General features: G+C 38.2%; 5 protein-coding genes across 5 annotated transcripts; 3 read left to right on the forward strand and 2 right to left on the reverse strand.

Moving 5' to 3' along the window:
* Positions 1-432: 432 nt before the first annotated feature.
* Positions 433-6,796, reverse strand: LOC145782461 (3-galactosyl-N-acetylglucosaminide 4-alpha-L-fucosyltransferase FUT3-like). Its single transcript, XM_082594254.1, has 5 exons — positions 6,441-6,796; positions 5,001-5,182; positions 4,742-4,876; positions 3,031-3,182; positions 433-1,689 (listed from the first exon to the last, which is right to left on the reverse strand). Exons 1-5 carry the CDS (start codon positions 6,744-6,746, stop codon positions 893-895), a joined length of 1,572 nt encoding a protein of 523 aa, XP_082450380.1. The 5' UTR covers positions 6,747-6,796; the 3' UTR covers positions 433-892.
* An 8,187-nt stretch (positions 6,797-14,983) lies between these two features.
* Positions 14,984-22,092, reverse strand: LOC145782317 (3-galactosyl-N-acetylglucosaminide 4-alpha-L-fucosyltransferase FUT3-like). Its single transcript, XM_082594105.1, has 5 exons — positions 22,048-22,092; positions 21,286-21,467; positions 17,677-17,811; positions 16,710-16,861; positions 14,984-15,885 (listed from the first exon to the last, which is right to left on the reverse strand). Exons 1-5 carry the CDS (start codon positions 22,090-22,092, stop codon positions 15,086-15,088), a joined length of 1,314 nt encoding a protein of 437 aa, XP_082450231.1. The 3' UTR covers positions 14,984-15,085.
* A 12,714-nt stretch (positions 22,093-34,806) lies between these two features.
* On the forward strand, positions 34,807-51,213 carry LOC145782019 (3-galactosyl-N-acetylglucosaminide 4-alpha-L-fucosyltransferase FUT3-like). The gene is made up of 6 exons (XM_082593749.1): positions 34,807-34,897; positions 35,470-35,651; positions 40,971-41,105; positions 45,078-45,229; positions 47,440-48,086; positions 51,071-51,213. Exons 2-6 carry the CDS (start codon positions 35,611-35,613, stop codon positions 51,080-51,082), a joined length of 987 nt encoding a protein of 328 aa, XP_082449875.1. The 5' UTR covers positions 34,807-34,897; positions 35,470-35,610; the 3' UTR covers positions 51,083-51,213.
* Positions 51,136-54,496, forward strand: LOC145782020 (4-galactosyl-N-acetylglucosaminide 3-alpha-L-fucosyltransferase FUT5-like). The gene is made up of 2 exons (XM_082593750.1): positions 51,136-51,222; positions 53,433-54,496. The coding sequence occupies exons 1-2, from the start codon at positions 51,165-51,167 to the stop codon at positions 54,167-54,169; spliced, it is 795 nt and encodes a 264-aa protein (XP_082449876.1). The 5' UTR covers positions 51,136-51,164; the 3' UTR covers positions 54,170-54,496.
* A 2,481-nt stretch (positions 54,497-56,977) lies between these two features.
* Positions 56,978-60,489, forward strand: LOC145782021 (4-galactosyl-N-acetylglucosaminide 3-alpha-L-fucosyltransferase FUT5-like). The gene is made up of 2 exons (XM_082593751.1): positions 56,978-57,215; positions 59,426-60,489. Exons 1-2 carry the CDS (start codon positions 57,158-57,160, stop codon positions 60,160-60,162), a joined length of 795 nt encoding a protein of 264 aa, XP_082449877.1. The 5' UTR covers positions 56,978-57,157; the 3' UTR covers positions 60,163-60,489.
* Positions 60,490-60,948: the final 459 nt, after the last annotated feature.

Genomic DNA, 60,948 nt, shown 5'->3' on the forward strand with positions numbered 1-60,948 from the left:
TTCCAATCAACCTGTTTTTGCCACTTCAATGTAAAATTTGATCTTATATCAAACAACGTTATGGTAACACTTTCACAAAACAGTTTTTACTAGATAAATTGTCGGCTGCATAGCCAAGTGGTGAGAGCCCTGGAACGGCAATCGAAAGGGCACCGGTTCGACATCGCTCAAGAGCATGCGGCTGTGTCTTTGGCAGGACACTTAAAGGCATGCCTAAAGGTGGACACGAAGATTGGCTTCCTTGCTATTCCGTACACTAGAGATTGTACAACTACAATCAGATATCAACTACAATCAATATACATCAGGATATCAACTACATATGCAACTACAATCAAGTAGTTGTAGATATCCCTGCCGTCCACTTAATCTAAATCTTCAACAACTGGGTGTAAGCCTGGATACGACTTCCTAAATTGGCATAGCCTGCATAGTTTTTATTTATTTGTGAACATCGGTTGTACATTTAAACACAAACTTCTGACAGCATTAAACTTTTGACGATCATTTGACGATGTTCTAACTTATGATTCTCTATTTAGAAAAAAAATGCTATGCATTTGTAGAACGCTGCAAAAGATCAATTAATCCACTTTTGCGCAATGCTGTTTCTTCTGATTTCAATTCTACATTTTATATTCACTACAACAGTATTTTGTCCGTTGTTTGATGTAGCCTGCATTGTGTTGCGTTAGTCTGATATTTTGTGTGATGTTTATTAAAAATTTGAATTCTACGGACTGTGTGTTTGATGCAAATAAAAAATAACAATAATAATCAGTACGTTTCACATCTATTCAAATCTCCGTCATAATCAAACAAGGAACCAGGAAAAGCAACAAAAAGCCAAAGAATAATCATTAATGTTTCAAAACAATATTGTAAAAACTTATCAATCATTTAGTTTCATTCGATAGGAATTCTTCGAAAATTTTGTTCTGATTGCTGTTGCACAGTTTAAACGACGATTTAATAGCAATAACATGACTAGTACAACGCAAGCAAAGGAGTAGTAGTTCAAATAGATAAAACTGTGGAGCCTACACAGGGTATTAGGAATTGTTTTACACAGCTTACTAATAACGAGTTCTTTGAAATTCATTGGAGTAAGGCAAGTTTTAGTTTCTTCTTCAAACCACCAAGTGGCCAAAGACTGAACAACGCGTCGCGGACGCAACCCGTGTTCTTTCTCGTATTGATCGTCATCATAGAGCATATGGCACAACTGACAAAATCCAACAACTTCTGATGTTTTCCATTCTTCGTTCCCTCCTAATCTTCCTGGAATACGTTCAGGAACAGCAACGGAACGCCAATTGAAGTGCTGCCGGTAAGCGTTAGAGTTTGAATCGAGGTAGTTGAGATAATCAATCAGATCCTGTGGAGTTTCATAGTCTTCTACAAAAACATATGATCCTTGAGGAAGCACAGCTTCTACATCCTTTTTCATCGGACCCCATATGACAGGCACTGCTCCTGCAAGTAATGCATTCCACCACATCTTTTCAGTGATATAATCCCTGCAGTGCAAAGAGTTTTCAAATGCAAAATAAAACTTGTATGTTCTGATTTGTTCTGGAAGATCTTCCCAAATTCCAGGTAAAGGATTGTCGACACATCTGCCATATATATCAATATCCAACCCCAACTTTTGAAGTGTTTTTATGAGGAAAAAACGGGTGATCCCGGCTGAAAAATAAGTATACATCGCTCAGGAATGATCTGCACAGTATTTTGTCGATATCAAGATTGAAACTACAATCTGTAGTGTGATACAGTGTCAAAGACTTTGCTGCGTAAATTTTACGGTTGCAAAGTGTTGATAGTTCCTAATATAGCTTACTTTTCGATGCTAAATCATTTTTTGTTTATATGAAATGTCTTTCGTTCGACTATGTCCGTGTGTTTTTATAGTACAGTATTTGAATAGATGATGATAGCCTATAGATATTTTTTAATTTGAATAAATATTTTTATAGATAATGTTTTGAGAAGAGCGCTGGAGTTGCAACTGGAGGGTTGTAGAAAACAAGGAAGACCCAAGAAAACATGGAAAAGGCAAGTTGAGTAGGAAAGCAGCAAGGTGTGTTTGACAAGAAAGGACGCGTTACACAGATCTTTGTGGAGGCAGGCAGGCAGGATGTACAATCTTACAAAAAATTGACAACATGCTTGACCACTTTGGCTACCACAGAAGTTCGTTACTTTGTGCATAATAACGATCAAAGCCAGCATAGCAAAAATGTGATGGAGAAAAAACCTTAACCTGATTGAAAAAACTGATTGCATTTTTGAAATCAGAGCAAAAAAACATTTCAGAAACAGTCAAAACATCTTCATACTTTTCGAAGAAATATTCAAACGCAGCACAATTTTATCGGACAATATAGTTACTCGAAAAAAGTTTTTAAAAGAGCTGTTGATATGGAAGGAATAACGTTTTTAGTCGTTTATTAATGTAACAGATAAAAAATTGTAGTTTAAGTGATATTTTTATCGATTGCTGTTTGATGATATTTCAAATGGCGAACAAACACAGTAACAAAGCAAAGTAAACTATTTCTAAAGTATACGATTTTATTTGAGATTGAGAAAATGCAGTGAAACAGAATACTGTAAAAATTGTGAAGATGCCAAACTCGATGAGAGCTGATTCGATACTTCTCCTTTTTGTAAGCTACTGCTACAATTCGACTCCAGCTACCCGCACTTGCTGTTGTTTCTCTGGGCAAGAAACTTTACGATAATTGCCTCTACCCAGTGATCGATTTCGAGTAATGGGTAGTACTAAATTTAAGTCATAAGTAGGCTAGAGTAGACAACCGGAAACTGACATTGCCGTCGGCTGCAGCGTGGGTCAGGTGTACGTCGGAAGGCGTACGCCGTACACCGATGCATAGCGCTCAAGTCCGCTTTCCCGCAATGCAGGATAAAGATATAAAAAACAAACAAACAATACAATTCAATCCCCTAATAACTAAGCAACACATTTAGACGTTTTAACAAATGACAAGAACACATTGAAATTACCTTTTGTGCCAAGGCAATTGCCACTGACCCAAGCCACCAGTTTGGTTTTGGATTTCATCAACAAATCTACGTTTTCTACTTCTTCAATCTTCGTTATTTTTTCCCGAATTTGGTTCAAAGTAAAGTATGGAAAGTAGATGCTGGAATCACGTCTGTATATAACAAACAAGAACCTTCTGATGATCCTCCTTTTAGGTGAAACAGGCTATCAAGGATTTGGAGACTTATAACTATATTTGAATTAAATTTAAAATTATATGTTCAAAGAAATGCTGTAACTTAAATGATTATATCATTTAATTCGCAATAAGATGCAATTATTATGTCATGGTTTTGTTTATAAAGCAACCACATTTTATAGCAAATCAAAAGCTTTTAACAACTTCGGTCTTATTTGTCGGTACTTAGTTTTTATAAATTTGTTTCCAACTTAATACTACAAAAAGTTTTGACACAATTAACATCCCATAACAATTAGAAGCAGTTAGACACGAATAACGAAATCTTGATGCAAAATTTGCTTCCTTCTTATATGTTGTAGCAGATATGTTAAGGATCTTTGAGATATATTGCTTTCGAAACATGTAACGTAGACTCCTTCTTGGCTGGCAAGAAAAATAAACAAAGATACATTACACTAAACTAACTTAGATTTTTATCGAAAAGTATCAACATGAGACAATACACATGTCTGGGTCACTTATGAGTTATGACACTTGTCTGTTTGAATCATAGACATGTTTGAACCAAAACGAGACATCGAGAAAGAATAAAAAGAAGAAGAAAAAAATAAGAAAAAGAAGAAAAAGAAGAAGATACTTTTCTCATTACTGTTGATTTGTACACGTGAATCTAAAGCAGTGTTTCTCAACCTTTTTTAGCCCAACGCCCCCTTCATGAACTGGAAAAATGCTACCGCCTCCCAACAAAAACGATTAATTGCGAAAAGTGAATATAAAAGAATAAATAGTATTAATACTACAAAAGTGCTCAATGCCATGCAAAAAGCCAAGCAGAGCGAATTACATCAAATATAGGCTAGTTACCAGTTTTTAAAACCAAACCCTTACAGCCTGTTTTGCCTTAAAAGGGGGATCATCAGAAGGTCCTTATTCAAATAGAATTCTATTTCTATTAGAATAAGGACCTTTTGAAGGTCCCCCTTTTAGGGTGAAACAGGCTGTAAGGACTAAGGGTTTTTAGAGACTAATAGGCCTACGGTAACTATATTTGATAAAAGCAAATATATATTTGCGAGCATGAAAACAGTATAGGCCTACTGGCAGTCAGTGTGAACCTTGGACTTGGTGAGAAAGTGCCAGTTTCTTCACATTTGGTGTAAAGTCAGTGAGAAACATTCGAAGATCACCTCTTATGGATATGTCAAGTGGGTTTCGCAGTTTGGTATGTAGCATAGTAGCAGAACAACACAGATGAATCCCTTTTCTACCAGGTATGAGGTAGGAAATGCTACCACGAAGATAGAAGCTCTTTAATGAAATCGTTACGCTGGGCGATAGAAGGGTTCAACCAGAATGCCACCTAATAATCAAAACGCCCCCCCTTAAGCCGAAGTAAATATACCGCCCCCCTACAAAGTCAAAACGCTTCCTGGGGGGCGGTACCGCCCCCGTTGAGAACCACTGATCTAAAGCATTCACATCACAACAACGCAGTGAAATCATATCGTAGAATCCAGTATATGACATACCTGTACGTCATAGTTAAATTGAAGACGTTTTCCTCATTTCCTAGCTGTTGTATTGTTCCTGGAAGTTCGTTATGCACAGATATTGTCGTCGGAGGGCTTTCCAAGTTTATCCAAACGTACAACTGATGCGGAAATCTACATTTGAAACAGCAACCGAATAAATTTCACAGTATTGTATAATTCAAAGTTGTGATACGATTACCCATGTGATTTCAGGTTTACATGTAAGATATTACAAGGAGGTCACGTTCCATCTTACGTTCTTGGAGGCATCGGCGTGGGATCAGTGAAATGGAACATAACCGCTTCTGCTTGATGGAACAAGCTTGTGTTGTAGGAAACTATGCATCTTCCTCCACATTTGTTTGTATCAACAGGATATGGTTTTGTTTCTCCGAATGGAGGGTGACTGAAGAGAATGATCTTCTCTTTTCCAGAATTCTTAACAAACACAAATGTTAAAAAATGACTTCTGTCGCATCTCGGTGTTATGTTTTGTAGTCGAAGATCTTCATTAAGTGCAAGGGAAACGTCCCTTCCCACAATGTGTATGAACGGATTATGTCGCTAGTAAAACGTTGTAGCAAAGAATACAACATGGCAGTCACAGGTGAGATGTGTCACCTACGTGAGTCTTTAGTTTTGTGTGCGGTAGCTTGTCATTGATTGCCCAAGTAATCTAAGTGCGGTATGTGTGATTGGCATATGACGTTATATTGTCATGTGGGAAAGCGATATTGGAACAATAGTATAAAATGTGGAGCGAGAAGTTGGAGAAGTTGAAAGGTATAAAAGTAATTACTGTAAATTTGGTTTAAAGTGATGAATTATAAAACAATAAAACCCAAAGGGCAAGAAAGTTCAGGTTTCAGCAATACATTTTCTATATGATGTTTTGAAACTATTGCACATTAAACAGAGAGTTGTACAGAAATGCAATTTTACCCACGCTTCCACTTCAAATTGATGCAATTTCAGAAGGGGGATAATAAAAAAATTGATATAAATTGTAGCAGCCTATCAAATTGAATTAAATTTAAAAACGGCAATCGAAGGATCAACCAAAGAAAACCAAGCTTGTAATTTGTAAACTACTTTAGTAATTCCTGAATGTAGCAAAGGTACAAATGTCATAAATATTAAACAGTTTTTTATTAATTTTGAGACTTGTTTTTTGTAGTCTTATCCAACCCATGATAGCTCAATGGACAAACGCTTGATTTTGTTAAAAGCGCAATTTCAAGGTCAAGCACTGGTTGTTTCATCCTCAGTCTGTGCTCGTGGGTGTCACACTTCAAGAGCAGCTTTTCATTTAAAACGTCTAATGAGGAGAATATTTCTAAGGAAATGACGTTTCAATTGTGTGTAGACATTTTGTACTGTCAACCTTTACAATTTGCAAGCTGAAATCTCTTGGTGTGCCATTGAGCAACGTATTGCAAGGACAACTATCCACTCAGCGCCACCTAGTGAATGGAATATTTCAGAGATTTCAACAACAAGCAGAAACTTCACTCTGTTTATTTCGGTAAGCGGCCGCGCGTCAGAGGTTCAAAACTTCTGTCTACAAGTATGCAAAACTACCCAGATTAAGTTTGGAATGAATCTATTTCAGTCCGAAGATAAAGATTTCCAGAATCAATTAATCAACATGTAATTATCTAACTATTTCAAAGCTTTGCACGAAAAGCTCACTCACATTGTCTTCTTTATTCTTCTTAGGTAACCTCAAGTAATCTTGCATCGTATTATCGTTCACTTTGAATTCGAATAGCACTGAAGAGTTTAAATAACTTCCATATTTTGGTATTTTTCCATTTGCGTTCCATCCATCAGATAATGGGAACTCCCACCACGGACTGTTAAAAGCTTTGTGTTGATGAAATGTATATGCATTGAGCATTAAACACCACAATATATAGCAAATAGCGCAAAGGTCCCAGTAATTTTCTATCAAAAACCAAATTCTTTTGCGTAAAAACACTTTAGGAGTTGACCGATGCATATTCTTTCACACTTTGTGGTTGATTCTGCTTCAACAAAAAGTTATAGATTCTCAAAGAACTCTAAAACGAGAGAAAAACGCTTTTATTCATCAGTTTGCGTGTAGCACAAAGTTGCATTATCTTGAATGCTTGAATTTACTTTGGCAAGTGCAACAGTGGCGTAGCCAGAAAAAAATTTGGGGAGGCCAAATATTTGATGAAATGATGAGAACGCCAAAGTGTTTGATTAAGCCAGAGGTGAGCAACATACGGCCCGCGGGCCAGAGAACGGCCCGCGGTACCCATTTACGTGGCCCGCACATTCTTCATCAAGTAGCCCATTATTTTTAAATGCTTTTCACTGTTAGATCGGAAGATGTTGTTATTTGTAACATCATCATTAGCGTTATTGACTTTTAGCATTATTACATCATTAGCATTATTGTTGCGTCATTAGTAAGCGTTGTAGAAAACCGCCTTGTTCTTCTGGCAATGATTCAGCAAGGGAACGTTCAAATATTACGTAACGCCTTCGAGGGGGAGGGGGGGTTTATGCAAAGCGTTACGTTAGCGTCACATCGGGGGGGAGGGGGTTCACGCAAAACGTTACGTAACGCTTTCGAGTACGGAATGGTAGTTTTTTGTGCTGAATTCGTAGTGAAAAAGCGTTACATGGGGGAGGGGGGATTGAAAAAAGCGTTACGTTGGCGTTACATGGGGGAGGGGTTCAAAAATTCGGAAAAAAAAGCGTTACGTAATATTTGAACGTTCCCTAACATAAATCTTACTTTATGGGTGCAGTGTGGTGAATATATTAATATTTATTCTACAAAAAGCTTAGCATAGTAAAAATGTCTACAAGTAAGAAAAGGAAGGTTGATTATGAAAGCCGGAAGTTCAACAATGAGTGCTGTATAAATTACTTCGTTGTTCAACACAATCTAGATGTTGTTTGCCTGATTTGTCAAAACACTATAGCAGTAATGAAAGAGTACAATATCAAGCGACACTACTGTGCAAAACACTCTGCTAATTATTATAGCATGATAGCATTGCATTATGAGAGCAGTTCTTTTCAAAAATGAAGCTGTTCAAGACAAAATGCAGGAATCAGCTTACAGATGAGCACTTGTCAAGTCAACTTCGAGTTGCCACTTCCTCCGTCAAAGCTGACATTGGCAAGATCTCTGGACAGAGAAGATATCAGACATCTCATTAATCACTCACTCAATGTGTAACGATTGTGTGTACGTTTCCATTAAATAAATTTTTCATATAAATTCATGTGTTATTCGATAGACTGGCCCTCAGCTTCATTATAATTGTACGTTGTGGCCCATTGAGATAAACAGTTGCACGCCCCTGGATTAAGCTATCGCCACCTGATGTGCAGTGGCATATCCTGGTGGGTTGAGCAAGGGAAGCAATAAAAGTGGTGAGGGGTTAGAGCGTGCCAAAGGCACGCGTATTCTAGAGGGGTCGGGGGGAATGCTCCCCCGGAAAATACTTTTGCAAATTTACACTTAAATAATGGATTATAGCGCTTTCTGGAAACACTTTTAGAATAATATTTGTATGACATTTATTAGCAGAAAAACAGCTATTAACTTATTAAAGATAGCTCTTACGCACGAACGCCGAACGGGCAAAAACTGCGGCTAAAATTAGAGAACACTAAAAACTCAGCTACACAAAAACTCAATAACTACACAAAGACCCAACAGAGTAAGCCATTCTGAAATTGAGCCACAAATTAGTTAAAAGAGACGTAAATCGCGTAAATTTTGCGCGATTTACGAATTGCAAAATTTATTGGTGTCTTTCTGTGTGTCTAAACAAAAATCCTTGGGGATGTTAATAGCCAGATGTCTTGGAAAACGTTATAAATTTCTACAAATTTTATTATATTTTCAACAAAGGGCTCAACTTTGGAATCCAATCTTTGAAAATTTGTGGGGGCTATGGCCCCTTTCGCCCCCCCCCCTGGCTACGCCTATGAAGTGCAACCCTATGTAATCTGACAAATTAACAAGCCTAAATTTGCATAATTTATCACACATTGCATTGCATTATGCAAACCATTCTGCCATTTGTTCAGTTATTCGTAAACTACCGTAATGCTTTTAGTAATTATCTTCAAGAGACTACCTGAACTAATCACAGCTTGTTAAAAAAGACATTAACTTTTAACAAAGACATAAAACTGATATCAAAATTTTGTACCACTACCCTCACAAACATTCGTTCTCAGCGTAATTTCAATTTTATTTTGCCATTACTTGAGTAGTAGCCTAGTCTATATGTTTTACAGCGGCAATAACACTACCACATGCACATTGCACAGCCTTTAAATAAACTAAATTTAACTTTTTTCCCACTTTTAGACCTTACTATTTGCACATAGGCTACTGATTGTAACACCAAAAGATCAATAAACATCACGCCCCTGGTTTCTGGCGTTTCAATAAGATAATCTCCGATTCCTAATCCAGTAGCTAAGCAGTAGCCGCGCAGTGTATGGAAGTGCCCATTGTTACTCTTTCTTTCACATAAGTAAGCGCTATTCATTACAACGGTCAAATAGCTGTGAAAGGCATCACGTCACAACATCATTGTAATGTGACCAGGGTCACTTTTCTCACCTAATGTTCTCAATTTTTTTTGTTTGCTTTCATAGTCGGTGAGGTTGTTCGACGCGTCATACGCCAACGGTATAAAAGTGTCAAAATAACTTCTTTAGAGTGATAATGACTGGTGATCTGCATCAATGAATCGCTCGTCAATTGATGGATGTCTCGCCATCTGAACAAGCAAGCGAAAAAGTCGTGACTCTTGCTTGATATCAGTCTTCATAGTTGAGCGATGCTCTTCAAGGATATGATCAACCAATCAGTGACACGTATGGAAAACAACAAATTACTGACCACAGCAATGGACAAATAATTAAAAACTCTTTCCTGTTTAGAATAAGGTAGTCCAACTATAATTTGTCGCGGCCATAAAAAGCAATTCGTTTTATTTCGCAGACCGAAGTAGACCGAAAGATCGGTAACACAAGGACATATGATGACATAATGCAAACGTCGATGCATGTGGGATAACAAAGACAAGCGAAGCGACAATAAAAAGAAAACATTATCTCGTCATTTTATGATAGCTAATGCGACGTCTATAGCCTATGGTCAAATTTCTCATCAATTTATTAGCTTTTGCACCCACAGAAGCTGTAGTCATGAGAAGCCACGAGAGCAAAGTTTCTTTTCCAAGTTGGTTTTGAGTTTTGAATTTGATGTATTTGCTCACTGCAGAAATTGAAATTCTTTGCTTTATCACTAATAAACGTTTCTCCATCGATGGTTTGATGAAGGCTTCTGGATGCGAATAAATGTCTCGTGCTCTGATCACCCCATAGTCCTTACCAGTGGCGGCTCGTGCCATGGGGCTGCAGGGCTGCAGCCCCACCTGAAAGAAAGAGAAGAGGGAAAATATGTTTTCCTCAGTGTTTGTCCGACCCGGTTACTTTTTTCACTTAAGAATTGCGGATCGAAAATTTAAATATTAAAAGTTTCGTTTGGCAACACCGACTTTGGGCAAACTGCTTTGCAGCCCGAGATTCTGGATTTCAAGCGCTCTGATTGGCTAAAAATTATCATTTAGCTCCACCTCTTTTGATATTTTACAGCAATTTTTGAATTCGTTGGGGCTGCATGGAAAACAGCCCCACCTAACCGAATAACTTTACAGACTTTTTAAAGTTAGTTTTAATTTCGCAGAGTAGCGATGAGCCATGAATGTAAAAGTGTTAGCTGTAGAATTAGGGTATTAAAAAGGTTATAGGAAGTGCCAGTCCAGCCTAGGGCATCTCAAAATCACTTGAACCTTGTATGCAACGGCTAGGCTAGTCAAAACTAAGCTCAATACTAGTGAAGTTTGTCTCCAAAGCAATACTGTTAGTTTTTTTTAATACAGCTTAGGAATACATCAACAATTCAACAAAGTTTGAATGCATTTTTCTAAATTTGGTGTGAAATCATGCTCGGAACGCACCAAATTTAATGCGACTTTTCAATTTTTTCTGGGGGGTCACCACCCAGATCCCCGCGAAATTGTTCGCCTTTGGCGAACTCAGCGACGGGCTTCGCCCCCCGGACTATTCATTGTAGCCCCACTGCTCACAAACAGCACCAGCCGTCACCACAGTTCAGAGGTGTCGTGTCTTACCGGACAGCTCTGATATGAACGGATAGCTTAATCTTTGTAATGTCCGCTATAAGGATTTTTTAGCTTTTCAAAATCCGCAAAATTAATGACTTCAGTGTTTAATCAAGCTTCGTTATGTCTGTTAGAAACGTTAAGTCGCAAAGGAATGCAATGCTTCGCACCTGGGTTTATAAGGGGGCAAGGATTTCTATTCGTTTTTTTTCAATCAAGGATAAAATTTCTTTGCGCAAACCAAAAATGTTTGAACTTTTTACCAGCGTTCAACCATCCGATACTTGTACACAAGACCAAGTCATTAAAGTCAGCATCGACCTTTCGTGGATGTGTGCTTTAAAGCATGCCAAAAAAAGGGAAAGAAATTTGACCTGTTTATAGCACGATTAAGTCTAAAAAGTTTTATTTGAACCTCATAGCCTTTGCATGGTTTAATATAAAAGTCAATATCTGTCTTAAAGATTGTAAATTCAAAGTGGGGCATTTTGATCCGATTTGAAATCCTTTTTGAGTGAAGCACAACATAACTGTGGTGAATGAAGTTAATTAAAGCCTGACCGCGACGAAAAGCAGGTGATAAAGACTCAGATATAACGTATTGTGTGATTTGTATGTTATCCACACTGTAGCCTAGTCTACTCCCCTAGGAAATGTAGCCTAAGAAAGTTGGTTCTTCGCTTTAAGTTGCATCTGGGCTTGTCTCGATAAGCATTCCAGAATTGAATGATATTCCAGGATAAAAAGATAAAATGTTTGTATTTCATCTCTTTCTCCATCAATCGTTTAGTGGCTTTTAATCCGCGATGACATTTTCTGCAATTTACAGATTTTCAGTTTTAAAACCAGTTTTATTTTCAGAACCGTTGAGAGGATAATTCGGGCCCGGTACCAACGTGATTCTTTGGAACCAAACCAAGACACTTCCAAGAAATACGCACTGTATCCAAAGAATACGCGCTGTATCCAAAGAATACGCGGTGATTCCTTCAAACTTCCGGGCCCTTGAAAAGATTACGGGCCTCAAAAATTATCCTGGTTTGGGTTCAAAAATACCTCCTGGACCGAGCTGTTTGAGTTACTGTATATTTTACTCTTACCGCTGTTTCGTGGAAAGCTTGACAGCCATGAAACTTACTCAACCATGAAATTTATTCAACCATGAAATTATACAATCATTTTTTATGTGTGGGCACTCGCAATAAAATTTAATTATTGATTTTCATTGTCAAGTATTCAAGACAAACAGCTATAGGCTACAAATGATGAAGGAGACAAAACAAACGAGTAAGTGAAACAAACACAATTAGGCTACTTAAGACGTGCTTAGACCACTATGATGTAGACTGTAGAGATATAAGCTAAAAAGTTTTGTGTAAATATAAATGGACTAAATGCCACCAAACCTATCATTGTAAATGAAAAGATGAATTGCTTGAAACAATTAGTTATCTTTGCATCTACAGTAGGTCAGCTGAAAGTTCTCTGTGCAGAGACGAATAAGTTTGACGAGGAGCAATAAACAAACTTGCATAATAAAGACATGCAGCACTGTTTTCATCTGATGATAACTTAAGAAAGTTGCTCTAACTAAGCAAACCTACAGATTTCCCTAAAATGTTACAAAATCTCATATTTTGGAAAAACATTAAGCGCAAATTTACAATCAGCACAAAAAAATTCTACAAACGCCACTTATAGGCTATTTCTGATTACAACATAGTAGCCTAGTGTTAGTCTAAGCTTGATTGTTGCTTTGCATATTTATTATTTATATAAAAAGCGCAATAATATAACCAACATAATGATTACAACAGAAATGCTTGACAACTTATAAAACATAAGTCGTCGCGTTTACTTTTAAAATAACAAATTTTATTTTGTTGTGCAATATTGTAACAGCAAAATCATTAAATGATGCAGCACGCTTAACGAACACAATTGAAACAAAGAAAAATAACAAATGCACACTGCATCGTTGAAGTAAATCACAACGGGAAGCTGCGAAGTGACCATGACGGTCTTCGAGTCAAGCAGCCACCCTCAGCCAAGTCGATGATAAACATTACACTAAATTATCTACACTTGCAACAAAGAGTCAAGACAGAAACAAACTTGCATCCATAATATGTCAAAATGTCAAGTTCCAATGTTAGGTGTTGATAGTCATAACGATTAAAATGCTTAAAGAGTATCGGTCCACATTAGTAAATTACACTGCATTCAACATTAATATTCTGCAATTAGATAGTTTTTGTAAAGTTTTTTAAATAAGTCAAAAGATTTTTTTTTAATATCTAGTGGGATTGAGTTCCATATTTTTACTCCACTATACTTGATGCTTCGTTGAAGTTTTGTAGTAGCATACAGAGGAACAAAGTAATTATCATTTTTGATTGAACATCTAGTTGAGCGATTATGAACGTTTGATGTTTTTTTGAAGTAATTCGAAAAAGTACAGGGTAAAGCATTATGGTTATATTTAAACATTAGTTTAGCAATCTCTAGCTTGTAAATGTCTGTTATTTTTAGAACTTTTACCTGCTTGAAGTATGGCAACGTGTTCTGACCACAACCCTCCAGCAACTATTTTTATTGCTTTGTTTTGCAATAAAAACCTGCTTGTTTTATTTGCTTATTTTATTGCTTTGTTTTGCAATAAAATGGAACTGCTTATCTTACTTTCAGCATAGCAGCATGATTTCAGCAGCCTACATTTTTTTAAAGTGAACGCGTCGGGTGCCGCCTACTTTCACTTTAGTTTAGTAGGCTAAGTTCAAAAGCATATTCTTCAGATTTAAAAATCAATATTCTCTTCACAAATCACAAACTTGTTTGCGAACATCTGCTGTTAATTTAAAGATGACGTTTACACTAGACGTCCCCAACCTTTTTTCTCTCACAGACCGGTATAAAAATTTGGCAGACCGGCAATAGGAAAAACGATGTTAATGCTTGGGCCTTGGGTTATTTAGCCCATAGCTTACAGCACAGGTCTCATTTCATAGCGGTTGAAACACGCATTTTAAGTAAGATTTGTAAAATAAAATAGACAATATAAAAGTCAAGATCAGCACAACAGACTACTTCAGCAGGGGGTGTGGAAGAATCGCCCGACAGAAAATTGTATATAATTTTATGTTATTTTGATCGCTTGTTGTGCAGGTTTAGGCCCAATAACGGTTCTTTGATCGGGATTACCACAAATTAACTGAAATATCTTCGGCACTGCATTTTTTTTTGCTTAGTGCAAGATTTATATAGTGGCTTATTGTGTATAGGCTGCTTTTTTCAGTAAATTTCTAAAGTCTTTGTGGGGTTCCCCCGCCTTTCCTTATAGGTAGGCACTTTTACGTACTGCACTGCCCGAAGAGGTAACCGCAACCATGCGTATCGTATATGACATTACTGGTGTTTTAGTCACAACTTTTCTCATAAACTCCATTGTTTGCAGTCACTACGATTCTTCTTGCACTCAGTTCAGTTGAAGAAAGAATAGTATTAGCAGAGGGTGGGAATCGAACCCATGCAATCGAAATTACTACTCCTCTGCCCTAACCATTAGGCAATGTTGGTTGTGGCGATGCATGCAGTTAAATTTCTTTGTATCAAAATCTTTCGACAAAGACGACCAGTTAATCACGTGTTGAGTCATGTCACGCATGATAGCGCTACCAACGTCAGCGATGTCGTATGTCACGCATGGTTGCGGTTACCTTTTCGGGCAGTGCAATACGTAAAAGTGTCTACCTTCCTTATAGGCCTATAGCTTGCACATTTCACCTCACACTTCTGTTAACGCTGAAATGGGTCAAGTTAATTGTTATGTAGTCAATGAGTAAAGTGTTTACTTCGAAATGAATCATGATAGCGTCTTAATTTTTGAGAGGCCCATAAAACTTTACCGGCAGTCCACTATTCCTCAGATTTATTGATAAAACTATGCGTTCCCAATGCCATGCGTTAGGTTAATGACATGAGATTAAGCAAGCAAAACGAGCAATGAAATTTTGAAAAAATTTATCAAATTCACCGGTTTCTGCTACCATTTTGATTGAGTATTCTCGCCACCCAATAGCAAACTTTTCGCGACCGGGTGGTTGAAATCTCTAGTCTACGCTGTAAACTGTCTGAAGTTTTGTTTTGTTCAAAAATTTTTTTGCATTTGACACAAGTGTTGCAAAAACTTTGTTCTAAATGCTGCTATGCAGTAAAAACGACGATTTAAAAGCAATAACAAGACTACTACAATGCAAGCAAAGGAGTAGTTGTTCAAATAAGCAACATTATGGAACCTATACTGGTCATTAAGAATTACGTTATACAGCTTACTAATAAAGAATTCTTTGATGTTCATCGGAGTAAGGCAAGTTTTAGTTTCTTCTTCAAGCCACCAAGTCGCCAAAGACTGAACAACGCGTCGCGGACGCAACCCGTGATGTTCTTTCTCGTATCGATCGTCATCATAGAGCATATGGCACAGCTGACAAAATCCAACAACTTCTGATGTTTTCCATACTTCGTTCCCTCCCAATCTTCCTGGAATGCGTTCAGGAACAGCAACGGAACGCCAATTGAAGTATTGCCGGTAAGCGTTAGAGTTTGAATCGAGGTAGTTGAGATAATCAATCAGATCCTGTGGAGTTGCATAGTCTTCCACGAAAATATATGATCCTTGAGGAAGCACAGCTTCTACATCCTTTTTCATCGGACCCCATATGACAGGCACTGCTCCTGCAAGTAATGCATTCCACCACATCTTTTCAGTGATATAATCCCTGCAGTGCAAAGCGTTTTCAAATGCAAAATAAAACTTGTATTTTCGGATTTGCTCTGGAAGATCTTCCCAATTGCCAGGTAAACGATTGCCAACGCAATCACCAAACACATCGACATCCAATCTCAACTTAAGAAGGATTATTATGAGACGTAAACGAGTGAATCCACCTGGCAACGAAAATATTCATCAACTGTCAGTAACTTGTCCATATCGCATCGAATCAAGCAATATGTTCATTACCGATAACTTAACCTAGCCCCGGGACCTAAGCTAGTGAACCTTCCCTCCCGGGTGCATAGCCACCCCAAAATTACGCCGCTCCGCCGCCGCAGGGTGCATTTTTTTAAGTCTCTGACCTGGCTATGTTTATTGCGCTCTTCTCGCCGCGTCAATCGTTTTTGTACTAGTGCGTTGCTGATGCAAATAAAATAATTTATCAAGAGTGCTTTTAGCTTGTGAACACTCATTTGGAATAGCCGAAGATAGTCACGTAAAACTTTTTCCGTACTTTGTTGCTCTAACTTTTGCGCTTGGTTGTTTTTACAAAAGGAAATAGAGCAGCCAGTTTTAAATTGTGTAGGTGTTCAAAGACAGATTAGGAAAGTATCCACCACGTATTTGTCATAGAAAACACTATAATAATAGCTTACACATATAAAACTTTGATTTCAAACTGTTTGAAAATGTTAATACGGAATTTGGGAAGCTCTTTCCATAATCTTCGATAACTTGTCTGTTATTGCTTTGATCGCTCTTTATGTAACTTATGGTTTCGAAAATGCTTCGTTTAAAAGGATCACACTCTATATCTGATCATGATAATTAGCCTAGGTTGGGTAAAGATTTACTTAGGTTTGCTCCCCGCCAATGCAACATATAAACAATTGACTATACTTGTTCGTAATCCTTCTTACAACGCTGCCAGTATCGTCTAGCTGCAGCCTGCAGGTTGTAGATGCAAATATATCGAAGATTAATCTTTTGATCTCACCTTTGGTAAACCCGCAGTTGCTACTTGTCCAAACCGCCAGTTTGTTTTTGGATTTCATCAGAAAATTTATATTTTCTACTTCTTCAATATTTCGAATTGTTTCTCGTATTTCATTCAAAGTGAAGTATGGAAAGTAGATGTCAGAATCACGTCTGTAGAAATAACCAATTTCATGCAGCAGACTTACTATATTACATTCACAGTTGTCGCATGACCTCGGCAGACCACTAGGCTATACCATAAAATTAACAAGCAAGAAGTTTTAATTTCTCTTTATCAAAACCCACACTTTTTTCTTACAGCTCATGCTTTAGTTTTTTCGTTTTAATTTTATGGTCATGTTTTCCTTGTTTTAACATACTAACAACACTCCTTGGAAAAGAATAACTTTGATTTAATTTAAATTTAAATCAGTTTGTACAATATTTTTGGCAATAGGCTCATTTAGTGTTAGGTCTACCGTCTAATTGTTACTACAACTACGGCCTTATTATACAAAAGGCACGTCTCAAAATGGATCTTCTGCTGGGCATGCCTCGTTCGGAATGTTCAACGTTTAGATGTTGAAAAACGGAACCGAAAAACGCTATTGCTCGTTTCTTTCTAAACTTAACTGCTGCATTCTTGAACTGACCTACTGAAGATTTTACTATGCCTGTTATAAAGTTGTGCTGAAGAGAATTTAATATTCGAAATTTTATTTAATATTTGAAATCGCGATGCTCAACAAGATAACTTGATATAATTTGGACTCGTCGTACATTTTTTTTTAAATGTTGTTTTGAAATTATAAATTGTGCTCAGCTCGTCTGAAGTTGTTTGTAGGAATGTAAGAATTGTTCCTACCTGTCGTAGATTGGTTAAAAAAATCCTGGAGTAAATAGATTGTTCCTCTCGCATTAATGCTACAAATACCACATGTAACAACACAAACAAATCATTTCATAAAGTCCAGCTTGCATCATACCTGTAGGTCATAGTGAGATTAAAGAGATTTTCTACGTCATCGAGTTGCCTTCGCGCTCCTGAATGATACATTTTTGCGATTACGGTAGATGAAGGGTTTTCCAAGTTCATCCAAACGTACAACTGGCGTGGAAATCTAAATGTTTGAAATAGCAATTGAGAAATTTCTCTTTGTCATTTCACACGGGCTGCGTATATGACCAACTACGCAGACGATTGTTCCTTTTTTTCTCTACTTCGGGTGAAACTGGATTCAGTTCCAGGTCTGGCCAAAGTTTAGAGTTCAAAAACCGAACCGTTTGTTTCTGTCTTGCCACAGCCATTGAGACAAACACTGAGTTACTTCTTAATTATGACAAAAAAAAGTGAAAAAGTTTATTTCTATATTATAGCCTTAGATTAAAGAAGTAATGTATTGTAAAATCTTAACAAATAGCCATAGGTCACTATCATTGTTACCAACCGCTGCACGTCAGGAAAAAGTAATAATATTATTATTGCATTTATGTAAACTGCAGGTGCCGTCAAAACATTAAAAGTTTATTTCTGCTGCTTAGTCATTTATTGCTGGATAACAGCTCGTTTACGAAAGCGGTGTTGGTCACAATGGCTGAAGAGAATTTTCACAGTTCTTTCTGTCTCTTAGACGTAAAAAGACTTTGGAAAGGTTAATGACGTAGTTCATTGGGATATCAAACGTTTAACATTCAAATAAATGGTCGAATAGATCTACTTGAGAGATGATAGATGAAAATCCTTGAACTGACGAATGGTTCACCACTTCCAGCACATAAAGAAGTCAAATTCTGAACAGAAAAAGTCTTCATCGATTTCAAAATAAACATACGCTACTACTTGCAACAGCTACTTTACAATCAGCAATAACTTCCACTTTTACAATCTATTTAATATCGGCTAGAACTCTACAATCGTCTTCAGCGTACCTTTCATTACAACTTCTAATCCCCATAACACACAAATCTAAACACAACTCTCAACCAGGGATGGAGGAACCACGTTGGCCTGGGCTCACCTACTTTATTTTCTGGGTGGGCCTGGCCCACCCACTTTTGAAAGCCAAATTTCTTTGAAATGGTAGCGAAACCGGCAAATCAGAGAGGGAGTTCTAAAAAAAGATCTTCACTGATTTGGTACAGAGTAGTTTAATTATCTTTGATAGCTCAATGATGAAATCCAATCTTCAACTTTTCTGTTGAGTCCATTATTGATGTGCAGCACATCTGGGTGTGGTTGCGTGTGACTGGTGGAGCAATCTATCAATCAATATAATTATTCTCTATGCTCTCTATGGTTAGAACATTGATATCATTACATATGCACGTGCTGCATATTATTACTCCCAGGTGGTATTATAACTGTGTGTATTGTTTCTTTTTTAGTTGTGTGTACATCGCCACATTTTGTACAGCGCTATAGAGTAATTCAACAATTTTGTAAATTTTTTTGACCAAATCCAGCCCAAAAATTGAAATTATGCCAGTTGGCATGATAGGCAATTGTGAAAACGCAATGTGTAAACCAGGGATCGGCAACATTTTTCTAACAGCAGCCAAAGTCAAACTTTACATGGTCTTGGCTGGCCGTAGCCTATTAATACCAGTTTTGATAGATTCAGAGGGATGATTTCAAGGCGTTGATGTAGCCTAATGCCTTCAGAATATCGGCTAGTAATATCCTTGACGGGAATCACCTGAACAAACTCTTAAACATCAAAATCTTTGTTTAGCCTACTGCACGCACAAATACTGCCAGCTCAGTTGTAGGCTTATCTGTCGTGTCTGTGCTCTCATCTATTGCCATTGCGAAGAACTGTAGATATACAATAACTTTTTGCTAGATGTTATGTTCTCCGATGTCTCTTCTTTTCGTCTAGTTACGGTTCTTGTTGAAAGACTTAGGCCTATATCTGAAAAGTAGGCTAGTTTGTTATTTTTTTTCTCTGGATATATGTTTTCAATGACTCCCATCTTATACCTTTTCCAAAATTCTCCATCACTATACGATTTCTTGTCTGTTGCTATTGATTGTGCCACCTTGTAGCTACCAAAACAATTTTCTGATTTATTGGTTTTCCTTTCTTTTGTAACAGATAAATTTGCTGTTTTAAGGCTATTTTTGAGTAGATTAACTTTGCCGTTCCTTGTTTGACCCATTAACTTGGAAAAAATAATATGTTTTGTAGCATAATGGCGCTTTGTGTTGAGTTCTTTTTTTATACAAACAGAAACACTCCAAATCAAAGACATGGGCCTACTAAAGTGATTAATGAAAAGTGCGCGACTTGTTCTTCCATTCGATTATACTGTAATAAACCACTGGGCCTGGCCACATAAAGGAGCAGAGGGGCGAATGATTCTTCTTGGCGAGCAGTAGGTTGTGGACTCCTGGTGTAAACGATTTAAAATATTAGAAATGCAACAATGTTATGTGTGGTCTGGGAGGCTTCGCCCCCAGAAGTTGGATTGACTTTCACTGCTGCGCCTCTGGGCCTACCTACTTTTAAAAATGGTTCCTAGATACCTGCTCTCAACTCAACTCTGTAATCGAATCACGGGCTTCTTTATAACAGGTTTGGTTGGACCATACGCTTCCAGAGACTAGGGTATAATTATAGCCTACATCATAAGAATTCATTCTTTTGGTCAACAAGTCAAAAAAGTTTCCATACTCTCACCGTCACGTACATAAAAACTTCAAGAAGCAGATTTCACAATAAAAGATTGTGTAAGTAAAGGTTACTATCGGTCGGTAATCGTCGAAACACCACAACATAATTCCACAATAAAATAGTTTACCTATTCAAGTAGCCTACATGAATGCAGCCTGCCGGCCGAGCTTTGCATATTGATTGTGACAAGAATTTTGAGCTGACAATTGCGCAATCGCTTCATAAATATAGGCTACTGCCGAACCGACTGACAAGGGAACGACCCGATCCAAGCAAATAAAATTTTGGAGAACTCGGACAATGATTTAATCAGATTTTCAGTAGAATTTGCTTGAAGAATTTATTCTTTTTATAAAACAATTTTCTATGTTATGTCTGTGTTGTTTTAATCTTGATGGCATTTTTTAGGCTAAAGCTAAAGGGTTTTAATTTTCGTATTTTTGTGTAGTTCGTTAACCACGTTATGAACCATGAAGAAAAAAGACAAAGGTTGGATCTTGTTGTTTTATTTTCTTCCCCGACACTGGGAGAGAGGAATGGTGTTTCTTGAACAAAACCCTCTACGAAGCAGAAAGATATAAAGCAGGCTATAGGCTAAGTTCCCACAAAGTTCACAGTCATATATGGCGCTTATATACTATAGCGCGATAAAGTAAGAATGAATCAATCTCTTAGAGATTAAAAAGCATATTTTCTATCGATTAAGTTTTATTCTCTGAAGAATACTTTCCAGGCCGTGAACTGCTTAAATACAAACGTCATATAGTCCTTGCAATTTTCAAGGTTTGTGCAAATAATTAGTAAACAAATGTCAGGTTCTGAAACTTGTATAATTTATTCAGAAAGCTTTCGTCGCCGAAAAAGCGGCTTCTACTGTATGTTATTCAAATAGAAATATCGGTCAAAAGCAGTCTATCTTACTTTCTTGCAGGCATCGACTTGGAATCAGTAAAGTGGAACACAACTGCATCTGCTTGGTCAAACAGAGCTGTGTTGTAAGAAACTATGCATTTTCCTCCACATTTGTTTGCGTCAACAGGATATGGTTTCGTTTCCTCGAACGGAGGATGACTGAAGAGAATAATCTTTTCCTTTTCAGAATTCTGAAACCAAAAATTAAAAAAATAAATAAATATAATAAAGAAAACTGAACGCAACATTACACAACAGTCGGAAACTTTAAGAAACAGATATCAACCATTCAATGAGAGCAAAATAGTTAAGAAAACAGCATAACTTACGGCGGCCTCAAGCTTATTTTCAGAAGGAAAAACTTGTAGTACGCTTTTATCTGAAAGTTTTAACTTTAGAAGTGATTGTGAAGAAAGGAACTTTCTTTATAGCCATCAGCGCAATAAACTGACTGGTAAAGGCGGTGGTCGAATACCCTTGTGGCATAAATTAGTGGTGCGATACTGATCAGCTCAGCCTTCTGGGCAAAACACGGTATCTATCACTGTCAATTCTTGCTACAATCGGCTGCCAAAAACATTTAGAAACGGTAAGAATTGTAAAAGTTGTTACCGTTTGGGTTCGAACCTGTGATAGAAGATCATAGAAGATCCGCTTATAGGCCTGATTGGGTCACGTAAAATAATTCAATGTTTGCGTACGGATGTGAACTGTTTTTCTTCTTAAGTTTTGCAAAGCTGTTGCAGGACAGTATTCAATAAGTTTACTCACATGACTCTCACTTTTCTTTGGAAATTTGATGTAATTTTGCATCATATTATCGTTCACTTTGAATTCGAATGGCGCTGAAGAGTTTAAATAACTTCCATATTTTGGTATTTTCCCATTTACATTCCATCCTTCAAATGATGATGTTTCCCACCATACTTTACCATGGAGGTCTTGGTGTTGTACATAAAATACACTGAGTATATGTTTTATTGGACACCACATGAAATATAATATCAGGAAAAGGTCCCAATAGTTTTTTAAAAATAAAACAATTCTTTTCCATGAAAAAACATCAGCCATCGATTTGAACATCTTTATTAACCGTTTACCGTTCATAAAAATTAAAAAAACAAATGCAAAGTTAGAAAAGCCTAAAAACTATAAAATATGTAGAATTTTCAAAAATGTGTATTTTATGGAAAGCGTGCAGTTTTATGATATTATGGGCTTCCATAAGCCTACTCTGTGACATGTTGTGTGTTAGACATACAATCCTGTTGCGCAAGTATAACAAAGAATTTATTAAACTGTAGGCTACAGAGCATTAAGTAAACCGCAAACTTCTATAAAGTGTTTTTCCTTTAGGTTACGTACTTGCTTTGATCTCTCATGTGAAAATGAAATCATAATTTTTACATCAGTTGCTAATAAAATATCTGAAATTACTTCTTTAGGCGTATCTTTTGGTTCATCAGCCATGAAGGTTTTTAGGTTATTTTATTGTTTAGTCATTTTATTAGCAGCGTAGGCTATACTATTTTTAGGAAAAGATTCAACAAGTTTTGCAAAAACCTAGCTAAACTTATGAAAAAGAAATTTGCATGTGACATTCAACCTGTATATAAAAACATTTAAAGTGCATCACTATTTTTAACTGAAAGCGCCTACCCTCTTGCTCTTTCTTCTAATGTTATGCATAAGCAATTGATTGAGTTTCGCTTTTAGCAGCATGCTGATCGTTGCTTACTTCACAGTGTAGATTTTAACGATCTGTATTAGCCTGATGCTGCGTTATGCATAAGTTTAGTTGCTTGCGTGACGCAAACCAGACATACATTGGTATGTCAACCAGACATTTGTTGACAAGGGCCGATGAGCACGTAAACCCAAACTTAACAATCAAAACTGCATTTAATAGTCCAGTCGCTGAATGATTGGACCCGGAAAAAAATAATATTAAGATGAAACTTTGTCAGGAGGTTCGATTGGTGATGTGGAGTCACCAAAAAAAGCCCCATGATTCCTCTTGGGAATAGTGAGCTTTGGCCCTTTTTCCATAATGGCAGCAGCTCCCATAGGCTAAAAATTCAAAATCGTCTAAAATTGATCTTATATAGCCTAGGCCAGGGATGGCGAACCTTTTTTAGTGCATGGGTCACAAAAGAGACCTTAATCCTTGAAAAAGCAAAAGTGGGTCATACATTTAATTACATGTTAATGCGAAACTACATGTTAATGCGTAACTTGCTGCTGCATCTTTTCTGAAAGTCTTTATATCCTTGGTTGGTAATCCGTAGTTTTTAGCTTCACACATGCAGCACTCATATCTGAGCTGAGACGATTCCGTGTGCTTGATTGTATAAAATTCATGTGCGAAAATAAAGATTCGCACGAATATGAAGAACCAAACAACGTTAACAGAGCTACCGCAAATGTTTTCATAGTTTCAAACGAATTTGGCAGGGAGTTCCACTCAGTAAGAATTATATTTTCAGCAAGGTTTTCAACAGCAGGAAAGTCACAACCATCCATATCCGTTTTCATTTCAATTTTTTGTAGGAGATGATTTAAGTCTACAAATTTTGTTTTCCAAACTGCACTTTCTTGAAAGTCCATCATTTCCATTTCCAAGTTGTAAAGACGAAGCCATTCGAAGTTTGATAATTCAAGATTTTCAAATTGAATTGCATGCGGGAAAAGAATGAACTGCAATGTAATATCTAGCTTTCGGAACTGGGTGAACCTTTCTGACATTACATTTTTGGCCTCTTTCGTCAGTAAAACATACTTGTTGTTGTTGAGTGCAGTTTGCTTTTGTTCATAAGTTAAATTGGTGCTGGTAAAGTGCTTCAACAACTGAGGAAAATATTTCAGCTGATCTTGTTCAAAGTCTACAGAAAAAATAGCGAGTTTCTTCTCAAATGCTTTAATGTGCCCAAACATGGATAATACAATATTTCCACAGCCTTGCAATTTAGTAACTTATTGTAATGCATTGTGAAATCAGCGAAAAAATGTAAATCATTCAACCACGTACTTTCGCTTAACTCTGGATATTTTTGATTTTTTTCAGCTAAAAAAAGTTGTACTTCTTCCAACAATTCAACAAATCGCTGTAGAACATTACCACAACTTAACCACCTTACACTGTTGTACATCAGTAAGCCAGTAAATTTACTGTCACACGCGTTCAATAAATTTGCAAACTGGCGTTTATTAAGAGCATGAGATGCAATATAGTCGACTATTTTTGTTACCACACTTACAACTTTTTGAAGAGATTTGATTGATTTGGCGCAAAGGGCTTCCTGATGTATTGTGCAGTTAAAACAGGGTGGGGCCTTATTACAAATATTTAGTGAAACATTTATTCTTTGCTGAAATATTTGTTTAAATTTCATTATTTTAAAAAAGACAAGTGGGTCACTGAAAATCTGTGATGGGTCACTTCGTGACCCGCGGGTCAGTGGTTCGCCATCCCTGGCCTAGGCCTACCTCATTAGAAACATAATTTAATGCTGAATCGCTTTCGAAAAAGAACTATGGTAAAAAAATATACACATTTGAAGTTATACTGTAATAAGACTTGCTACTCAATGCAACAAACAGTGTACCTGCGTACCAGCCTCATTTCTTAGTCTTAGATCGATTTCGCTACAGCGAAATCAATCCATGATTGAAAAAAAAAAAATGAGGCTTTGTACACTGTTTGTTGCATTGAGTTACAAGTCTTATAGTAATGATACGAGACAATTAACCACTTCGAGTGGACAGTTTGCTGGCTTGGTTCACAAAAACAGAAAAGTTTTATTAGTCACATTTGAAGTTATTAACAATTGCATACGGACTATAAGGCGGAATCCACCATTAGGCTTTAGCCTGGTGGATTTTTGTGAGGAGTGTCATGCAATGAATCATTCCATGGTTAAACCAGAGCTTACGAAAAAGCAAATAATTTTCCTTCCGAAGTTACTCCTCAAACTGATTTTGGAAAACTCAATATACAAACAACAAGTCTCCATAAAAGTGGAAAATTAAATTCAATTGTAGAGTGTAGAAATTTAAAAGTTGCTGAATCTATAATTTTTGGAATATTTTATCCTGAATTACTCCCAAACCAATATTGACATATATTTATATATTGACATTAAAATACAGAACACTGAAAAAATGTTGACCGGTAAATAGTAAAATTGTAGAAATTATGTCAAAAATGTGAAATTCAAGATTTTACATTTTGGAACATTCCAAAAAAACACCGACTTAAATAGTAAAGGATCACTTTTAACTTATAACAAAGTTAAGTTCATAAAAAATTTTAAATCTTGAAACCAATATCCAAGTACTAGCATTTCCATATTTTATATTAGAATAAATCAAAGATATTCCGCCCATCGTTATCGTCATTATCATCATCACTTGATTCGTAAACTTCGAGTATTTAAGTTAAATAACTAAAATTAATAACATTGAGCTTAAGGTATAAAATATCCGAGTGCATGTCACCTGACATATGAATAGTTAAAGTATACAACTAACATGATGGTCACATGATTTGCTTTTTTTGTAGTAAATTATGACGTTTTATACTTAAATTCATCTCTATTGACTAAAAGCTTGATTGTTCAAAAAATACAGAACTGTTTAGGCTACCTCTTTATTTTCACATCCTTCACCATGACAACCACTGCATTCTGTTACACAACTGAGGCCATGCTTCTTACATGAACATCTCTTTGTACCACATTGATTCTTCGTTGATTGGCATTTGCATCTTATAACCTGCAGGACACACTCTGGAGCAACTTCATTGTCCGTCATTATTGGAGAATAATTGTGTCTTCAAGTTTCCAGCCCCACTCCCCTTCCTTTGACTCTATTTTCCTATTGCACAATTTCCATATGGTTGCTTGGTAGGCCATATGAAATAATAACTTATTACAGACATGTATAAAAGACCAAGAAAATTATCTTGAATTGCCTTTTTTTTCTGGGTTAATTCAGTTAAAGTGTTAGCCTACACTCTTATGCACAAATGCAATGTCTTTGAGATTCGTGGTAAATGCTGATTTGTTAATACATGTGGTTCGTTAATTTTCTGTACCAGGATAATATAGAGTGATCTTCAGTGAGAAATATAAATGTATGCAGTAGCCTAACTAACTAAGCCAATACTTTTAAAACTAACTTGAGTTTCGTTAAGGTGTCAAATATCTTTCTACCATACATTGCTACAAAGATTGGTTCTGCTAACATTGCAATTTTAGCTTGATCTGCCCAAACATCGCTCATTTCTGTGGATAAATCTTTCAGTCGATCAGATTTTTACACAAGCTTGGGAAAGCTTGCTTTTCCTTTTCCAAATGGAGCTGATACAGTATCACAGCAGGACCATGTATATTAAATAGAAGATGCTCTCTGATTGTCTCCAGTGGTGGTGAAACAGTTTTCATGCTCCATCCTTTCTTTGCCCTTTCTTGGAAAAATACAATATCTTGAAAATCTTCCCGCCGGTGATAGAGTACCATAACAATGATGTCTGTGTCGTCGACTACAACAATAGGATTTCGCCTGCTTGCAGAAAGATTGATCACTGTTTCCACAATTTCAGTGTCAGCATCACCATCACATTAGTTACTTGCTGTCCATCTTTCTTTAAACTCTCAGAAATCAGATCAATAAATGAGCTTTGTTGTGTTCATTCGAAAGAAAACGATCCTGTGTAGCTGGAACAGAATTGATAGACCCCACTTAATGATAAAACATGCGTTTTCGTTAGAAGTTTAATCTTAGCTTATGACAGTTCAATAAACCGTAACATCAAAAGTGGGCACTTTTGGACCATAGTTCTTTTGTGAAAGTGATTCAAGATTAAATTATCTTTCTAATGAGGTAGGTATAAAACATCAATTTTAGGCGATTTCGAATTTTTAACCTATGGGAGCTGCGGCCATTATGGAAAAATGGCCATAACTCACTATTCTCAAGGGGGAATCATAGGACTTTTGTCGTGACTTCACATCATAAACAGAACCACCAGGCAAAGTTTCAGCTTATTTTTTTTCCGGGTTTGACCATTTTTTTAAGTTCAGCGACTGGACTATAAAGAGCACATCGCCTCTTGTGAAACGTGCACTGACTAAGTCTTGATCGACCAATTTAAAATCATCTCTCGAGGCAGATCTAAAGTTCAGAGTAAGATCATGGAAACCTCAAGAATCAATCTTAATAATCTGTCTCTCAACTGGCAGTTATTCGCCTGTAGCTTACCCTTCCTTTTGTGTGTCTTCTAATTGTTTGTTCAATGCCTGTAGTTTACACCTCATGTGATCTGTTTCCCGCCGTACAATTTACTCGTAATCGTTCTTGTATCACTTGTTCAGCTTGTACGTTTCAATCCGGATTGTCGTTACAGTTATAATGCATAGTCAAATTTCCCTTACAATTTTCAATTTATGTAGCCTATATTGCAAATTGAAGTGATTCTTGATGAGGACACACGTACGTGTCAAAAACGTTTGAGTTATTGTGTTATATTTTTTTGTGTGTATTGCATTATGTTGACCCACTCAGGGTAGCCTACTTTGTTTTGTTTGTATGGTTTAACAAAGCAAACTCTCTACCAAAGCTTTATTAGTCTTAAATATTCAATGAATGGCAACCTATCCTTAGTCTAGTTTACACAATCGATGAATAATATTTATTTTCACAACTAAATAAATGTAAAAGGTGTCTTTCCGGTATTTACCCTTTGTGAAATTTTCAGCGTAATTTTTTCACCTATTCTTTCGAATTTTGATATGTTTGTTTCCGTGGCTTAAGCTTGCTCTTTATGTATGGCGTAAGCGTTATCATTCTCAACTATTATTTGTAGACCAGTGAAGCGTATCAGCTACGAGACATAAGGCATAATAGATGGCATTAGCTTGCCCAGTAATAAGCATTTATTTACTATAACATAGATTCAATTTCAATAAATAGCAGTGGTGAACAGCTAAACTGCGTTTTCAGTTGTGTATGCTGATAGAAATATTTATTGATGATAATTCTAAAAGCAGTATATTTTCAGAGAGAGCAGGTATTCTTGTTTTTCTAGTTTTCGCATTTGCAAAAAGTTAAGGTCCTGCAATAGGTCAGAGGTGTCCAAATTCCGGTCTGCGGGCCAAACCCGGCCCGGGATACGCTTTTGTAGAGTCTGCTACAAGTCAGCAGTTGTGAACTCAGCAAACAACAACTAAGCAAGTGACAACTGAGCTAGGAACAACTTGGAACGTCACAAGTCAGCAAAATAAGTTTGACAAGCGATGACCAAGCACGTCCGACGTGAGCATGTAAATCTCATTTGCTGACTTGGCAGTAGCTGAAATGTATTTGCTGAGTTGAAGCACTTGCTGAGTTGTCGTAGCCTACCCCGAGTTGTCCGACAACCGTTTTTGGATGGCCCGCGCCTGTCGTTGCATAATGTGTTATTTTTGGCCCGAAGACACACAGAAATCATACAAATTCAACTTGCATTTCTTTAAAGTAGGCAGTATTTTCTCACAGACCATGCCCGGCGAGAAAATTTAGAATCATTATTGTGTCTTGGTCACAATTCAATATGCGTAGCCCCACGGTAGGCTACATTATATGTTTTTGTACAAGTGTGCTATTTTAATTGTAGGCTATAATTCTGTAAAGATTTTCCTTCAATTACTGTCCTATAGTAACCTTTAATTACGCAATCTTTTTTGCAAAACTTGTTTCTAGAAGATTTTAAACTTTTTTGACTTGTTGACTAGAAGAATGAGTTCTTGTGGTATGATATTACCATAGTTTCTGGAAGCTTCTGGTCAAAGCTAACCTGCTATGAACAGCCGCGTGATTTCAGTATGATTATTTGAGTTGTATGTTATGGGGATTAAAAGTTGAAAAATTGTAATGACAAGTGTATTGAAGATGATTGTAGAGTTCCAGCCGATATTGAATAGATTGTAAAAATGGAAGCTGTTGCTGATTGTAAAGTCGCTTTTGCAAGTAGTAGCGTAATTCTATTTTGGAATTGACGAAGAAGTTTGCTGTATTTCTAGAAGCAATCTACGACAGAGAAAGCCTGGCCTCATGGTCAGCCAATAATAACTTCACTCTACTGCATGATCCCAAGGGTGCAGCGAGCTTCTTCTCCGTGCGCTAGAACATTGGTACAAACTCCGATCTAGCTTTCGCGAGTGATGACCCCGATAATGTAAACCGGACAGACGTGCGCTAGCGAAGTTCTCCCGGTCCCAACATCGACCCTCCATCATCACGGCTCCAACGCTCACAATGCCTGTCCCGAGCAAGCCTGTTAAGCGATGGAACTTCAGAATGGCTAACTGGGAATACTATTGCCTCCTCACCAACAAATCCACACAGCATCTCCTATCCCCACACACCAACAAAGTGGAAGAAGCCTACCAGGACTTTTTTGATGCAATAACATCAGCAGGAAAACACTACATCTCTTCGGCCGACGAAAGAACTACATGCCCTGCTGTGATAAGGAGTGCGAAAGCCTCTACCTCGACTTCTTCCACGCCCCCTAGGACAACGACACCAACAGCTTAGCCACAATCCTGTTGGCAAGGCTGGACTCAAACAGGAAGGCGTGCTGGACAGAAACCGTTGAATCAATCGACTTCACGCACTCCAGCCGCATAGCATGGAGTACATTGAACAACCTAACTGAAAAATCACGTGCCTCTCGTCAACAATGTCCCGTTTCAACAAATTTCATCGCCTCACAACTCTTTGAGAGCGGGAAATACAAATCGAGAGACCGTGAATCAGACAGATCCGTCTTACAAGAAATGACGGACCTCTGGAAGGTAAAAACCCCAAACGACGACAACATCTCGGCTGAGTTCACCCCGGAGAAATTTTCCGCCGTCATCCAGCACATAAAGCCAGGTAAAGTCCCGGGCCCTGGGAACCTATGTCCGGATTTGATACTCCATGCTGCTGCCTCCTTCAAGTCCAGGTTAAAAGACTTCCTTTCCTGCTGTCTACGCCACCTGAGAATTCCCAGAATCTGGAAAAGAGCCCTTGAGGTTGCAGTTCCTAAGCCGAAGAAGCCCCCAGGGGACCCTAAGAGTTACCGCCCAATCTTACTCCTCTGCATTCCTTTCAAGATCCTCGAGAGACTCATCTACGCCTGTGTCAAACCAATAATAGATCCGCAGCTCCCCCGTAAACAAGCTGGTTTCCAACACGGACGATCAACCGTAGATCAGGTCACACTTATGACCCAATATATTGAGGATAGCTTTTCGGCTAAGAAAAAGGCTGGCTCCGCGTTTGTTGATCTCTCGGCTGCCTATGACACCGTATGGCATAGCGGCCTTACCTGCAAGTTACTCCGTCTGCTTCTTGACAGACACATGGTCCATATGATGATGGAACTTGTGCAAAACCGAAGTTTTACCCTTCCAACCGGTAGTGGTTGTCGAAGCAGACTACGCCGACTTAAAAACGGCGTCCCATAGGGCTCAGTCTTGGCTCCTGTACTGTTCAACATATACACCCACGACTTGCCCCCCACCATCTCCAGGAAATATACTTACGCAGACAACTTGGCACTCCTGCACTCAGCGGGAAATTGGCAGTTAGTGGAGAGAAACCTCAGCTAAGACATGCAAACACTATCAGCATACCTCCAGAAAGGGAAGCTCCGTGACTTCATACCCGACCACCGGGGGTTTTCCTGGCAAGGCTTGCATGGATCAGGCTTAACTGCCTGCGAACTAGCGTGGCCCGCTTTCGTTCGGACAAGTTGGGCCTGGCTGCTTCATCAGAATGCGAGTGTGGTGCTACTGAACAGACCGCTGACCATGTCATCCGCCACTGCCTAACTCACCGGCCTCCATACGGTGTGCATGGTCTGAGGGTCCTAGTCGACGAAACTGTTGAGTGGTTGATGATTTCCTTCCCTCCAATCTAGCCTGGAAAGATTTGCTCATACGCCTATGATGATAAAGTCTGGCCCGCCTGAAAAAAGTTTCAATGAATATGTAGAACAATTTAAACTCACAGAGCCCCTGTTGAAGATCACTGAGCTAGAAAATCTGCAAAGTGATACAAGGATTGTTACCGATTGGTAGAGGACATCGTGGTAATTTTAATTGTAAAAAACAACCTCGGTAAGCTTGGTGCTATTCTTGTTTTCTTCAAAAAAAAATATCAGTTGTGCACACAAAAGGCCTTTTGAAACATGTTGTTTTCGTGAAATAAGAAAGGTTCTGGATATTGGCAGCTGGTAGTATTGACAGGAGCGGTGCAGCATACACATTGTACAAAAGTTATTTTATGGGCCCGGAGCCTCTTTAGGAGTTCTGAAACGGGATGAATATTTTGTGATGCCATATTTTTGAAACTAATTTGTAATTCTGATTGGGTGCTTTTGCCTCTTTCTTTTAGTGTATTCTTTTTCAAAGACAACACCTGCTTTAATTCTCGTTTTCTCTGATTTTGCTTTTTATTGGTTGGGGTACATGAAAGTTTTGAAACTCACGCTTTTCAATGGTACCAGATCTAAGTAGGTTTTAATAGATCTAAATTATCTTTTAAAAATAACTCTAGTGACACCACCTTGATGAAACCAGACATAGAAAGAAAAAAACATGAAATTGAATACCAACTTTTCTGTAAGTAGTAAATTGCTTGTTGGATCTTTGAAATATCGCTCGACATAAAACACAAAACATGGCTGATATTTTTAAATTCCCTGTAGATCAATAAAAGGTTTTGAAGGTAACAGAATAAAACTTCTACAACCCTTGTCTAAAGAAACAAGACAAGCTCAAGATATTGAGAAAGTTAAGTCTGATTTGCATACTTTTCCTGTCAAACCATTAAAACAAAACAACTTATATAGTGGCAAACTGATGTAAATAACTGCTTACTCTGGACGCTCAACATGCTTTCCTAGAGAATGAGAGAGTTTATTTGTTGCTAAAATAATATAAAGGTAATATTTATTTCACCTAGTTTGCAACCCAAGCCCAATGCTTGCATAGCCCACTTTTAGATCGCTTCACAACACCATTGTAAAGTATTTTAGTCGTGACCAAAAACAGGGGCTACCCGCATTAGCCTTAAAAGTGAGGTCACTCTAATGAGTACTTTGAACCCAAGCCCGGGAGAATTTGAGGTTATGTAATCTTTCCAAGGGTACGGAAGCCTGAAGCAACCACCTCGTTTCTTTAAGTATAGTGCGTTTGTCTCAAAAGCGTTTTGATATAGGGCTTGAGGATTTCATTGGTACCGGGTACAAAATATCCCATCAAGGGCCCTGGTTATCAGTGATTTTGTGAAGAGGATAAGATGATGCTCACAAACAAATGTGACGACTTATCTGATGTTGTGACAAAATTAGGAAATTCGATGTTTTATCTATGATTTAAAAGAGTGTGTCCAGAAATCTAGAAACGGGGCGTTCTTCCTGGCAGTCAGAACAAAGCTAGGTAGGCTACCCTAGCCTACTCATTACAACAGCGAGCAATCGCAATTCGATAACAGAAACGGGATAGCCTTCACGCTAGCCATTAACATCATACAATTCGGCAGCCGATTGTAGCAAGATTACTGTAAATTCTCACAACAATCGGCTGCCGAAACATATTAAGTTGTAAAAATATTAAATTGCAGTTATGAGGGTGTGCAGAGTGGTGGTTAGATGGGGATAGAAGCCCGACTTAAAGTAAATCCATTTTCAAGTACAAGTCAATTTTGGGATATAAACAGCATGGTATTGAATTGTTCAGACATTTATCCGGGATGTAGCCTACATTACACAATGGCCTAAATCTGACGATTTACTTTATTTTTGAGGTTGCAGCCTAAGATCAAATCTAAGCCGTCGAAATTGTCTAGTTGTATACAACCGACATGTCAAAGGAATGGTATAAACAAATGCTGACTCTCGAATTGTTTTCCGAGCAATATTGTTTACAGAGGTGGGCATCCGCTACTTTTAAAGTAGCGCGCTACCCGCTACCGCTACTTTGGCCAAAATAGCTCGCGCTACCGCTACCCGCTACCAATTTACAAAAGTAGCGCGCTACCCGCTACCGCTACTCGGGCTAAAGTAGCGCGCGCTACCGCTACTTCTTCCGCTACTTTTGTCTAAAATGACACTAGGAAACACTCAAGTCTCTAGTGACGCAAAAATGACCTTGAAAACGAATGTTATCTTTCGTTTACGCTGTCATTTTGACGTCGTTATAGAAAACACATTCTAAGGGAAATTTATTGTTACGCATCTTTCAAAAATACGAGCATTTCAAAATGAGAGTCACTAAGTCCTACCCGCACTTTCGCTTAAGCACATCTTTTCCAAAAGAGAAAAGTCTCTCCACCGCAGCACTGGAAGGAATGGGGGTGTTGTATTTAATGAACAGATGTTTTAACTCGGTATTCGAAAAGCTCAAAGACTTGCTCTTGTCCGAAAAAAAGGCGTCCAGAATTATTGTTGCTTCCTTCTGCACCGACGTTTCACGGGATGGCGCAAACACTCCAAAAAATACATTCTCGAGTCATGACTGGTGTTGGTGTCACTCTTCTCGGTATCAACCTGGCTTGATGTCTCCCGCAACAGTCGAATTGCATCTGTCTTGACTTTTTCTTGCAGTGCGTCAGCATCATCCGTGGAAACGTAGTGCAGAAATTGTAGCCACGACGTCTTGAAGGAGGGATGAAGACGTGATGCCATAACGCATTTCATGTTGTTGAAGCACTTATTGAATCGTTTCTTCACCCCTTCAAGGACTTTCACTTTCAACTCCTCACAGGTAACAAGATCACTGATCTCGGTCAACTTCTTCGCGCAAATTGTAATGGTTGGAAGCAAGACTCCGTCATACGCCTTGGACTCGCCCTAGAGAATGTCTAAAGCCTGGCAGATAGGCTTCATCACACGGAGATATTCCCCGAAGAAATTGACGTCAGCTACAAAAGACCGAAACTTTGCAACCAAGCCGATTATATAGCTGCTTGACCACGCCAGTAGTGCAAAAAAATCAAGCATTTTTTTCAATTTAAATTAAAAAGTAGCGGTAGCGGGAGTGCGACTGAAAAAAAGTAGCGCTTTTCCCGCTACCGCTACTTTGGAATAAAAATAGCGCCGCTACTGCAGCCGCTACTCCAACTAAAAAGTAGCGCCGCTACCGCTACTTTCACCAAAAAAGTAGCGCCGCTAGTAGCGCCGCTACAACAGTAGCGCGCTACTGCCCACCTCTGATTGTTTATAACCAGTGTGATTGAAATATCCATGATTGTCATTGGAGTTAAGTGAATTGAAAATGTATTCGAATAGGTCAGCTTCAGTTTTGATTTCAAGGAGACGCTTCCAGCATTCTTTGACAAGGTTTGGAGAAGTTGCCCTTTATTTGTGCTGTGTGGTTTGTTTATGGAAATATCAAAGTCATTTGAATGGTATGCAAGTTACCTCTGACCGCCACGCTTGGTGGGAATGGTCAATGTATGATGGGTGGAACATTAGTGGAAAAACACCAAAATATGGAAGTTACCTAAACTCTTCTGTTCCGTTCGACTTCAAGATAAAAGAAAATACGAAACAAGATTACATACAATTTCCAAAAAAAATGCGAAATCTGTAAGTAGCCTACCAAGTAGTGTTAGTTTGTTTAGTTTTATATTTTGCATTACCGTATTTGGGATGTTTGAATGATACAGATTTCTTTAATTTTAACCATATTTTGTAAGTTGTGTGAAAACCTATTGTAACAAGTCATTACTTAAGCTGTAGCCTACTCATAAAATTGGTTGCATGTCCTGCGCTACGAACGCCCCTTTCTGTAACGAAAAAAACATATCATAGCCTATAGCCTAAACTCTTATTATTTGTATTGTCATTATTTATGCTGTACGGTACTTAGTAGTCAGTTAATATGCCACTAGCTATTATATTTTACGGTATTAGCTTTTTATTATTGCAAAACTTAGATAAAGGGACAAACTATCACTGTATTTACTTGTTGGCTTAATTACTGACATGGCCTGCAAATAAACTTTAATAATAATTTTCTTCTCTTGTATAAACTTTTGTAATGCTCAGCTATCTTCTTAACTCTCAAATGTTCTCTTGGAGAGCTTATTCTAATACCACTTTGGAATTTTGTCTTCATTCCTTTATTTTTCTTTATTTTAAGAAAACTTTGGTTTCAGAATTCTGAGAAAGAGAAGATTATTCTCTTCAGCTATCCTCCATTTGGAGAAACAAAGCCATATCCTGTTGATACAAACAAATGTGGAGGAAGATGCATAGTTTCGTACAACACAACCTTGTTCCACCAAGCAGAAGCGGTTATGTTCCATTTCACTGATCCCAGGCCGATGCCTCTAAGAACGTAAGATTGATTGTGCTCGAACGTAGTAGAGTATTTGCTTTTTAAAGTGCTTCAAATTATTTTTCCAAGAAAAGGAAATGACAGCTTTTGGTCTATGTTATTATTTCATTTTCTGACTAACTGAAAATAGGAATGAGTGACAATACAAAAAGCCATTGATGTAAACTATTCAATAACGAGCTTTTGTAGCAGTATTGCCACATTTTTACTTTATATAGGCGAAAAACATTGGACCAACTAAATAAGGTGGGTCCCCAGCCGGGGTGTGGAAAGCGGTAAATACGGCCTTGCGTGATTGAAGTATCTAGCCTAGCTCCTGTAGCAAATTTTTTTTTATTTTTACCAAACAGCCAAAACGTATCAAAAAGTTTAAACTGAGCGGACCCTTCTATGTGGGCCCCCCAGCAAGGGGAAAGGAAGGAGGTAAATACGACCCTAACAACACTGTCTTATTAGGTTATGTTTCTGTGTTTTGCTCTGCTTTTTTTACCTGCAGTGTGATAACTGGCGCTTTTCTGCAAGAAAAATATTGCAAATTGATGCAGGGCTATTGATTCTGATAGAAGCACAATTTGTTTTCATCTAAAGTATTTCAACTCACCTCTCTCACTCTTATTCACACTGTGAGTAAATATTTGCCATTTTGTGTCAGCCAACTCAGGCATACGTGTGTCCATAGGCGCCGATCTCTATAGGACAGCGGGGACATGTCCCCACCATCTTTTTACATGTCCCCACCATCTTTTTACATGCCCCGCCATCTTTTTACATTATATTTATAACGTAATAGGGAAAATATTAACCTAATGTCACGATTTTATTAGTCAGACGTTTAAAACTTGAAAAGCTTTTAATTTAAGCTTAGTTAAACTAAAGGTTTCTGGGATATTCAATCATCTGTACCTGAATCTTCATTCTGAAGAGTCTTTGCCTCAGGCTGCATCAAAACTAAAACCAATTTGTCTAACAAGAAGTCTCACACGTGCAGCTGCTGTAAAAGCAGTGCTTGATAGTTAGCCTATAAGTCAGTATTGTAAGCCTTGGAAGCAGCTGTGAGTCAATTTGATTTAAATGTAGCAACAACTGCTGATTGGCTTTTGAAATCTTTTTCTGGTGGGTTGAGTGTGCTTGGGTTATTAGAGACATTGTCTGTCATTCAGTGTCTGGAAACTTTTAACAAAGCCTTGCAAGGTTGCACGGTGACTGTGGCTGGCATGCTTGAAGGTGCTGAACTTTGTAATGCTTCACTACAAACTCCACCATTTATGCATTGAAAAAGAATTTCATCGTGTCTTTGTAAATGCTGAGAGACTAATGGAGGATTGCAACTTTAAGTCATTGCAACTGTCACGTCCAACAAAGATCCCAAATCGTCTTCAGCATGGACATGGCCATCGCCAACCTCCTCAACTTCAAACACCGGAGACGAAATATCGGTCAGAGTAATTTGCAGTCATTGACAGCGCGCAGCAAAATCTTACTGACTAAATCAAGTCGACCGATCTTGAGCACTACAAAATTCTACAAGAATCACTCTTTAGTGGAAAGCTACAATCACATGTGGTAGACGATTATCCTAAGTTCTTTGACACAGAGTTCCTTGCACAAGAACTAAGTTATGCTTCTTTCGAAAGCAGTAGGCCGACACTGGAAAGTCGGTAGAAGATTTTCGAATGATATTCAAGAAGATGCCATCCGTTGTTCGGCAAATGTTTCCGCAAGTGAAACTTTTTGTGCGACTTTTGCTCAATGCTCATATCACCAGCCAGCTCGTGTTCAGCTGAACGGTCATTTTCAACTTTGCAACGTGTCAAAACGGTTACGATCTACCACGACACAGAAACGGCTAAATCATGCAATGGTCTGCCATGTGCACAACAAAGTTTTGAATTGGATCAATTTCCATGACCTCTCCAAAGATTTCGTTTTTAATTCGCCGGAGACTCGTTGCCAAGTGTTTGGACGTCTGCTGTCCAATGCTGACACTGACAATTAAAATGTATATAGGCTATATCGCGTTAGACTTGTAGCCTATACCCACCTACTGTAGGCTATTTGTTTGTTTGTCAGAACAGACCCTCGATCTTTAGCTCGCTTCGCTCGTCGCCCGTTCCTACCTTTTCTAGTAAATGTCCCCACCAATTTTAGAGAGCGATCGGCGCCCATGCGTGTGTCGATCTGTTGTTCACGATATACCACTTTCCACACGCTCCCTTTCTAGTTTGTTTGATAAACATTTAGTTACAAATAACACAAGCTAAGGAGGTTTACCTCTTCCTAACCTTTTTGTTACTTGCGATGTTTATGATAAAGCACGGGCATAAATGAGCCCAGTTCCGAAGTCGGTTTGTGATAAAACTGTATAGCAATGATTAACTAACTGGTCACCCGCCAGCCTCTTTTAACATTTCCTTCCTATATATCTTCTAGACAAACACTACATGTTTACACAAGGTGACTGACAGTGGTAGCCTACATTTGTGACTTGAGACTGCTTTTTAGCTCGACTGCGAGCTACGATTAACTTACACCGGTGGTGAATGAGCTACCTATCAGGCCAAATGAACGTGGGTGGCAAACTGCATAACTAACGTGGCTAAAAACGTTACCTCGATAACTTCCATTGATCAAAACGTAACATACTTTTTTACGCATTGATCATGGAATTCTTTAACTTTTTTTAGACAATTTTTTCCAAGCTTAATCCTGATAGTTTCACATAGCCTATTTCATGCTCTGCACCACTGACTCAGGCCCGGTCTACGAGATCGACAAAGTGGAGTTTCCATTTATTGTTGAATACTGTTGCCTGTAAATTAATACAGTCCCTAAGTACCGCTAAAGGGAGAACTGTCCTTAAAGTGTGTTGCTTAAGCGCGCTCGTTGAGAGTTGAACTAGCGCTGCTTAGGTTTGCTTTGCATTGCTTTGCCAAGACCAGTATTAATCCAATAAATCTTTCTGAGCGGACTAGCTGGTGAAAAGTGATACTTTCAAATCAAAATGGCAGCGCAACGCAAATACAACGTTGTTTAACGTAAGGCACGCATGTAAAAGTTAAAAGCAACGTAGTTTGGTATCTACGTGGTTGCTACGTGCGTCTGTCACAGCTGGGAATTAGATGGGAATTACCTTTTAGATAGGAATTACTAAAGCATAGTTTACTAAAACTATTTTTCGTTAGAGATACGTTTATTCAATAAACAGGCCACTCCGGAATTGCATAGATCAGAGCTTTTCAAACCGTGTTCCAAGCCACACTGCCAGTGGTGGCCTTTGGGGTGGGCAAACTGGGCGACCGCCCAGGGCCGCAAATTTATGGGGCTCGCACTTATCAAAAGTATGCACAAATAAAATTTACAATAAGCACTAATAGCAAAAATTATATTCATCCTACTTGTCGATCAATAGAATGATTCAATGGGAAGTGATAATAATGTTCTTGATGCTTCAAATTCATAACATGAAGTGCACACCGTAGTATTTCAGTGGATCCAGTCAGTTGGCCATGCATTCTTCAAAGACGAGATAAGGACATAATAATTTTGGCTGGACCAGAAAAGCATGTGAACTACTGCAGCGATTTTTTTTCCATTTAACAAGTCAACTGGCAGGCGTTTTAATCCAGTAAGTTTTTATAAAAGCATGCCAAATGGTGAGAAAATTAAAAGAAAACAGCTGGTGTAGGCTACTCTAAAATGTGTGACACAGTATTTTGCTTTTGTTGTAAGTTGTTCAGTTCGACTATTCAAGCTCTGACTCACAAGGGGTAGCCTACTCCAATTGAAAACATCTTGGAGAAAGATTGAAAAGCCATGAAAAACCTTCTGACCACATGGCTAGTAGCCTATGTTGACTTGGTATGAAGCCGAGAAGAGATCGGTCAAAGGAACAACTATTGATCAACTAAAGCAAGCTCAAATTCAATCTTAAGAGCAATATTAGAAAGGTATTTTGGAGAGATTAACTGGTATTGTCCAATTTTTAGGGGAACGTAATTTGGCATTAAAAGGATCTGCTGATCATGAATACTTGGATAGCCTAATCCACAAAATGGAAACTTTCTTTGTGTACTTTAAGTTATCGATACCGGGCTTTAGGGGGCCCTCATATTACTTCTTACCCAGGGCCCACAAAACCTTAAGGTTACCACTGGACACTAGTGTGACGCAAGAAGGTCTCAAGTGTGCCCGAAAGTTTGGTCACTGAATGTTGCAGCCGTAGCGCAAAGCGGCAGAGTGTCAAATTTGTTTTGAAGAGGGCATTTGCTTTCATGGTACAGTAGGCTGCCAAGGCTACAAGTAGGCTACCAACATGCCGATAATTACCTGCAAAAATAACTTGATCATCAGATATTTGCAAAAAGGAGGTGCCTCCAAAAAGTCTAAACTAGTTGGTCAGCAGTACAGCAACAATTTACGTGGACAAGAATTTCCACTTTGTCGTCACTGCTCACAATGCCATAAAAGTATATAATTCTACTGGCGTACATTGATTAAAATATAGCTTGAGTAACTTTTATCATAACAACTTCTATCAAAACGTTGTTTCCGAAATTATTTCGTGCGCGTAGATCAACAAAGTTCGAAAAACCTCGGGTATAGATATTTCAGATTTGACCTGCACGTGACAAATAATGAATGCACTTCCGCTCTGGCTTCATGCTACTTTGCTGCAGAGTTTTGCGCACTTGTTTGGGCACAGTCAGCCCATGCGAGCAAAGTTGATGTACAGTTGCGAACCACAATGCGTCTGATCGCTAGAACACTGAAATGTACCTCCACACAATGGTTACCAACAATGTGCCATATTTCGTAACACAATTTCATCCATACACCAACAAATTTGTAACTCGGTAGAAAATCTCCTATTAGTAGGCCTACAACAAATAAACCAAGTACCACAAAGCTCACCACTTAAATTGAAACACTTCTTTTACAAAAACGATCCATCCCCGATATATATCGCAACGGAGTGGCAAACATTTTGGAGAAACAAAATTCTTTCTAGTGGAAAATTAATTAAGACCGGAGAAAAGGTCTCCCAGGTTTTGGCACGACTATCAGAAAGACTGCAAATACTGCAAAGCGCATCAAAGCAAAACAAACTGACAAAAACAACCTTTACTAATGCCGGATGGCAGCCTGATTAACCAAAACGCAACGCCCAAAATCAGTCTACAGACCATCCTAAGCAACATCGTCCTTATGGATTTGCAATACAAAAACTGCTTGGGCTTGTCAAACATTTAGCGTCATACAAAACAACAATAATAATAAAGATCAATCATTGCCATAAAAAACATGAATTTAATAATCTAGATTTCCTCGTCAGTTATACGTTTGGATAAACTTGGAAAGTCCTTCTACCTATTCTATCGCCACTGAATCTTTCAGAGGGGCGAGAAGCCAGCTTTGGGACAATGAAAAAATCTTCAACTTAACTATGACGTACAGGTACAAAAAATACTTTAATTTTTATAATTTATGTTTCTTGAAATGTACTTTTGTAAAAACATTGAAGACTGTATTTGAATAAGCTGAAGATGCTATTACTATAGCGAAATCGATTCTTACTTAATAAATAACACTAAGAGGTTAGATTGTTGTGCAAATGCCAGCATTTGATGAATGCAAAATAGCAGTGTAATCACAGTTGCAATAAAAATTTTGCTACGAAAAACAATGTTTGCAACTGGCATAAAAACCAAAAATTTTCCTGAAATTTTTAGCTACATAGCCTACTTCTACTTGACACTTCAAATGCAGTGGAACATTTATATACCTTTTCTAATTTTGTCTGACAACGCTCACTAACCTGCTGCTAACATTATTATTAACTATTACAATTTCAAAATAATTTCCAATATTTTAAGTAAGGCAAGATCTAATCAGCAGTTTGAGAGATTTCAAGTAAAAATCAAATCTACATGATATATAATAGGCTTATATTAGAGCAGCTTAAGTTATGATAAGGTTTTAACGAACTACATAATCTAAAAATAACTACAACATATCAATGAGTACAGTTCAATACATAAATTGCCTTTGCACAAAGGAAACGCATTTCAGGACTGTTTTCTATTTAGCGGCACATAGTGGATGAAATAATTTACAGACAATAACGCTTCAAGACAATTGGAAACTCCACTCAATCAATCTCGATAACTGAGCCTGCGTCAAAAACCTCTACAAGTATGCGAAACTGCCAGGATTAAGCTCTCAAAGAAGCTTTCCCAGTTCGAGGACAAAGATCAAATCAATGACCAACTAGGCTACTTGGTTTGATACATTAGAGAGTGGATTAAATCAAATGTTTCAGAATTTCATAAAGAGTTGATTGGTGGTAGAAAAACTTAAAAATTGCGAGCAGAAGATTGCTCATAGCTCAAAGCTGCAGGTTTTCAATCCAGTCTTATGCATCCAAAAAGAATTGAAATTAACTTAAAGTTCCTTCGTTAATTTGATTTATTCTGATTAGCTAAATTGAAATTTCATTTTTCTTCTACCATAAATACTTCACCACTCTATTTTATTCTGATGTTCGCTCTTGAAGAGAGGCAGGCGAAAACCTGCAGCTTCGAGCTATGTGCAACTCTACTCACAAGAATCTTATAATTGATTTTGTAAAAATCAATCTTAGAAGAGTAATGAGCGGGTAGGCCTACTTGCAGAGCCCCAATGCAAAGTTGACTAGAAGCACCGTAACTGATTATAAAAATAAAGCGCCTCGCACGATATCAAAAGATGCTGTAGATCACCACCTCTATATTCGGTGACTATTTCCAGAAATTATGTTCCTTAAAATTTTATAATTTAATTTATTTTAATTTACTTTCAACGTCTTTGGCACATCCCGATCTATCATTGAAGCTGTTTCACTAGAAATAAGGAAGAAAGCTCTCACCAGCTTTTATTTAAAACGAAGCTGGTTGACATTATTGAACTGAAGAAATGTAAAGTATTGAACGATCTCACACGTTAGATCCATCACAAGGATCATATAGTCTCCAGACTCCAGTAGACATAGTGTTCTCGCTGCAATCGAAGATGTATGCATTTCTATTGCTCAACAAACGCAGTAAAACTAATTGAGAGTCAAGTCAAATATTTGTTTCAAAAGCTCCATATAACCAACAAAGTGAACAGTAAATAGTGAAGATTTCTTTGTTTTTGTTTGAGCTTCTGAGCTCTGGGAGCCAGTAATTATTCTATAACAACAACAACAACATTTTTGAAGAAGTAGGGGAAGGTGGGGTGAGTTGAGCAATGGGGTAAGTTGAGCAACCCCTAGTTCCGGGAAAACAGACAAGCTAAAACAAATTTTTCCGTCACCAAGTTATTTTACCCATAATGCCTTTTAAGCCACTGTATCGATCTAAACAACTGGAAGCTTTGTTTAGGAATGGTTGCACTTTTTTGAGTTTAGGTGCTTAGGAGTAAATATTTGGCAGCGGTGGAAATTTCCGTTTATTGAATTATTAGTAGAGATAGATGAAATTCGTTTTGCTATTGAAGTAGACGTTACATCTGCCTCGGCTTGTAGCCAATAATGCAATATAGTTTTCTAGCAGTTTTTGAAAAAAATTAACTTTTTTAAAAATGATGGAGATGGGGTAAGTTGAGCAATTACTCTAGGGGTAAGTTGAGCAGTTGCTCAACTTATCCCAGTCAATAACTTAAGACAGCTGACTAGGTCAAGCCAGCTAATTATCTTGTTTTTTTCTTTCCTTTTCATGTTAAATCTACAATTGATGTACAGGTTTCTTTTTCAAATATATTGCTTGGTCAATGGTCAGTTAAATACAATGCCTCGTATATATCTAAGAAACACAAACAAGGGAAACATTCAAGATGCTGTGCTGAGGAGTGCAGCAGATGATGTTATAAATGGAAAATCCGTAAATGCTGCTTGCCTGCTTCTATTGATCATGGTATTAAACGGATGACGCTGACTCGTTACATGAATCGAGTGAAGAATGCTGTCGCTGCCGATAATGTGACTTCAGTCAGTAGAGCTATGCACGGCTAGCGGGTACTACACATCGCATCAATTACAGCCTCTAGACAAGGCTGTGTACGGACCATTTAAGTCGTACTACAGCAGGTTTATGGATAATTGGATTCCCAACAATCCAGGCAAAACCATAACAATTTATGATGTTCTCGGAATTGCAAAATCTGCTTACTTATTGGCAATGACTCCTAGTAACATTTTAATCTGGCTTTCGTTCTACAGGGATTTATCCCTTCAATGCGGACATTTTTTCTGATGCAGATTTTGTTTCGAGCATGGTCACTGATCGACCTATGCCTATTGATGATGGCCAGTCAAATTTCATGTTACTTAGCAATGAGGAAAATGGGATTGCTACTGCTGACAGTTGCACAGTTGAGCCTGAATCAGCCGATAACAATAATGTAACTGGTGATGTAGCAGCACATCTTGATGAAAGTGAATCCACTCAGCGGCGTCCTTTCACCAGTCCAGAAGTTGCTGATAGGCCTACTGGGACAACAGTGTATACATCACCATCAGATATAGTTCCCAGGGGAAAAACTGCCATTTTAACAGACGCTTCAGAAAAAAATGCCATAGAAGCTCGCTGGCATGAAAGGCAAAGCAACATTGCGTTGCAAAACAAACGCAAAGAAGAAAGACTTGAAAAGAAAAAGCTCAAGGCCACACAACAGTTAAAACCAAAAGGTAAAAACAGAAGATTGCATTAATGCAATCCAGCATTAATGAAGAAGATACTTTTTTTGTAGCAGATTCTGAAGACTCGGTAAACCTCTCAGGCTTGAGTTCCATGGCCTCAAGCGATGAAGAGCAAGAAAGTAACAAATCTCCTGATCTAAATTTGGCACTTAGAGATTTTGTTATTGTAAAATTTGAGGGCAAGTCCAAAATCCATTTGGCTATTATGTGGGACAAATTAAGGGTTTTGATGATGATGGGGAACATATTCTGAGTGGTAAATCAATGGCTCAGTTGCAATAAAAACATGTATTATACTAACTCTGCAACTTAAGAAATTGAAGTTGTCTTGATTTCTTCTTAATGTAAGCAATCAACGCCTTTATTCATTGTTGCTCAATTTGCCCCACTATTGCTCAACTTACCCCATGCTGTTGCTCAACTTACCCCATTAAAAAAGGGTGAAGTAAGTTGAGCAATTTTTACAAAACTACTCAGATCAGATGAAATATAAGAGACAAGAAAAATATTTTTGCGTTGAAGCAGAGCCAATGAGCATACCTTTAATATCCATGACAAAAATGTTCTCTGAAGCCTGACACATTTTCAAGAAACGCTTTTTTATAAAAACCTGCTCAACTTACCCCACCTTCCCCTACTTTACAGAGATGATAAAAGCAAGCAGCCTATATCAAAACAGGCGTAACTTGTGCTTGTTATGCTTTCTTCAGACGAGATTCTGACATCTACTTCCCATACTTCACGCAGCACCAAATCCGAAAAACAATACAAAATATTGAAGAAGTAGAAAATATAGTTTTGCTGATGAAATCCAAAACCAAACTGGCGGTATGGACAAGTAGCAACTGCGGGTTTACAAAAGGTAAGTTGGAAAGATTTCGCATAATTGTGTGCAAGAGTTAAAAGACCCAGGAATTGTCAGTAGTAGCCTGACTGACAAAAATAACAGGATGAACAACTTAAAAGATGAAATCCCGTAGCCTACGCACACATGGACACAGTAAAACATTTTTTTACTTCTTCAACTGTCATCAGGCTACATAGTAATACAATAAGAGCAAAATGTCAAGTTATTTATAATTTTTAACAAAGTTGCACATAAGAAAAAGGTGAAGTTTTTTTTAAGTTGTAGGCCTGTGTTGTCTTCGTAGGCTAAGACTTTCAAATGTGTTGTAGGGTGGTTTGTGATTTGGAAAAGTAGCTGTCGACTAATTTGTGGAGTCTTTCAAATTTTAGGTTAGTGTTAACGAACAAGTTTCTTTTTGAGTGACTTTAAAGGAAGAACACTCGGTAAAATATTTATTGAAAGCATATTTTCTTGACATAGCCTACTTTCTCATCACGTGCCTCTGCACTATGCCCTGAACCAGGAGCTCTGAGAGGGGAGAGGAAGTTGGGCAACTTTCACCCCAAACATAACACTGTAAAGGAAAAACAAGTAGTTTTTCGCTGTGTCACTTTTGAGGGAGGCCCATTTTTACTACTAGGCCTACAATAAAAATGTACCAACTTAAAATAAACAAATTTTTGAATGAAATGCGTAGTTCCAAATATTTTTCGATTAATGTAGGTGCTACTTCAGACCTAGAACAAATCATTCTTGTATTAATTAAGTTATGGAAGGTTATGTTAAACTGCTTCAAGACATAAGATTTCATTAAGCTTACTGACTTGTGTATCACTGAACCGTTTCTGGTGTTTTAACTTGAAAACTGGTGCTGCTTTGGCCAAGCGTGTAGCCTGCTATTTTTGCTTGACCAACTTAACCTTGACTTCAAAAACTGCGTTGGCCAGGTAGCCTATATGATAATGGATCCAACTTGTCTGCTCTACTCAAAAAAATTATTGATTGCAACTTTCGAAACAAATTTCTAAAATATTTTCGTTGCCTTGAGAATTGTTTACGTAAACCGGTAGGCCTATCTCGAACGGCTGCGAGTTGAAAACGTGGTTTTAGCACATTGAAGTTTGTAAAGAATTGTTTACGCTCCACCATGACACAAAACCTATCGAACAGCCTATGCATAACCTATTGTGCATCAAATCAGACTATACAAATCCTTTATTATTTGACGCTGTGATCCGTGACTTTGCATTGCAAAAGGTCCGGAGTGGATGAAATGCTTTGTTGAGCTATTTTCATTGCCTGTAGCCTATTGTGTGCATTACAATTTTTTCTCCATCTGTGCTAAAGTTACCCAGCTACAACTATTTTGATTCGCATCTGAATGGAACCAATAACCTATCTGGCACGCAGGTTTGTCATGAAAAGGAGACCATTATCATTGACCCAACAACGGCTCTTCTAGGATTCCACACAACAATAGGTAGCAGCTAACAAGATCATTAGCAAACACGCTCGCACTTCCCAAACACTGCATGGGTCGGGTAGGGCAGGCTACTCTCAGTAGCTCTGGATGCTAACTGCGAATCCAACATTCAAGACGTCGATCACCTGATCAAGGATCGCCCAGCCACCAAAATCAGTGGCGGATATGGAACAGTAGACTACATGCATGTGGCAACATTTTTAAACACTGGTTGAAGCGCCAACGGCACAGTATATAAGATGTGCACACCGTAGGCTACGACTCTAGGCCTACAATTTTTCAACTTGAAATAGTGAGCAACAACGGCAATTTTGTCGCAAGTGTAGGCTACTCAAGTGATCTTTGTTGATTTCATATAGAAAGATGTTTTTTTTTCATATTGAAACGTTTAAGACACATGATGCAACAAATGATAAAAATTCGTTGCTTTTACTTTTGCTGAAAGTTGTTTTTTTTTTGGGGGGGGGGGGCTATTGTTTGTATTGTTTCCCTACCAGTTCTGATTCTCTCGTAGGCCCTGCCTTGAAAAAAATGGCAACATGCCTGTCAGTGGAGTAGTTTCATGGTGAAGTTTCTATCTGACACAGAAAACGTCGCAAAGAAAGAAAGGCGTTGCTGTACCAACTTCAGTTCCACGGAACACCAATGTAGGAAAGCCTGTAAACGACAGGATATAGCTCATAAAAAAAAAAGATTTTAACAAAATAGCCTACCTCATTTTGATTTTGCTTTTTTTTGGCAGGAGGAACTACCCGCATGAAAATTATGTTGAACTTTTTTGTGTTGGGATTTGATGTTGATATTTTTGGAGATTGCGTTGGCAATCGTTTACCTGGAATTTGGGAAAATCTTCCAGAACAAATCAGAAAATACAAGTTTTATTTTGCATTTGAAAACGCTTTGCACTGTAGAGATTATATAACTGAAAAGGTGTGGTGGAATGCATTACTTGCAGGAGCAGTGCCTGTCATATGGGGTCCGATGAAAAAGGATGTAGAAGCTGTGCTTCCTCAAGGATCATATATTTTCGTGGAAGACTATGAAACTCCACAGGATCTGATTGATTTTCTCAACTACCTCGATTCAAACTATAACACTTACCGGCAATACTTCCACTGGCGTTCCGTTGCTGTTCCTGAACGTATTCCAGGAAGATTAGGAGGGAACGAATTATGGAAAACATCAGAAGTTGTTGGATTTTGTCAGTTGTGCCATATGCTCTATGATGACGATCGATACGAGAAAAAACATTACGGGTTGCGTCCGCGACGCGTTGTTCAGTCTCTGGCTACTTGGTGGCTTGAAGAAGAAACTAAAACTTGCCTTACTCCGATGAGCTTAGACGCATTACTTTCAAACGAGTTTATTATGTCAAGACTAATTGGTGAGGTACAGTGGACAAATTGTGCATGTAAAAAATATTCCATTATTCTATATATCTTTGCAACCTTGTGCTTTTTTAAACGTTGCTTTTTTTGAATAGTCAATTAGTCATGCATCCTCAGTTTTGTGAAAGCCTCTTTTGAAGTTTGTTCTTACAGATCCCCTAACGCAATTTGGTACCGGTAGGCCTATTCCAAATTAAAATTAGCCTACCCCCGATATGGGTACTCAAAAAGTAATTCGACACTGCTTATGCTCGCAGCAAGGTACCGTTTAGCAGAGAGCTATTCAACTGTACAAGTAGGCTATAGGGAGCAACAGCAAAGCGTTTCAAAGGTGCACTGCAACGAAAATACATGGCTTTTGTATTTGTGGATTTTTCTAAAATAAAACGTTTTTCAACAATTTTTTCTTTCTTTTTGTGTTGCCATTAATTAAAAAACCTAAAAAAAACTCATTTGATTTGAATGATTCTGATAGGTCAAAAATTGTAATGACATCATCGGGTGGCAACGCCGTATCTAAGGTCTACTGTTTTGCGTGCAAACACGAGGAACAAATCTCGTAGGCTATCGAAACAGCGAACAATTTTGTGCTAAGGGAGTTTTATGGCCTTAACATGGTGGTTGCTTGAATGGCTCCCGGTTGGGTTGGCTCCAAGCTAATTATCTTGTTTTTTTCTTTCCTTTTCATGTTAAATCTACAATTGATGTACAGGTTTCTTTTTCAAATATATTGCTTGGTCAATGGTCAGTTAAATACAATGCCTCGTATATATCTAAGAAACACAAACAAGGGAAACATTCAAGATGCTGTGCTGAGGAGTGCAGCAGATGGTGTTATAAATGGAAAATCCGTAAATGCTGCTTGCCTGCTTCTATTGATCATGGTATTAAACGGATGACGCTGACTCGTTACATGAATCGAGTGAAGAATGCTGTCGCTGCCGATAATGTGACTTCAGTCAGTAGAGCTATGCACGGCTAGCGGGTACTACACATCGCATCAATTACAGCCTCTAGACAAGGCTGTGTACGGACCATTTAAGTCGTACTACAGCAGGTTTATGGATAATTGGATTCCCAACAATCCAGGCAAAACCATAACAATTTATGATGTTCTCGGAATTGCAAAATCTGCTTACTTATTGGCAATGACTCCTAGTAACATTTTAATCTGGCTTTCGTTCTACAGGGATTTATCCCTTCAATGCGGACATTTTTTCTGATGCAGATTTTGTTTCGAGCATGGTCACTGATCGACCTATGCCTATTGATGATGGCCAGTCAAATTTCATGTTACTTAGCAATGAGGAAAATGGGATTGCTACTGCTGACAGTTGCACAGTTGAGCCTGAATCAGCCGATAACAATAATGTAACTGGTGATGTAGCAGCACATCTTGATGAAAGTGAATCCACTCAGCGGCGTCCTTTCACCAGTCCAGAAGTTGCTGATAGGCCTACTGGGACAACAGTGTATACATCACCATCAGATATAGTTCCCAGGGGAAAAACTGCCATTTTAACAGACGCTTCAGAAAAAAATGCCATAGAAGCTCGCTGGCATGAAAGGCAAAGCAACATTGCGTTGCAAAACAAACGCAAAGAAGAAAGACTTGAAAAGAAAAAGCTCAAGGCCACACAACAGTTAAAACCAAAAGGTAAAAACAGAAGATTGCATTAATGCAATCCAGCATTAATGAAGAAGATACTTTTTTTGTAGCAGATTCTGAAGACTCGGTAAACCTCTCAGGCTTGAGTTCCATGGCCTCAAGCGATGAAGAGCAAGAAAGTAACAAATCTCCTGATCTAAATTTGGCACTTAGAGATTTTGTTATTGTAAAATTTGAGGGCAAGTCCAAAATCCATTTGGCTATTATGTGGGACAAATTAAGGGTTTTGATGATGATGGGGACATAGATGCAAATTCCTGGAAGTTCACTGGATGATAACGAATATTACATACCGTAACACAGCTGTGGATGAGTGTTGGTGCACAAAAGATGTTGTGACAAAACTACCCGCACCGTCAACGGTTGGTGGCACAGAACGTCGTAAAGAAAAAGTATTTTTTTCATCTGGACTTGACAACTGGAATGTTGAATAACCATTGAATTTGTGAAGTGGGGCTAATGACTGTTATTGACATGTTCTTGTCATATGGATTCTGTTTTCATTAAATGTTACTACTAAAACAAAGTTGTAATGGCCGGAGAGTATTGTGGCGACTGTATACGTTCCCACGATGTAGTAACGCGTCAAACAGCGTTAATTAAATGCCAGAAAGAAGAAACAAGCAATTAACATAGGAAACTGGGCAAGTAAAAATTAACCATCTAGATGGCCCGACTCCGGCCGCTTTAACATCAGGTGCAACACTTTTTCTTCTCTGGCGTTACGTCATCGATCTGCAAGAGATTTTTCCAAAAACTCCTCACTATAGCCTAACATTTAAATAGTTTATATGGTGATATATTGAAAACTGGGGCAACCACCCCCTCCCTAGATACGAAAACCCAAAACATATTCTGAGTGGTAAATCAATGGCTCAGTTGCAATAAAAACATGTATTATACTAACTCTGCAACTTAAGAAATTGAAGTTGTCTTGATTTCGTATTAATGTAAGCAATCAACGCCTTTATTCATTGTTGCTCAATTTGCCCCACTATTGCTCAACTTACCCCATGCTGTTGCTCAACTTACCCCATTAAAAAAGGGTGAAGTAAGTTGAGCAATTTTTACAAAACTACTCAGATCAGATGAAATATAAGAGACAAGAAAAATATTTTTGCGTTGAAGCAGAGCCAATGAGCATACCTTTAATATCCATGACAAAAATGTTCTCTGAAGCCTGACACATTTTCAAGAAACGCTTTTTTATAAAAACCTGCTCAACTTACCCCACCTTCCCCTACTTTACAGAGATGATAAAAGCAAGCAGCCTATATCAAAACAGGCGTAACTTGTGCTTGTTATGCTTTCTTCAGACGAGATTCTGACATCTACTTCCCATACTTCACGCAGCACCAAATCCGAAAAACAATACAAAATATTGAAGAAGTAGAAAATATAGTTTTGCTGATGAAATCCAAAACCAAACTGGCGGTATGGACAAGTAGCAACTGCGGGTTTACAAAAGGTAAGTTGGAAAGATTTCGCATAATTGTGTGCAAGAGTTAAAAGACCCAGGAATTGTCAGTAGTAGCCTGACTGACAAAAATAACAGGATGAACAACTTAAAAGATGAAATCCCGTAGCCTACGCACACATGGACACAGTAAAACATTTTTTTACTTCTTCAACTGTCATCAGGCTACATAGTAATACAATAAGAGCAAAATGTCAAGTTATTTATAATTTTTAACAAAGTTGCACATAAGAAAAAGGTGAAGTTTTTTTTAAGTTGTAGGCCTGTGTTGTCTTCGTAGGCTAAGACTTTCAAATGTGTTGTAGGGTGGTTTGTGATTTGGAAAAGTAGCTGTCGACTAATTTGTGGAGTCTTTCAAATTTTAGGTTAGTGTTAACGAACAAGTTTCTTTTTGAGTGACTTTAAAGGAAGAACACTCGGTAAAATATTTATTGAAAGCATATTTTCTTGACATAGCCTACTTTCTCATCACGTGCCTCTGCACTATGCCCTGAACCAGGAGCTCTGAGAGGGGAGAGGAAGTTGGGCAACTTTCACCCCAAACATAACACTGTAAAGGAAAAACAAGTAGTTTTTCGCTGTGTCACTTTTGAGGGAGGCCCATTTTTACTACTAGGCCTACAATAAAAATGTACCAACTTAAAATAAACAAATTTTTGAATGAAATGCGTAGTTCCAAATATTTTTCGATTAATGTAGGTGCTACTTCAGACCTAGAACAAATCATTCTTGTATTAATTAAGTTATGGAAGGTTATGTTAAACTGCTTCAAGACATAAGATTTCATTAAGCTTACTGACTTGTGTATCACTGAACCGTTTCTGGTGTTTTAACTTGAAAACTGGTGCTGCTTTGGCCAAGCGTGTAGCCTGCTATTTTTGCTTGACCAACTTAACCTTGACTTCAAAAACTGCGTTGGCCAGGTAGCCTATATGATAATGGATCCAACTTGTCTGCTCTACTCAAAAAAATTATTGATTGCAACTTTCGAAACAAATTTCTAAAATATTTTCGTTGCCTTGAGAATTGTTTACGTAAACCGGTAGGCCTATCTCGAACGGCTGCGAGTTGAAAACGTGGTTTTAGCACATTGAAGTTTGTAAAGAATTGTTTACGCTCCACCATGACACAAAACCTATCGAACAGCCTATGCATAACCTATTGTGCATCAAATCAGACTATACAAATCCTTTATTATTTGACGCTGTGATCCGTGACTTTGCATTGCAAAAGGTCCGGAGTGGATGAAATGCTTTGTTGAGCTATTTTCATTGCCTGTAGCCTATTGTGTGCATTACAATTTTTTCTCCATCTGTGCTAAAGTTACCCAGCTACAACTATTTTGATTCGCATCTGAATGGAACCAATAACCTATCTGGCACGCAGGTTTGTCATGAAAAGGAGACCATTATCATTGACCCAACAACGGCTCTTCTAGGATTCCCCACAACAATAGGTAGCAGCTAACAAGATCATTAGCAAACACGCTCGCACTTCCCAAACACTGCATGGGTCGGGTAGGGCAGGCTACTCTCAGTAGCTCTGGATGCTAACTGCGAATCCAACATTCAAGACGTCGATCACCTGATCAAGGATCGCCCAGCCACCAAAATCAGTGGCGGATATGGAACAGTAGACTACATGCATGTGGCAACATTTTTAAACACTGGTTGAAGCGCCAACGGCACAGTATATAAGATGTGCACACCGTAGGCTACGACTCTAGGCCTACAATTTTTCAACTTGAAATAGTGAGCAACAACGGCAATTTTGTCGCAAGTGTAGGCTACTCAAGTGATCTTTGTTGATTTCATATAGAAAGATGTTTTTTTTTCATATTGAAACGTTTAAGACACATGATGCAACAAATGATAAAAATTCGTTGCTTTTACTTTTGCTGAAAGTTGTTTTTTTTTTGGGGGGGGGGGGCTATTGTTTGTATTGTTTCCCTACCAGTTCTGATTCTCTCGTAGGCCCTGCCTTGAAAAAAATGGCAACATGCCTGTCAGTGGAGTAGTTTCATGGTGAAGTTTCTATCTGACACAGAAAACGTCGCAAAGAAAGAAAGGCGTTGCTGTACCAACTTCAGTTCCACGGAACACCAATGTAGGAAAGCCTGTAAACGACAGGATATAGCTCATAAAAAAAAAAGATTTTAACAAAATAGCCTACCTCATTTTGATTTTGCTTTTTTTTGGCAGGAGGAACTACCCGCATGAAAATTATGTTGAACTTTTTTGTGTTGGGATTTGATGTTGATATTTTTGGAGATTGCGTTGGCAATCGTTTACCTGGAATTTGGGAAAATCTTCCAGAACAAATCAGAAAATACAAGTTTTATTTTGCATTTGAAAACGCTTTGCACTGTAGAGATTATATAACTGAAAAGGTGTGGTGGAATGCATTACTTGCAGGAGCAGTGCCTGTCATATGGGGTCCGATGAAAAAGGATGTAGAAGCTGTGCTTCCTCAAGGATCATATATTTTCGTGGAAGACTATGAAACTCCACAGGATCTGATTGATTTTCTCAACTACCTCGATTCAAACTATAACACTTACCGGCAATACTTCCACTGGCGTTCCGTTGCTGTTCCTGAACGTATTCCAGGAAGATTAGGAGGGAACGAATTATGGAAAACATCAGAAGTTGTTGGATTTTGTCAGTTGTGCCATATGCTCTATGATGACGATCGATACGAGAAAAAACATTACGGGTTGCGTCCGCGACGCGTTGTTCAGTCTCTGGCTACTTGGTGGCTTGAAGAAGAAACTAAAACTTGCCTTACTCCGATGAGCTTAGACGCATTACTTTCAAACGAGTTTATTATGTCAAGACTAATTGGTGAGGTACAGTGGACAAATTGTGCATGTAAAAAATATTCCATTATTCTATATATCTTTGCAACCTTGTGCTTTTTTAAACGTTGCTTTTTTTGAATAGTCAATTAGTCATGCATCCTCAGTTTTGTGAAAGCCTCTTTTGAAGTTTGTTCTTACAGATCCCCTAACGCAATTTGGTACCGGTAGGCCTATTCCAAATTAAAATTAGCCTACCCCCGATATGGGTACTCAAAAAGTAATTCGACACTGCTTATGCTCGCAGCAAGGTACCGTTTAGCAGAGAGCTATTCAACTGTACAAGTAGGCTATAGGGAGCAACAGCAAAGCGTTTCAAAGGTGCACTGCAACGAAAATACATGGCTTTTGTATTTGTGGATTTTTCTAAAATAAAACGTTTTTCAACAATTTTTTCTTTCTTTTTGTGTTGCCATTAATTAAAAAACCTAAAAAAAACTCATTTGATTTGAATGATTCTGATAGGTCAAAAATTGTAATGACATCATCGGGTGGCAACGCCGTATCTAAGGTCTACTGTTTTGCGTGCAAACACGAGGAACAAATCTCGTAGGCTATCGAAACAGCGAACAATTTTGTGCTAAGGGAGTTTTATGGCCTTAACATGGTGGTTGCTTGAATGGCTCCCGGTTGGGTTGGCTCCAAGCTAATTATCTTGTTTTTTTCTTTCCTTTTCATGTTAAATCTACAATTGATGTACAGGTTTCTTTTTCAAATATATTGCTTGGTCAATGGTCAGTTAAATACAATGCCTCGTATATATCTAAGAAACACAAACAAGGGAAACATTCAAGATGCTGTGCTGAGGAGTGCAGCAGATGATGTTATAAATGGAAAATCCGTAAATGCTGCTTGCCTGCTTCTATTGATCATGGTATTAAACGGATGACGCTGACTCGTTACATGAATCGAGTGAAGAATGCTGTCGCTGCCGATAATGTGACTTCAGTCAGTAGAGCTATGCACGGCTAGCGGGTACTACACATCGCATCAATTACAGCCTCTAGACAAGGCTGTGTACGGACCATTTAAGTCGTACTACAGCAGGTTTATGGATAATTGGATTCCCAACAATCCAGGCAAAACCATAACAATTTATGATGTTCTCGGAATTGCAAAATCTGCTTACTTATTGGCAATGACTCCTAGTAACATTTTAATCTGGCTTTCGTTCTACAGGGATTTATCCCTTCAATGCGGACATTTTTTCTGATGCAGATTTTGTTTCGAGCATGGTCACTGATCGACCTATGCCTATTGATGATGGCCAGTCAAATTTCATGTTACTTAGCAATGAGGAAAATGGGATTGCTACTGCTGACAGTTGCACAGTTGAGCCTGAATCAGCCGATAACAATAATGTAACTGGTGATGTAGCAGCACATCTTGATGAAAGTGAATCCACTCAGCGGCGTCCTTTCACCAGTCCAGAAGTTGCTGATAGGCCTACTGGGACAACAGTGTATACATCACCATCAGATATAGTTCCCAGGGGAAAAACTGCCATTTTAACAGACGCTTCAGAAAAAAATGCCATAGAAGCTCGCTGGCATGAAAGGCAAAGCAACATTGCGTTGCAAAACAAACGCAAAGAAGAAAGACTTGAAAAGAAAAAGCTCAAGGCCACACAACAGTTAAAACCAAAAGGTAAAAACAGAAGATTGCATTAATGCAATCCAGCATTAATGAAGAAGATACTTTTTTTGTAGCAGATTCTGAAGACTCGGTAAACCTCTCAGGCTTGAGTTCCATGGCCTCAAGCGATGAAGAGCAAGAAAGTAACAAATCTCCTGATCTAAATTTGGCACTTAGAGATTTTGTTATTGTAAAATTTGAGGGCAAGTCCAAAATCCATTTGGCTATTATGTGGGACAAATTAAGGGTTTTGATGATGATGGGGACATAGATGCAAATTCCTGGAAGTTCACTGGATGATAACGAATATTACATACCGTAACACAGCTGTGGATGAGTGTTGGTGCACAAAAGATGTTGTGACAAAACTACCCGCACCGTCAACGGTTGGTGGCACAGAACGTCGTAAAGAAAAAGTATTTTTTTCATCTGGACTTGACAACTGGAATGTTGAATAACCATTGAATTTGTGAAGTGGGGCTAATGACTGTTATTGACATGTTCTTGTCATATGGATTCTGTTTTCATTAAATGTTACTACTAAAACAAAGTTGTAATGGCCGGAGAGTATTGTGGCGACTGTATACGTTCCCACGATGTAGTAACGCGTCAAACAGCGTTAATTAAATGCCAGAAAGAAGAAACAAGCAATTAACATAGGAAACTGGGCAAGTAAAAATTAACCATCTAAATGGCCCGACTCCGGCCGCTTTAACATCAGGTGCAACACTTTTTCTTCTCTGGCGTTACGTCATCGATCTGCAAGAGATTTTTCCAAAAACTCCTCACTATAGCCTAACATTTAAATAGTTTATATGGTGATATATTGAAAACTGGGGCAACCACCCCCTCCCTAGATACGAAAACCCAAAACATATTCTGAGTGGTAAATCAATGGCTCAGTTGCAATAAAAACATGTATTATACTAACTCTGCAACTTAAGAAATTGAAGTTGTCTTGATTTCGTATTAATGTAAGCAATCAACGCCTTTATTCATTGTTGCTCAATTTGCCCCACTATTGCTCAACTTACCCCATGCTGTTGCTCAACTTACCCCATTAAAAAAGGGTGAAGTAAGTTGAGCAATTTTTACAAAACTACTCAGATCAGATGAAATATAAGAGACAAGAAAAATATTTTTGCGTTGAAGCAGAGCCAATGAGCATACCTTTAATATCCATGACAAAAATGTTCTCTGAAGCCTGACACATTTTCAAGAAACGCTTTTTTATAAAAACCTGCTCAACTTACCCCACCTTCCCCTACTTTACAGAGATGATAAAAGCAAGCAGCCTATATCAAAACAGGCGTAACTTGTGCTTGTTATGCTTTCTTCAGACGAGATTCTGACATCTACTTCCCATACTTCACGCAGCACCAAATCCGAAAAACAATACAAAATATTGAAGAAGTAGAAAATATAGTTTTGCTGATGAAATCCAAAACCAAACTGGCGGTATGGACAAGTAGCAACTGCGGGTTTACAAAAGGTAAGTTGGAAAGATTTCGCATAATTGTGTGCAAGAGTTAAAAGACCCAGGAATTGTCAGTAGTAGCCTGACTGACAAAAATAACAGGATGAACAACTTAAAAGATGAAATCCCGTAGCCTACGCACACATGGACACAGTAAAACATTTTTTTACTTCTTCAACTGTCATCAGGCTACATAGTAATACAATAAGAGCAAAATGTCAAGTTATTTATAATTTTTAACAAAGTTGCACATAAGAAAAAGGTGAAGTTTTTTTTAAGTTGTAGGCCTGTGTTGTCTTCGTAGGCTAAGACTTTCAAATGTGTTGTAGGGTGGTTTGTGATTTGGAAAAGTAGCTGTCGACTAATTTGTGGAGTCTTTCAAATTTTAGGTTAGTGTTAACGAACAAGTTTCTTTTTGAGTGACTTTAAAGGAAGAACACTCGGTAAAATATTTATTGAAAGCATATTTTCTTGACATAGCCTACTTTCTCATCACGTGCCTCTGCACTATGCCCTGAACCAGGAGCTCTGAGAGGGGAGAGGAAGTTGGGCAACTTTCACCCCAAACATAACACTGTAAAGGAAAAACAAGTAGTTTTTCGCTGTGTCACTTTTGAGGGAGGCCCATTTTTACTACTAGGCCTACAATAAAAATGTACCAACTTAAAATAAACAAATTTTTGAATGAAATGCGTAGTTCCAAATATTTTTCGATTAATGTAGGTGCTACTTCAGACCTAGAACAAATCATTCTTGTATTAATTAAGTTATGGAAGGTTATGTTAAACTGCTTCAAGACATAAGATTTCATTAAGCTTACTGACTTGTGTATCACTGAACCGTTTCTGGTGTTTTAACTTGAAAACTGGTGCTGCTTTGGCCAAGCGTGTAGCCTGCTATTTTTGCTTGACCAACTTAACCTTGACTTCAAAAACTGCGTTGGCCAGGTAGCCTATATGATAATGGATCCAACTTGTCTGCTCTACTCAAAAAAATTATTGATTGCAACTTTCGAAACAAATTTCTAAAATATTTTCGTTGCCTTGAGAATTGTTTACGTAAACCGGTAGGCCTATCTCGAACGGCTGCGAGTTGAAAACGTGGTTTTAGCACATTGAAGTTTGTAAAGAATTGTTTACGCTCCACCATGACACAAAACCTATCGAACAGCCTATGCATAACCTATTGTGCATCAAATCAGACTATACAAATCCTTTATTATTTGACGCTGTGATCCGTGACTTTGCATTGCAAAAGGTCCGGAGTGGATGAAATGCTTTGTTGAGCTATTTTCATTGCCTGTAGCCTATTGTGTGCATTACAATTTTTTCTCCATCTGTGCTAAAGTTACCCAGCTACAACTATTTTGATTCGCATCTGAATGGAACCAATAACCTATCTGGCACGCAGGTTTGTCATGAAAAGGAGACCATTATCATTGACCCAACAACGGCTCTTCTAGGATTCCCCACAACAATAGGTAGCAGCTAACAAGATCATTAGCAAACACGCTCGCACTTCCCAAACACTGCATGGGTCGGGTAGGGCAGGCTACTCTCAGTAGCTCTGGATGCTAACTGCGAATCCAACATTCAAGACGTCGATCACCTGATCAAGGATCGCCCAGCCACCAAAATCAGTGGCGGATATGGAACAGTAGACTACATGCATGTGGCAACATTTTTAAACACTGGTTGAAGCGCCAACGGCACAGTATATAAGATGTGCACACCGTAGGCTACGACTCTAGGCCTACAATTTTTCAACTTGAAATAGTGAGCAACAACGGCAATTTTGTCGCAAGTGTAGGCTACTCAAGTGATCTTTGTTGATTTCATATAGAAAGATGTTTTTTTTTCATATTGAAACGTTTAAGACACATGATGCAACAAATGATAAAAATTCGTTGCTTTTACTTTTGCTGAAAGTTGTTTTTTTTTTGGGGGGGGGGGGCTATTGTTTGTATTGTTTCCCTACCAGTTCTGATTCTCTCGTAGGCCCTGCCTTGAAAAAAATGGCAACATGCCTGTCAGTGGAGTAGTTTCATGGTGAAGTTTCTATCTGACACAGAAAACGTCGCAAAGAAAGAAAGGCGTTGCTGTACCAACTTCAGTTCCACGGAACACCAATGTAGGAAAGCCTGTAAACGACAGGATATAGCTCATAAAAAAAAAAGATTTTAACAAAATAGCCTACCTCATTTTGATTTTGCTTTTTTTTGGCAGGAGGAACTACCCGCATGAAAATTATGTTGAACTTTTTTGTGTTGGGATTTGATGTTGATATTTTTGGAGATTGCGTTGGCAATCGTTTACCTGGAATTTGGGAAAATCTTCCAGAACAAATCAGAAAATACAAGTTTTATTTTGCATTTGAAAACGCTTTGCACTGTAGAGATTATATAACTGAAAAGGTGTGGTGGAATGCATTACTTGCAGGAGCAGTGCCTGTCATATGGGGTCCGATGAAAAAGGATGTAGAAGCTGTGCTTCCTCAAGGATCATATATTTTCGTGGAAGACTATGAAACTCCACAGGATCTGATTGATTTTCTCAACTACCTCGATTCAAACTATAACACTTACCGGCAATACTTCCACTGGCGTTCCGTTGCTGTTCCTGAACGTATTCCAGGAAGATTAGGAGGGAACGAATTATGGAAAACATCAGAAGTTGTTGGATTTTGTCAGTTGTGCCATATGCTCTATGATGACGATCGATACGAGAAAAAACATTACGGGTTGCGTCCGCGACGCGTTGTTCAGTCTCTGGCTACTTGGTGGCTTGAAGAAGAAACTAAAACTTGCCTTACTCCGATGAGCTTAGACGCATTACTTTCAAACGAGTTTATTATGTCAAGACTAATTGGTGAGGTACAGTGGACAAATTGTGCATGTAAAAAATATTCCATTATTCTATATATCTTTGCAACCTTGTGCTTTTTTAAACGTTGCTTTTTTTGAATAGTCAATTAGTCATGCATCCTCAGTTTTGTGAAAGCCTCTTTTGAAGTTTGTTCTTACAGATCCCCTAACGCAATTTGGTACCGGTAGGCCTATTCCAAATTAAAATTAGCCTACCCCCGATATGGGTACTCAAAAAGTAATTCGACACTGCTTATGCTCGCAGCAAGGTACCGTTTAGCAGAGAGCTATTCAACTGTACAAGTAGGCTATAGGGAGCAACAGCAAAGCGTTTCAAAGGTGCACTGCAACGAAAATACATGGCTTTTGTATTTGTGGATTTTTCTAAAATAAAACGTTTTTCAACAATTTTTTCTTTCTTTTTGTGTTGCCATTAATTAAAAAACCTAAAAAAAACTCATTTGATTTGAATGATTCTGATAGGTCAAAAATTGTAATGACATCATCGGGTGGCAACGCCGTATCTAAGGTCTACTGTTTTGCGTGCAAACACGAGGAACAAATCTCGTAGGCTATCGAAACAGCGAACAATTTTGTGCTAAGGGAGTTTTATGGCCTTAACATGGTGGTTGCTTGAATGGCTCCCGGTTGTACTAACCTGAGATTCGTCAAAGGAGTATCATTTCATCGTTTACCTCTGAATGGTTTAGTTTGGTTTTGAATCTTTATCCTCGGACTGACAAAGCCTTGGTTGCTTATTCCTGGTAGTTTCGCATACTTGTAGAGGTTTTTGACGCAGGGCCGGTTACCGAGATTGACAGAGTGAAATTTCCGATTGTTGAAGTCTTATTGCGGGGGAATTATTCCATCCATTAGATACCACTG

Source organism: Aplidium turbinatum, chromosome 13 (assembly GCF_918807975.1).
Source record: "Aplidium turbinatum chromosome 13, kaAplTurb1.1, whole genome shotgun sequence".
Taxonomy (NCBI): domain Eukaryota; kingdom Metazoa; phylum Chordata; class Ascidiacea; order Aplousobranchia; family Polyclinidae; genus Aplidium; species Aplidium turbinatum.

What these genes read in the sequence shown, in the direction of transcription:
- LOC145782461 (XM_082594254.1), bottom strand. Translation starts at nt 6,746, where the DNA reads ATGCATCGGTCAACTCCTAAAGTGTTTTTACGCAAAAGAATTTGGTTT. An exon ending in ACGCCGATGCCTCCAAGAAC is followed by an intron (nt 4,877 to 5,000) that starts GTAAGATGGAAC and finishes TTTCAAATGTAG; the next exon opens with ATTTCCGCATCAGTTGTACG. An exon ending in AATTTAACTATGACGTACAG is followed by an intron (nt 3,183 to 4,741) that starts GTATGTCATATA and finishes TGTTATATACAG; the next exon opens with ACGTGATTCCAGCATCTACT.
- LOC145782317 (XM_082594105.1), bottom strand. Translation starts at nt 22,092, where the DNA reads ATGATGCAAAATTACATCAAATTTCCAAAGAAAAGTGAGAGTCAT. An exon ending in CAAAGAAAAGTGAGAGTCAT is followed by an intron (nt 21,468 to 22,047) that starts GTGAGTAAACTT and finishes TTTTGGTTTCAG; the next exon opens with AATTCTGAAAAGGAAAAGAT. An exon ending in CAACTGCGGGTTTACCAAAG is followed by an intron (nt 15,886 to 16,709) that starts GTGAGATCAAAA and finishes TTTCGTTGCCAG; the next exon opens with GTGGATTCACTCGTTTACGT.
- LOC145782019 (XM_082593749.1), top strand. Translation starts at nt 35,611, where the DNA reads ATGTTCCATTTCACTGATCCCAGGCCGATGCCTCTAAGAAC. An exon ending in AACTTAACTATGACGTACAG is followed by an intron (nt 41,106 to 45,077) that starts GTACAAAAAATA and finishes TGCTTTCTTCAG; the next exon opens with ACGAGATTCTGACATCTACT. An exon ending in CAACTGCGGGTTTACAAAAG is followed by an intron (nt 45,230 to 47,439) that starts GTAAGTTGGAAA and finishes TTTTTTTGGCAG; the next exon opens with GAGGAACTACCCGCATGAAA.
- LOC145782020 (XM_082593750.1), top strand. Translation starts at nt 51,165, where the DNA reads ATGAAATCCAAAACCAAACTGGCGGTATGGACAAGTAGCAACTGCGGG. An exon ending in CAACTGCGGGTTTACAAAAG is followed by an intron (nt 51,223 to 53,432) that starts GTAAGTTGGAAA and finishes TTTTTTTGGCAG; the next exon opens with GAGGAACTACCCGCATGAAA.
- LOC145782021 (XM_082593751.1), top strand. Translation starts at nt 57,158, where the DNA reads ATGAAATCCAAAACCAAACTGGCGGTATGGACAAGTAGCAACTGCGGG. An exon ending in CAACTGCGGGTTTACAAAAG is followed by an intron (nt 57,216 to 59,425) that starts GTAAGTTGGAAA and finishes TTTTTTTGGCAG; the next exon opens with GAGGAACTACCCGCATGAAA.